Source organism: Magnolia sinica, chromosome 10, assembly GCF_029962835.1.
Source record: "Magnolia sinica isolate HGM2019 chromosome 10, MsV1, whole genome shotgun sequence".
NCBI classification, from domain to species: Eukaryota; Viridiplantae; Streptophyta; class Magnoliopsida; order Magnoliales; family Magnoliaceae; genus Magnolia; species Magnolia sinica.
This window is the reverse complement of record NC_080582.1, coordinates 18464775-18516770: the sequence shown is the minus strand read 5'-3', so window position 1 is coordinate 18516770 and position 51996 is coordinate 18464775. Positions and strand designations below refer to the sequence as shown.

The window sequence follows — 51996 nt, the reverse complement described above, 5'->3', positions numbered from 1 at the left end:
CATTAACAAACTATAAAAGAAGTAAAAAGCGCGTGACAAATGGTTGGAGAAAAACATACAAGGTCTCCCACCCTTTCATTTATTAAATGGTTAGGGTTGTTCAGTCAATACTTATCTCGTTTAATGATCAATTGATGGCGTGGCCTGTAGAATGAACCTTTCTTCACCAAATATGAGTCGTTGATGACTTATTATTTTCTTCGTGTCGAGTAATGGCGGGCCATTATGGTTCTCAAATTTCATCCTTTTTGAATCTTCAGTCACCTACGCGCTTTTGACCAAAGAGATCACCTTTGATTTATCCGTTGGATCTTTTCTCTGTGGGACCATGATCATGAGAGTGATGAGGTAATTCGATGCCGATTGATTTATATTTTGGTATTTTCTTTAATTGGGATTACACCACCTTTATTTTTGTTACTTTAGAAAAATAGTAAAATATAGCATTAAAAACTTAGAAAAATAATAAAATCTAGTCTTACAAACTTATGTGGGAGCCAAACAAAAAAGAAATGTACCATACCATATGGGCTCAGCCAGACAAAACATGCTTCAGCCAACTCCAATCAAGTGCTAGTGGTGGGGCTAGATGGGATCCTCGGTGGGCATGGAGATAAAGGGCTTATGTTGAGGTGTTGTTCCTGCTGTTATTGAAAGCTATGGATCTAATTTGGGATTAGCTCCCTTTTTTTATGTGATTTTGTATTATTCTTGCCAATCTTGTATAGGTTTTTTTGGCTTATTCTCTACGACATGTGAGGCCTGATTTTTTCTGTGGAGCCCACCTGAAATCTTATAAAAACTATAAAAAAAAAAAAAGAAAAAAGAAAAAAAAAAAGAGAAAGAAACATAGGCTCTAAATAATTATAATAAAAAACTCAAATCAAGGATGGGATGGACGATGCCAAGTGGACACTATCTCCACTTGCCTGGAGCCCGGAACAGGCAAGCCTTTAAGAGACCCACCATGAAGTATGGGTTTCATCCACGCCGTCTATCTATTTTGCCATAACATTTTAGAGTGTAAGTCCAAAAATGAGGCAGATCTAAGGCTCAAGTGTACCACATAGGAGGGATTGAACACCCACCTTTTTTCTTTCTTTTCTTTTCTTTTCTTTTTTCGTTTTTTGGAAAGATGAGAGCACACTACCTATGACTTTGTTAATCTAATATAAAAGAAGGTACAATTTTGGATAGGCCGTACAAAATCAGATTATATAAAACCTTGCACACCATTAACAAACTATAAAAGAAGTAAAACGTGCATGACAAATGGTTGGAGAAAAACATACTAGGTCTCCCACCCCTTCATTTATTAAATGGTTAGGGTTGTTCAGCCAATACTAATCTCGTTTAATGACCAATTGATGGCGTGGCCTGTAGAATGAACCTTTCTTCACCAAATATGAGTCGTTGATGACTTTTTATTTTCTTCGTGTCGAGTAACGGCGGGCCATTATGGTTCTCATAGTTCCTCCTTTTTGAATCTTCAGTCACCTACGCGCTTTTGACCAAAGAGGTCACCTGTGATTTATCTGTTGGATCTTTTCTCTATGGGACCATGATCACGAGGGTGATGAGGTAATTCGATGCCGATCGATTTTTATTTTTGTATTTTCTTTAATTGGGATTACACCACCTTTAATTTTGTTACTTTAGAAAAATAGTAAAATATAGCATTAAAAACTTAGAAAAAAATAAAATCTAGCCTTACAGACTTATGTGGGAGCCAAACAAAAAAGCAATGTACCCTACCATATGGGCTCAGCCAGACAAAACATGCTTTAGCCAACTCCAGTCAAGTGCTGGTGGCGGGGCTGGATGGGATCCTCGATGGGCATGGAGATAAGGGCTCATGTTGAGGTGTTGTTCCCACTGTTATTGAAAGCTATGGATCTAATTTGGGATTCGCTCCCTTTTTTATGTGATTTTGTATTATTCTTGCCAATCTTGTATAAGTTTGTTTGGTTTATTCTCTACGACATGTGAGGCCTAATTTTTTTCCGTGGAGCCCTTCTGAATTCTTATAAAAACTGTATTTAAAAAATAAAAAAATAATAAAAAAAAAAAAGAAAGAAAGAAAAAAAAAAAGAGAGAGAGAGAAAGAAACATAGGCTCTAAATAATAATAATAAAAAAAAACTCAAATCAAGGATGGGATGGACGATGCCAATTGGACACTATCTCCACTTGCCTGGAGCCCGGAACAAGCAAGCCTTTGAGAGACCCACCATAAAGTATGGGTTTCGTCCTTGCCATCTGTCTATTTTGCCATGAGATTTTAGACTGTATGCCAAAAAATGAGGCAGATCTAAGGCTCAAGTGTACCACATAGGAGGCATTGAAAACCCACTTTTTTTTTTCTTTCTTTTCTTTTCTTTTCTTTTTTCTTTTTTTTGGAACGATGAGAGCACACTACCTATGACTTTGTTAATCTAATATAAAAGAAGGTACAATTTTGGATAGGCAGTACAAAATCAGACTATATAAAACCTTGCACACCATTAACAAACTATAAAAGAAATAAAAAGCGCATGACAAATGGTTGGGGAAAAACATACTAGGTCTCCCACCCCTTCATTTATTAAATGGTTAGGGTTGTTCAGCCAATACTAATCTTGTTTAATGACCAATCGATGGCGTGGCCTGTAGAATGAACCTTTCTTCACCAAATATGAGTCGTTGATGACTTTTTATTTTCTTCGTGTCGAGTAACGGCGGGCCATTATGGTTCTCATATCTCCTCCTTTTTGAATCTTCAGTCACCTACGCGCTTTTGACCAAAGAGGTCACCTTTGATTTATCTGTTGGATCTTTTCTCTGTGGGACCATGATCACGAGGGTGATGAGGTAATTCGATGCCGATTGATTTTTATTTTGGTATTTTCTTTAATTGGGATTACACCACCTTTAATTTTGTTACTTTAGAAAAATAGTAAAATATAGCATTAAAAACTTAGAAAAATAATAAAATCTAGCCTTACAGACTTATGTGGGAGCCAAACAAAAAAGCAATATATGTACCCTACCATATGGGCTCAACCACACAAAACATGCCTCAGCCAACTCCAATCAAGTGCTGGTGGTGGGGCTGGATGGGATCCTCAGAGGGCATGGAGATAAGGGCTCATGTTGAGGTGTTGTTCCTGCTGTTATTGAAAGCTATGGATCTAATTTGGGATTAGCTCCCTTTTTTATGTGATTTTGTATTATTCTTGCCAGTCTTGTATGGGTTTGTTTGGTTTATTCTCTACGACATGTGAGGCCTGATTTTTTCCGTGGAGCCCACCTGAATTCTTATAAAAACTTAAAAAAAAAAAAAAAAAAAAAAAAAGAGAGAAGGAAACATAGGCTCTAAATAATAATAATAAAAAAAGTCAAATCAAGGATGGGATGGACGATGCCAATTGGACACTATCTCCCCTTGCCTGGAGCCCGGAACAAGCAGGCCTTTGAGAGACCCACCATGAAGTATGGGTTTCATCCTTGCCGTCTATGTATTTTTCCATAGCAGTTTAGACTGTAAGCCCAAAAATGAGGCAGATCTAAGGCTCATGTGTACCACATAGGAGGCATTGAACACCCACCTTTTTTTTTTCTTTTCTTTTCTTTTCTTTTTTCCTTTTTTGGAAAGATGAGAGCACACTACCTATGACTTTGTTAATCTAATATAAAAGAAGGTACAATTTTGGATAGGTGGTACAAAATCTGACTATATAAAACCTTGCACACCATTAACAAACTATAAAAGAAGTAAAAAGCGCGTGACAAATGGTTGGAGAAAAACATAGTAGGTCTCTCTCTCTCTCTCTCTCTCTCTCTCTCTCTCTCCCCCCCCCCCAAAATATAATAAACTCAAATCAGGGATGGCGTGGACGATGCCAATTGGATACTATCTCCACTTGCTTGGAGATCGGAACCAGCAAGCCTTTGAGAGGCCCACCATGAAGTATGGGTTTCATCCACACCATCTATCTATTTTGCCATAACATTTTAGAGTACACCCTTAGCTAAACAAGTGCTGCAAATAATAATCCCCACTTACCGACCTGCTTGCTAACAACAATTCCTTCATCCTTCGAAAACTACGAACTCTAACAGATACTAACCCAAGAAGCACCCACAAAGAGTGGCCAAAATAATACGGGGGGCAAGCTGAATGATAGGGCTGAGTAGGGACTCTTGTAAACAGTGTTTCCGCCCTACCTGCCAACTAAATCATTTCATCCACAATCCCGACTGAGTGCATCTAGAGTCGATCCTAAATTGTTGGTCATAAATGCCATATGAACTATGTTACCTTCTGTGATTCAATCTTTGACAAATTATTCTGCTTTGCTAGTCATTAAAATTCTTCAGTGTAATCTGTGATGGTTTGATTCCCCTGCTGACAATTTTAGTATTGGTGAAACAACACCTACTCGTAATCACTGGGGAGGAATCGTGATCGAAGAAGGTTTCTCATTCATGGTCATGATCAGATGGGCACCTTATTATGTTGGGCATGTGAGAGTCGTAATTGCTCCCACCATGCAGAAATGCCATATTTCAATTTGAATGCAACCAACTTTACTTTCTTATGTTCCAATGTGTCTGAGTAATAAAAATACCGCTCTACTTCGGCTAACCAATCGTGGAAGTCTTCTATACAAAATAAGCCATTAAAATTAAAAAGTTTGACCTTACCTTGACAGTCTCTTTCAATATGATATCTAGTCGATCGTCTCCATAGACTGGTCATCAGGTAATGACATACGCCACTGACATCCTCATCGCTGGATCTTGTGTCACACCCCATAAATCGGATACAAAGTGTGCACCCTCAGACTTGAGTTACGGTCCATAACTCATACATTGAGTGTACTTAAAGCAATGAGTCACTTCATCTGACTAAAGGCCAATAATTTTCTGTATTCTAGGTTTCCATACCATCCATTATTCACATAAATAAACATTTAGTCCACATGTTTGTAACATTCAATTGTACTACAGTCTACTCATTTGGGGCTTTAATGAATTAATGGTCAACTAATAAAGGCAAAACATATAGAGAAAATTTCCATCATAAAATTCACTTTTAACAACTAGCATTTTTAAATGCCCAAAACTTTACTTTCCAATTCTAAACTAGTGTTGTACAAATTAACTATTTTTAAACGAAAATACCCTTGATTTTTTGGAGTATATTCTTTTCATTCATTTATACCTAAAAACCCATCTTCTTTTCTTCGTTTTCCTTCCTGAAAATCTTTAGTTGAATCTCCAGTTATTATCATTTTACTTCAACAATCTTTCTCAAGATTCTATTTATTGCTTCAAACAGGTTACATTGATATACTTGAAAGTTTATAAGGGAATGGAGGATTTAGAAGATGGAAGATGGGTTTTTAGAATTGGAGTTTTTTTGGTGCTTCTAAATGGGAGGAGAAATGGGGAAAGAATAGGGTTATGAGGGAGTTAAATCCCTCACACATGTGTGAAGGGGAGAAATTTCAGCTGTCGGTGGTGGCGCCGCTGATTTGATGATGTCACTGATACTATTTGCCAATTTCCGGTGGTGGCACCGTCGATCCGACAATGTCACCGCCGCCCACTGTCTTAATCCGGCGAGTTCTCAGTCAATTTTCAACGAGTTTTTGATCAATTTCAGCGAGTTCTTGGTTAATTTTATTGAGTTCTTAGTCAATTTCAGTGTGTTCTCGGTCAATTCCAACAAATTTTCAGTCAATTTCGCCGAGTTCTCGGTCAATTTCAGCGACTTCACGGTCAATTTCAACAAGTTCTCAATAACTTTCATCGTGTTCTTGGTCAATTTTCAGCAAGTTATTGGTCAATTTCATCCAGTTCTTGGTCAATTTCAATGAGTTCTCAGTCAATTTTAACAAGTTCTCAGTTAATATTAGTGGGTTCTCAGTCAATTTCAATAAGTTTTTGGTTAATTTTAGAGAGGTGTTGGTCAATTTTCATCGAGTTCCCGATTAATTTCAGCAAGTTCTCGGTCAATTTGCCCAAGTTCTTAGTTAATTTTCAACGAGTTCTAGGTCAACTACTGCTAGTTCTTGATCCATTTCATCGAGTTCTTGGTCAATTTCACCTAGTTCTTGGTTAATTTTCATTGATTTCTAGGTCAAATTCACTGAGTTCTCGATCAATTTCAGTGAGTTCTTAGTCAATTTCAACGAGTTCTAAGTCAATTTTCAACAAGTTCTCGATCAATTTCAGCGAGTTCTCAATCCATTTCATCAAATTCTATGTCAATTTAACCCAATATTGGCGACATTCGAATAAGCTACTAATTTAACATATTGAGTTCATCTTCCTCGAGATAAGGCCACTACCTTTGTGGATTATCTACTGGTTTATCTTTTTATCCTGAAACTTGAGTAGTTGTTACATCATCCACTAAATTTGTACGGTTTTCCATCAATATAATGTTAGCTGGTTAGGCCCAGTGAGTGAACCCATCATGGTTCATACACATCATAATTATAATAGGAATGCATGATTTCATGAGATGCATGAATGCGTAAATGCATCATGAAGTGGGTTGATTAGCCCACTTGCTTGAATTGAATTACATCAACCCTCACCTCTCCCATTTTGGAGTAGGCTTCTACCATCTTAGTATGCTTCCACATATTGTGAGCATCCATGGATGGTTCCCTACATCACCTGGTGCTATAAGTACCTACAGGTCATATACACTAAGTCAAAATTGTGGATTTGCGACGGACCGAATCCATTGTAAAACCAAATAATTGATTGATTTCGTCCGTTGCTTGGTCCGTTGCTATTTATTGGGTCGGTTTTTTCTCTGACGGAAAAAAATCCTTGTTTAATCTGCGATGGATAAGGTCCATTGTAGATTATTGACAGATAAGATCCATTGCAAAAAATAAAAAAATCTGTCGCTGAAATTCAGAAAAAACCACCCGAATTATTCAACATTTAAAATATTGGTGACGGATAAGGTCCGTCACTGGTATGAGGAGAGCAACGGACCTCAAATCAGTCATCCATTGTCAACTTGTTCAGAAATTAGCAACGGATTTGGTCTGTCGCTAAAATAGCTGCGAATAAAAAAAACTCGTCAAATTTGTTTGTATTTTTTTTTTAAATCTTACACCTGATAGTCATTCAAAAAATAATTCACATGATTGTTTAATAATATCATAATCAATCAATGATTAAACATGTGCGTGCATGTTTCACCCATTTAACATTCATCAAGACAATAATCAGCACAATACCAATAAAACACTTAACGGTCTATTTAATGTTTTTAGACTACAAATGCACACGAATGTCCATTTTCCATGCTACAAATGTTTATAGCAATACAACTTTCCATGCAGCCACATAGCCTGATATAGCCAAACAGGCAAAACCAAAAATAGCATGGTAGAAGATATTTCACATACCTTCTCATCACCACTCAAAAGTGCAACTTTTCTGTCAAACATGTTGGCTTTAAAATTACAACGACCCAAGAGCCCGCTTATTTCATCTATTCTCCAATCCTCTACAACTTCTACTACTATTTGAAGCACAATTTTCTCCAAATCAAGAGCTTCTGCCTGATAGAAGAGTAGAATAATCTTCATGAATTGCATATGACCTCTCAAGTAATAACAAATGGGAGCTACGTAACAAATATTCAACCATGGATTATTGTTTTCGAATGGCCTTTGTAGCAAGAACATCTGTTGCTAAATTTGAATGCATGGTGTTTATTTGTTTGGAAGGCAAGACAATTGATATTAGGCATGTGCCTTTTGGTTGCTAGATAGATGCATATATCCCTTCTAAACTATACATGTATGATGTGCTACTTCAATGAAAGAATGAAAACTTTTGAAGTCACAAGAAAAATTCAGACATGTAAAGCATGACACAGAAGCATCCAACTATTCACCATATCAACAAAAGAAGTGCACTCTTGCAGACATTACCATACATAGTTTTGCTCAAAATATTTTGGCAGGACATTGTGCTACCTAATCAAAATTTCACCTCCTCTTGGTTTCTCAAGACCCATAATCAATTTAAGCAAAGTACTCTCTTCTCACATCCATCTGGACCAGTGATGGCAATTTTCTCCCCTCTCAATTGTAAGCTTTGCTTTCTCAAAAAGCACCTAGTCCATTGATGTGCAAGTAAGATGATGATTGAACACAAAACCTGAAGTCTCAATATCCAAGAGACTATTAAAATGGTTTGTTTAAAGCTATGAAATGCTTGCAAGTTACACCTAGAATTGTATTGAAATGGTCAAAACCTGAAGTCTCAAGTGTCCGAGATGTCCGACATTTGAGACTGGAAGTTGAAATTCAGACTCCCAAGCGGACCTCCCGACTTCGATCAGGGGTTTGATCTTCCTAGATGAAGTGGGGTTGGGCGTTGTCAGGGTTGTCAGGAAGGCTTATTTTTTCTTGAGTCGTGTATAGGCTGAGTTAGTTTAGGCTTTATGATAGGTTTTCTCAGGGTAGTTTTGCCCGGGAAAGCCCGAATTTGTCCAGGTTTTGTATAGTTTATACATGAATGAAATTGTTTGTTTTATTTATTTATTTATTATTATTTTTTATTATTATTATTATTTAAAAGAAGAAGAAGACTCCCAAGCCTTGAGGTACACTTTGATTTTGCAACTAATTCAATAGAAGATTAAAAATAATAATAAATATGAGGAAAAGCTTGGATGTGATAAAGGAAGACTATTAGCAAATATTTGAACGTATCATCTATGGTTTCCCATCAAGGACTGTAACCCATTAATAGATGGCTTATAACCTTGCTAGTCCAACATGATGGGGTTGCAGAAAGCAAGCAACAAGAAACATTCTTCATAAATGTATTTGTACATCATTGCTCATTAGTTTTGTTTATATATATATATATATATATATATACACATACATATAAAGACTGACCTTTCTTAGGGAATCTGTCATCTCTGCCTTGCATCGATGGAGAAATAACCCTGAAATACATAATTTGGTAAATAGGAAAGATCAAATTGTAGAGTGGCAATGATTAAATTGTAATTACATTCCCAGTATTTATGACGTAGAAACATCTGTAAACATCAAATTGTGGACAAAATGATGCATAGGTGTGTGTTCTAACCAAAGATGATAACAAACTTCTATGAGTGCACTTTTAAGACTAGAGATGATCTGCAAGAGGTATTGGATCTTTGAGCAATAATCTACCAAGTACTCTTCTTACCTTGACAGTTGCAAATTCTTTTGTGGGTCCCGGTGGTCCACCAATAATCACCAACTCTGCAAACATGCCCTCATAATAAGACCAATCCACTCATCAGGTGGGCATTCGTACAAGGCATGGACAGTTAGAAATCAAGACTTATATTCAACATAGACATGAAGACAACCTGATCCCTTGACCAGCCTAGATTTTGCAACAAGGTATGTTACATCAAACCCTACCTAGAACATGGCTTGGATCCCACAAAGTGCCAACGCGGCGATTAACCTCCTCAATCTCTCCTCATGCAAATCACATCAGCAGTTCTCTTTTGGAAAAAGAAGATTCCTGGATTCTAAATTTAGATGGAACAGAACAAATACCATAGTCATGTCTGAAACAATCATTGATAACTCTACTTGAACACCTAACAACATGCACGTGGGCCTATTGTATTCTTCGCTGCATATCTTTTAGATCACAAGAAAGAAAACATGTTAATAATAAAATCAGCAGAGGCTAATGCATGCAGCACCCATTGATGATACTGAACTTAAAGGTCTAGCCCCAAATCTGTAACTAAGGATTTTTGGATTTAATCATCCAAGAAGTTAAAAGAGAGATACCAATTCAAATATATCACATAAGATGGGTAGAGATCCCATTCAAGAAACATTTTAAATACCATTCAAGAAACATTTTAAATACTTTGAACACTCAAAAAAATTAAAAGATCCAATTATAACAAGTGTGTATAGCATATCTAGTGAATTTTAAGAAAGAATAAAGATGCATCCATGTTATAAAAAATAAAATAAAAATAGATTACTTGGGTGATTCTACAAGGGAAGAAGGGCATTGTTGTCATTTTGGAAAAAAAATCCAAAGTCACTATGACCTATGATTCCATTGTAGCTCTCCAATGTGGCAAAACTCCTAGAGTTTCCTAGACAGTTGTGTGAAAATTCTAGCTCAAGAAAACTGATGTAATGAATCTATATACACAGGTAGCTTGAAATTAGTAAGTTATTCTGCCAAGAAAACCCATATTCATGATAACCACAAACGATGATTTGGATAAGGGCAAACAATACCACCAAAAGGCCACTGATTCAAGTTACCACCTTCCATGGGACCAATGTAGAAACTCTCTTTGAAAAGTTAGACCTGAAATGCATGTGTTCAAACAACTTCTCATTAAGATTTGAAATGGAAGCAATATTTCTTTTTATTTTTGCAATCTTTACATCAATGTGAAAATGGGAGTTTAGATCAGAAAGCATAAGAGATAAAAAGTTTGCAAAGCTGCTGCTAAGCATTCTGATTATACAAACATACCAGCTATCTGGCCTAAAGTTTCTTAGTTTTCTTGTGGAAAATAACCGGTATGTTTATGAAGCAACAGATTGGATGTCTATATATGCAGAAGACTGTTTATGAAGCATAAACTTCTTATCTGAGAGACTCTTGTGACAACACCCATCCATGATATGAAACATCTAATGAAAAGTCTAGATTACCAAACCTTAGGTCCCTTCATGTCAATGATGATGGCAACAGATGCACCCAAAAACCTGAAGAAGAAAAAAAAAGTCAAGGATATGAAATTAGTTTCATTGGCATTTCCCATATCAGTCATCGCTGGAACTATTCATCATCAGAACTTTCCAGGCTGATACAACCTCTCTCTCTCTCTCTCTCTCTCTCTCTCTCTCTCTCTTTGGGTATTTGTGGGAAGTGGTGAGCCTTTTCACCTTATAGAAATTGAAATCCATGATCAAGGATCCATCTTCAACTCAATCTAATCCCTCTATTGAAGAAGATGAATAGGGTACATTCTCTCTCTCTCTCTCTCTCTCTCTCTCTCTCTCTCTCTCTCTCTCTCTCTCTCTCTCTCTCTCTCTCTCTTATATATATATAAATTGATTTTTATTTATGTTTTTATTTTATTTCTAGTTGTGGGCATTTTGATCTGATTGATGAAGTTGGGTGTTTCTTGGAATTTCAGTACATGTGAGAAAATTCTTGATTTGGATTTTGTAGAAAGAATCCTAATTTGGGTTTTCTTTTTTATGTTAAAAATACAAGCAATCTAAGGCTACATACTGCAAAGGAGTGAAATGATTGTGGGACGAGAGTTATTTAATACTCTATGAGGCGATTGTGCGTTTTCTTTAGTTTAAACCTTTTCTATTTTACATAGATTTTACTATCCAGAAAACCTTTTTGCCCCTGATTACTCTTGTTATATGTGATCACAAAAATCTTATTTTTCTTGTCAATCTGTCACTTGTGTAGAACATCCAAGCCATTCAATATGTAGGGTCTACCATGAACGTCACCTTGGACAAAAATCAGCAGGGTCCACTAACAGGTGTTGCCTAGCTAAGTAAATAGGTCAACTTGATTTTTATAGCAGGTGATATTTTTGGTGGGGTCTTTGTTTTCATAAGTGGGATGTCAGCAAACATGATAGGTTGGTGGGAAGGAGATTGTGTGAATCATTTCTCCTATTTATTATGAAGGGAGAAAAAATCATTCACTAAGTTAGGAATTGTGTATGGGATAGATCCAGGGATTTGCGCTTCTCATTTACAGTTCCTCAAATTTTGAAGCTTTACTATGCCAAAATCGCGAATTTGTGATGGACCAAATCCGTCGTAAAACCAAAAAACGACGGATTTTGTCCGTCGCTGTTTACTGGGTTTTTTTTTTTTTTTTTTTTTGACGAATCAAAAATAAAAAATCCATTGCTAAAATTTGAAAAAACCCACTCGAATTAGTCGTCATTAAAAAAATTACTGACAGATAAGGTCTGTCGCTAATATGAGTAGAGCGATGAATGTCAAATCCGTCGTTGATCTGTTGCTAAAATATCTATAAATTTTAAAAATATGTCATCAAATTATGTATTTATTTATTTTTGGAATCTTACACCTGATAGTCATTCAAAAAATAATTCACACAATTGTTTAATAAGAGCCCTATTCACAAAATTGGTAATAACTCAATTCAATAAAGAGGAAATGGCCTAAGTGGGGCTGACCCAAACAACTAAAAGTCTAAGCCATCCTATTCTTGAATACAATTACATGTGTATGCACAGTGGGTTTCTCACAAGTACACATGAAGTAAAATTATAAATGAATAAAATTAAAAGATTGGCAAAGAACAAAAATCATTTTAGTACTCCAACAAAACCATAGAGCTCACCTTTTTTAGCTTCTTATTCGAGGCTGAAATAGAGCGCCTACAAGACAAATAGAGGGTACTATCACTTATTGGTTGGATCCAATGTCTTCCACCAATGACAAGGCTAAAACTATAATGGACTACCAATCCAAAACACCATCTGAGTCAACAATCAACCCATTACCAGGAAAAAAAATGTTTGCATTAGGTACAAGAGCCGATATAACCATGGATTTCTTTCTGCTGCAGGGTTGTGAGATGTTCTAACAACTTCTGCACTGCATGTGTTCTAGGAAAACAAGAAAAATAAAAAAAATAAATAAATCCATGAATCATCCCTGCTATCAAAAGACCCAACTCCTAAATCTCTTTACAAGCCAGCCATGTACGTGTGATTACATTAAGTGTGATAGATTAGAACAACAATGATATGTAGCAGGCCACAAAATTATGTTTTCGTGTTACCTTCCAAACAGGCCCAAATCCAGTCTAACTTACTTGCATCCCAAAAATTATCTGCAGTAGTAGAAACATTTTTCAAAGCAGCGAAGGCGCATGAGGAGTCGCTTACCACATAACATGTCAGTTCCTCATGACAAGGATCTTTTGCTGTAGCTGTGGTCTGCAAAGCAAGAGCCAGATGGCAGCTCATGAAGTCAAAAGACCACAAGTCCAACTACTTTGTAAGACCACATATGCACACTTAAATTAATAAAAAGATACCCCACAACTGACCTTCTTGTGCACACCATAGAGCCTCTTTCCTTCTTCCAGAAACGAGAAGGTTTTGTACCTCAACAGTGGCTGCCTGAAACAACTGGAATGCACATGAATATCTGAAATTGATATCTGTAGATATAAAAGAACCTCAATCGTAAGTATGCACAATGCTGATTGTAAAGCAGCTCTAGAAAAAAAAAAATTGGAGAAAGAAATTTTGGTCAATACAATTTCACTAAGAAATAAACAATATAATATGATCTACTGAATTACCAACATTTCGTTTCATCCAACATTTAGTACAGGTGAAGGTCCATCATTTAGTATCCAAATTGATCATTTGGTTGGCCATCCTATGGATGGGTGACACCATGTGGATGAACAATCCAAGCTATTTGATCGGTCAATGTAACTGGAACTCATCCGAGTCACTAAACTCAGCTTCACTCAACAGACGTTCTAGGTGAGTCAAGTTTTCAAGTTCTTACATTATGGTGTAGTCATTACCCAGTGATTTGTGATTTTGAAGCTCTCATATTTTCCTCATGAAACTAAGTTCAATATAGGAGCGAACCAATTGAGATATTTTATTTTCAGTTTTAATAAAGGCGTTCAATGCAATTTAGACTACCGAAATTCCACCCATCCATTAATAACTAAACAACTCAACCCAAGTGAAAGTGCTAATCCCATCATTACCATTTTGCACATCATAGCATAGGAGGTTGTAGCAGCCCGTGGCTTGATAAGCAGGTTCTAATCAGTTTCCCAAACAGTAATCTGTCCCAAATTAAACCAATCTGTTTACTTCTAGCCATAACCCAACCCATTCAAATTGCACCAAATTTGTCCTTATCAAGTGAAGAAAAAGCTCTCAAGCCTGTCCAAAAAACTATTCTGAATCTGTCCACTTCCAGCCCTTAACTCAGACCAGTCCCTGTCCAGAAAACTGCCCCAAAATCTGTTTGCATTCAACTCTTAACCGAGCCTGTAAACTGACCAGAAACTGTCCCAAAATTGGTTCACTTCCAACCATTGATCCTGCCCATGAAACTGTTCAACAGTTGTCAAATTGGTCCCTATTCAACTAGAAACCCTGCAGACTAATCCCATCTCTCTTGAACCTAGACAACCCTAAAAGATCTGTCTCAACCCTAACATATTCTTCACATTGATCTGGTATTATTTTTTAAGCCAACAAATAGCGGAACTTCTTTCAGTCCTAAGATGGCGGGCAAAAATCAGAACAATATGGTGGTGAAGATGCTACATCAAATAATGGACAAGATGGATTCTATGAAAAGTTGAATGGATAATTGGATAATGGGGCAACTGTTGCAATGAAAAATAGCACGAAAGGTAACTCTGGTCATTATTGAGGATGTTGTCACCCTTTTGGATAGCATGGATCATGCTGCAGAAAAGAAAGCCAATCAGCACAATAGATCAATCGAGATTGATCAATTAGAGCGGGCCAGCAAGAGGTCCTTGTTTATCTATCAAATGGAAGGATGTTCAAGGACCATTTATCACACCAATTTTTCTTGCATATCCATATCTTTCTGGCCATCTATACATATCACCACAACAACGCGAACAGGCTGCATCAATTAGTATCAAAGCAGAGTCACACCCAATGTGATTGATCTAGGAACCTGTTCATCATCTTGCTTCTCCAGCATTTATACCATCATCATCCATCACATCACTTCCATCTAAGCTGGTCTATTATTACTGTTTCTTATGTGTTGTCCATCCGTTTTGTTAGATCATTTTAGGATACAAGCACAAAAATGAAGAACATCCAATTCTCAGATGGACTATACTATAAGAAATGGTGGTGATTGAACCCCCTTACCATTAAAAGCTGCCTAGGGCCCACTGTAATGTTTCCATAATGTTTGTTTGCCATCCAACTTATTGATAAGGTGACGCAAGCCAAGACGAAGGGAAAAAAATATCGGCTTGATCTAAAACATATGTGGCCTATTAATGGTCAATCACCACTATTTCCTATAAGTATGGTCCACATGCGAACTGAATCTTCTTCAATTTTGGGTCATGTGCTAAAATGGTTTGGCAAAATGAATAGACAGTGTGGATATAGAATATGAAGAGTAAATGTTTACCTGTAAAGATGTAAAGTTTTCCCTCCCTCCCCCTCATATTAGCATACCATGATAAGTTAAGCTTGATGCACGTTCTCATCAAATAGGAATCAGACCCACTAGAATATAATACAAGAAGAAAAAACTACGGTAAACTAGAAACTGACTGCCAATATATTATTACAAGCTTTCACAACTCCCAAAAGATCGGCCTTCAACTAGCCTCAATTCCTGCTTGGTTGGCACCTTCAACTAGCCTCAAACTACAGAAAACCCCACCATTTTCCACAGCTCATCGCCAAAATCCCTCTTCTACAAAGAGAGCTCGTTCTCGGTTTCTACCTCTAATGCTCAAGCATGCCCATTTTGCAAATTTATATTACCATCTAATTCATTCAAAGGAGTCTTCACACCAAGATAAACCTAGTATTATCTACTACATACTAGTAACATACAACCAATATTGGGGCACCATACCATAAGCTACAAAATTTCATGTCCCCCTGAACAAGGTATCCTCCATTGATAACACACACACACACACACACACACACACACACACACACACATATATATAAGTTCTTTATTTTTATTTACATTCGCAAATACATTCATCATCCATCCAACTATTAATGTGAATAACCACGCTTATCATAGAAAACTAGTAAGGACAAGAAGTACACAAGATAACATTTGGGTGCATAAATTGTTGCAGTAAAGCCTGACAAGTAGAATTTTGTGGGAAAAATTATCAAGGCAGCCAAACACTAATTTGATAAAAAAATTCAGAAACCCATCCTACATTTTTTCTAACATTTCTAAGCTTGACTTGGCATTTGAAAAAGAATAATATTGGGTAGGTACATAATTGATGATATTGTGTATTGTGAGCTTGTGACCTGATCCAATTGAAATCATGGTCTTGTTTTTTCATTCTTTTAAGAAAGAATGATTGTTTAACAGAACATTCATTTGGTTTTTTTACTTTCTTTTGTAGGCAGTTGGATTTTCATAATTCTAGAATTGTGAAATGTGATTTTTGTTTTTGCAGACCTAGTCTGGTAGAATTTATTGCCTTTGTTGCCGTTGATTTTGCATTTGTGATGTTGGAGACTGCATGTGATAGGCAGAACTCGTTCTCTAAACGACAAATGGAGTCTTGAACAATGTTAACTGTCGATTCTATAATACATAGATATTGTTCTTCTCATGTTTACTCCTGGCAGAAAGCTGACTATCTTTGTTGCAGAGCAATGGTAGTTTTAATTGGATCAAATTCAAATAGGGAAGAGTTCACCTGCAGGTTGCTTGCATGACAACTGCCATGCAACGCATTTTTTTGCCATAAACATCCTGAAAAAAAATAAATTGAACTTCCTAAGTAATTTTTCCTAGCTGAAAATGCACGACATGACACTATCAATATGAGCAGCTTCTACAAAATAATCTTTTTAATCCCTCACCTCTCAAGTGAATTTTTGCAGTTGAAAATGCAGCAGAGCATGACACTTACTACACAGACAGCCCCCTAGCAATCGTGAACCTTTCGAATTCCACATTTAAAAGAGCTGGCTTCACCTTTATAAGCAATCTTTATACCATGGAGTCTTTAACCCCTTCTCAGGAGAATGCAAGCGTCCATTATGCCTTTCTCACATACACTCAAGTGAAATCTTGTGGCACAAAAAAGGTGGGGAGTCTCATGCCACACTCTATCATCTGACTTGTAACTACCACTACCTGTAAGGATATGTGCCCTAGCTAAGCTATGTATTAGGTGAGGTGCAACTTAGGCAAGTCGGGTTGGGACCCAAATCAAGCCCAACCCAAGCTCAGGAGACATCCCAAGGCCTAACCCAACCCAGACTCAAGGTTTTGAATAATCAACTCTTACAAAATTCAGGTTGGTTGGGTTAACACCTGCAACTAGTGTATTAAAACACACTTTTATTAGGCTAATCTCACGGTTAGTATGATTATAAGAAAAGTAATGATATAGTTAGGCCAGCCAAACAACTCAACAATACTAAAATAAATTCACAAGCAAACACACCCTCGACTATAGTACTTGCTCAAGTTAAAATAAATAAATAAATAAAAACCTTTTTTTTTTCACACAAATACACATAATATAGTTCTGTAGTGATTTGAAAAATCTACTTCAACTTGAATTCAACCTTCTGATAGTATATAAGTGCCATCAAATTATGTATTGTGGAGCTTCCCAAGCATCCTTAATGCACTTGGTGTTTGGACCAGTGCAGAAAACACAACCTACATTATGCAGACTAGTGTTTTCCTTCCTTTTCTCCCTCAAATTGGGTGGACATGCATTTCATATCTCAACTTTGGACTGATGCCACACATCCTGTCACCCTTGAGAACCTAACATCTGAATGTATCCTAAAGCAAGGCATGTGATATGGTTTCTTGCAAGAGTTCTTGATGAGGTTTTCACTCTTCTGATCATCTCATTTTTGTTTCACTTGCTAGATATATAAGATTCCCTCTAGAAAACTGCAAGTTTCACTAGTTTCCAATTTTAAAAAAAGTACACAATGCTCGATTGAGCAACAAAATGAAAATAAATTCAAACATTAACTATTTGAATTTTCAAAACAGAAATAACAGAAGAGCTTCACAATAGATAAAATCTTTGGCAACATTCCTAGGGCCCATTTAAATACCCAAATGATAAATAAAAATGCTCTTGAAGGACCATAAAAATAAGAGAAGCCTGAACCTCAGCAGTCAACTGAAGCATACCTCAACTGGGTCATGTCTCTCATATGGTAATTCGCTTGCAGGGACCACCAGCAACTCACATTCCACAACCTGCAACATAAACTATAGTTAACAAAGATAAAATTGGAGTAGTTTAAATAATTCCTACACTTCCCACACCTGGGGATGATATAGCAAACTTCTCCCATGATGCATGAGTCCAAGCCATATGTTGTCTGCACAAGACAATGGTTTTATTAGCAATAGCATGTTGAGAGGCAACCAACTGCTCTGGAGCAGAAAAATCAAGAAAAATAGGCGCCTGCCCAATGTGTTTCCTATATTGTGACCCAATCCAAATGATAAGGTGGATTTGTATCATTAATTCCTCTGAAAAAATCCAAAAAAATCATAATTTCTTTTGAGAGATGTCCAAATAGGCCCTTGTTAAAGAGATCGAAACAGATTTGACCAACCCAAGTTGTAAATCCAGCAGAGAAAGCAGGAATTAGTTGAAATTTCAAAATAAACAAGCATTTTCTGGCTTGTAGTGTGTAAATAAAGTTAAAAAGAACTGTTAATTAGAATAGAAGTTATAATTATGCCTTCAAAATCAAGTCTCTGTGAGAATCAAACCTTTAATAACCTTTGGCAGAGAATCCATCTTGAAATAGAAGTAACAATCAACAAATTAATTTTCAAATCTATCAGGTAAAATTCATCATTCCATTCCACTTGCATCACAAAACATTGGACAATGAAGCTTCATTTATTATAGGCAAAAAGTAATAGCATGATGAAACTACTAATACTACTACTACAAAAAAAATAAAAAATAAAAATAAAAATAAAAATAAAAATGAAGCTTCACCATCTAAAAACAGTACAATTCAACAAAGAAGGATAAAGGAAAGCCTATAATTATAGAAGTGTTGACAATATCCAATTCTCAATGATTTTCCACAGGATAACAGGGATCACTAACTATTCAATTAATTGAAAGCTCTATGCACCCAGACCTACAGTTAAAGAGCAAAATATTTGAAAAAAAAAAGAATTCTGAAAGGAATATGGAAAAAAAAAAAAAAAAAAAACTTGGAATATGATATAAACTTGGTATTTCAGTCCCCTAATTCGACTGATCATCCTGTCTTATTTAAATCAGCATTTGGATTTCCATACTGAAGGCTGGATAAATTGGGTGAACTAGATGAAATTCCAAATTGATAGGTAGGTTTCTAAGCCTTGAACTTACATTACAATGAAAGACTGATTTTGGCCATAATCAAAATGGAAACCCTAAATAAATGGGTGTTATCTAAATTACCAAAAATGTTTAGTTGAAATTGCTTGGACTTTCCAATTCAATCGTTGTCATGGGGGGTGCATCAGTGATGAGCACAAGATGGAAAAGGGGAAAAAGGTTGGCGCACTTGTATCATCACAAGGCTCTTAAATAGAACACTAACCTTTGAGGCAACAAATTTGGGTCATCCTACATCATATGATGACCATCATTATCATGAAACCATGATAGTGGCTGCGCTTGTTGTTCACCACCCATTACTAACGGTACATGCATCCCATTATGAAACTACAAAATCATTATAGTATCAATCACCATTTTTTTCGAACTATACAACATTTGTATTATCTATGCCCATGATCAATTGGGACTAGATTTTATCTAGAATTTCTAAATTGAGCAGAACATTCACTATGCCAAAATCACGAATTTGCAATGGATTTTTGTGACGGACTTTGTTCATTGAACAAATTGCTTGGTTTAACAACGGATTTAATCCGTCGCTAACGAAAAAGGTCCGTCGCCAACCCCATCTTTCTTGAAAATCTGTAGTTCAAACGTCGTGGAATTTCGCGACAGACCAAAATTCGTTGCTAAAATCTGACTTACGATGTATTCAAGACAGATTTTGGTTCATCATAAATTGGCGACGGACTAAATCCGTCGCAAAATTTGATTTTGCAACCACATGTTCAATCGCAAATTCCTGCCCAAAATACCAATTGGCGACTCTTTTTAGTTGCTTTTGCGACGGATCATGGTCTGTCGTAAAAGGACTTTTGCTTTGAACATTAATTTTTCATTTTTTAAAAGAAAATGGTGTAAAATTATGTGTTTTTATAGTCTAATAATTGTTTTTTTAATAGAATTTCAGTGGTTTAATTGTACATATTTGTATCTAAGATTATTTTTTAACAATTGATTAGATCCAATATATATATATATATATATATATATTGTTTTTATATCAAATGAGTGGAATTTTTATTTTTATTTTTTTAAACTTAAAACTAATATTTAAATGAATTATAATATCACACGAAAAAGAATATTGAGAAGTTTAAAAAATTTGACAATGTTTGAGAAAAAATATATTTTGAAAAAATAAAAAATCATGATTTAATAAAAATCTATTTTGTGGGAAAAAAAATATTGAATAAAGTTGATAATTTTGAAAAAAAAAAAGAATTTGATTTCGAGAAAAAAAATAATATCCTGAAAAATAAAATTAAAAAGATTTTAAAAATGTGAAAATTTTCATAATGTTGAAAAATGAAAATATTTTTAAAAAGAAAATGAGAGTTTGTATTTTGAAAAATAAAATAAAATTGAGAATTTCAATAAAAATTGACTAAGTTCAAAAAAAATGGAGAAGTTAGAAAGAATTGAAAATTTTAAAATAAAACGATATTAAAAATTCGATACTTCAACCAAAACAAACACTTTGAAACGAAAAATAAAAGTCGAAAAAATTTGTGATTTTGAAAGATAATTGAAAATGTTCAAAATTTGAATTTAAAAGAAAAAATTATTTATAAAAACACTGAGATTTTGAAAAAAAAAAATTATATCATTTTAAAAAAGAAATTTGAAAAGTTGAAAGCAAAATGATGCTTTTGAAGAAAAAAATCGGCATTTTGGAATTTTTGGGGAAAAAAAAATAAAATTTGAGAAAATTTTTGAGATGTTGAAAATAAAAATTCAGAATTTGTATTTTTTTTGAAATATTTTATAATAAAAATGATATTTTGTTAAAAGTTTTCAAAGAAAAATTAAGAGTAAAAAAGTTTACCTTTTGAAAAAAAAAATGTTTTTTTTTTTTTTTAAAAAATGGAAATTGAAATTTATCTGTGAAAAAATATATGTTTTAATAAATTATTAGGCACATCCACTAATTGAACCTTTAACCATTTTTGGACAATCTAATTAGTCCAGATTGAAGAGTGAATAACTTCATATGTTTAAATTAAATATCACTCAAATTGTTGATCAATCTTGTATGGCCAATACCTTTCTCAAATGTAGCTTGATCGGGGCGAGTAACTAGTCAAATTGAGGGTATTGATCAGTAAAATAGAGTGAATGGACCAGACATATAAAATAGGCCAAATATTCTGGTCAAAACTGTGACCCAACTTATTGACCTCGCGAGAACCTAAGAATTGATGTTAGTAAGTTTTGTGGGCCCCATCATGATGTATTGCAAACATCAACACCGTGCATTTGATGTGTCACCTTTAGGTTATGAGATATCTCAAAAATCATCCATATACAAAACTCAGCTGGGCCATACCATCTAAAACCATGTGAAGACATCCTAAAAAATATAAAAGCACTTGGTGGGGCCCACATGAGTTTTGGATGCGGTTGAAACTTGCTCTGACCCCTCATCCAAGTGGGACACACATAATGAGTGGGTTGGATATGTGAATCACATTTAGGCAGGCCCAATATATGATTATGAATGTTTTAAGGAAACCCCTCTCTACCACATTTAGGTGAGTTACTCATTACCCTTAGCATACCGAGTAGGGGTCCACTGTTATTTATTTATTTTATCCACTCCATTCATCCATGTTAACAGATAATTATTTATTTATTTTATCCACTCCATTCATCCATGTTAACAGATAATTATTTATTTATTTTATCCACTCCATTCATCCATGTTAACAAATAATTTGAGGTCTAAAGAACAAAAAGGAAGCATATCCAAAGCTCAAGTGGACCACACCATAGGAAATAGTGTGATTGAACCTATACCATTGAAAAATTCTTGGAGGTCATATAAGTACTTTTAGATCAAGCTGATGTATGTGTTTTCTCTTCATTCATATCTTTTTGATATTATGAATAGGTTGGGTGGCAAATAAACATTACTGTGGGCCCAAGGTAGGTATCAACGATGGAAATCATTATTCCACATTGTTTCGTGTGGCATGGTCCACTTGAGTTTTGGATTTATCGAAAATTTGGGATCAACCCACACTGTTCATCCATTTTTTGAGATCATTTTAAATAATTATCCAAAAAATGAATCATATCCAAAGATTAAATCGACGACACCATAAATAAGGAGAACGGATTGGCTACTCCTCTAACACCGGCCAATGATTGGTGCTCTATGGGCCCCACCATGATATATGTGTTTCATCCATGCCATCCATCTATTTTAAAAGATCATCTTACTGCATGAGACCAAAAATGAGGTATATCCCAATCCGAAATGGACCACATTACAGGAAACAGTGTTAAATGAGCGTCAACCATTAAAAACATTTTGGGGGCCATAAAAGTTTTAGATCGAGATAATTTTTGTTTTCCCCCTTCATCTAGGCTTGTAAGACCTAATAAATAGATTGGATGTCAAATAAACAGTACAGTGGGCCTTAGGATTTTAATGATGGATATCCAATCACTATTGCTTTCATGTGGTGTGGTCCACCTAAGATTTATATACCTCTCATTTTTTGGAATAAATCCCTAAAATGATCTTTAAAAATGGATGAACGTAATGGATGAAATAGATACATCATGGTGGGGCGCACAGAGCACTGATCACCAGCCACGGTGCTGGTGTCAGGGGGAGTAGCGAGACTAGCTACTGAAGTGACGTTAGCAAGTTCCATGGGCCCCACCATCATGTATGTATTGTATCCACACTTTCCATTCATTTGGAGAGATCATTTCAGGGCAATATGCAAAGAATGAGTTAAATCCAAAGCTCTAGTGGACCCCAACATAGAAAACAATGGGACAGTGACGCCCACCATTAAAAACTTCTAAAGGCCACAAAAGTTTTAGATCATGCTGATATTTGTGTTTTCCCTTATTTCATGTCTTTTTAAACTTTTGAGCAGGTTGGATTTCAAATAAACATTATGATGGGCCTTAGGATAGTTTCAGCGGTGGGAATCACTCTCCCCACTGTTTTCTGTGGTGGGGTCCATTACAGATTTTTATCTGCCTCATTCTTTGGCTCATGACTTAAAAAGGATATCTCAAAATGGATGGACGGTGTGGATATAACACATACATCATAGTGGGGCCACAGAACTAGGTGACGTCAAATGAAATTCCCTAATTCATCTATCTCTGTCTCTCTCGCGTGCACCCTCTCCTCTCTGTCTCTCTCTTCCTCTCTCTCTATCTCTCTCTTCTTCTCTCTCTGATCTCTCCACCCTACCGTTGCCGAACGCCCTACCCACCCACGCCCTCTCTCTCTCTCTCTCTCTCTCTCTCTCTCTCTGAAGCTCGGTTGAAGGCTAGCTCATTGACGACCGTGAGGTATCTCTCCCTCTCTCTCTCTCAAGCTCGGTTGAAGGCTAGCTCATTGACGACTGTGAGGTATCTCTCTCTCTCTCTCTCTCAATCTATCTCAATCTCAATACCGATTTAGGGATTTGGGGATTTAGCAATTTGTGGATTTAGGGCTTATATATTTGAATGTGGACCCCGAATCCAGGATTTTCTGATATTACATATTAGAAAGCCTTTCGCAGGAAGTTCCTACGCTAGTATGCTGGGTGGGGCCCATTGCAATGTATGATAGAAATTCATTCCATCCATCGGTTTTGAGAGCTCATTTTAAGACGTGGGACTAAAAATTAGGTGGATACAAAACTCAAGTGGGTCACACCAGAGGGAAAATTGTGGAAAGAAATTCCCACCGTTGAAACCTTTCTGGACTCTATCTTAATGTTTATACGCTATCCAAACCGTTTATAATGTCATTCCGAATGTGATGAAGTGAAAACACCAAAAATATATCTTGATATAGAACTTTTATGGCCAAAATAATGATTCAACGGTTCTCACTGAATACCCAATGTTTCCTCCCGTGTGGCCCATATGAGTGTTATATAAATCTATTTTTTGGTCTCACGTCCTAAAATGATCTCTCAAAATGAATGGGCAGGGTGGATTTTACACAAACATCTCGGTGGGTCCCACGCAGCATCTTTGCGCAGGAACTTCCCGCGTCCCTCTCCTCTCTCTGTCTCTCTCTTCCTCTCTCTATCTCTCTCTCTTCTTCTCTCTCTGATCTCTCCACCCTACCGTTGCCGAACGCCCTACCCACCCACGCCCTCTCTCTCTCTCTCTGAAGCTCGGTTGAAGGCTAGCTCATTGACGACCGTGAGGTATCTCTCTCTCTCTCTCTCTCTCTCTCTCTCTCTCTCTCTCTCTTTGAAGCTCGGTTGAAGGCTAGCTCATTGACGACTGTGAGGTATCTCTCTCTCTCTCTCAATCTCTCTCAATCTCAATACCGATTTAGGGATTTGGGGATTTAGCAATTTGTGGATTTAGGGCTTATATATTTGAACGTGGACCCCGAATCGAGGATTTTCTGATATTACATATTAGGGATTTGGGGATTTTAGAATTTTAGGGATCTTGAGGATTTTAAGGATTTAGGGATCTTGAGGCTTTTAATACTTTAAACAGAAAAATATAATCGCTAGAAGGATTGGAGAGATCCAGAAAGCAATATAGTTGCAAGTTTACCATCACAAAAGAATTACAGGAATGCTATTACAAAATCATCCATCAACAAGTATAGCTTTGTTTGTTAATATGCACAGGTGATTGATCTTTCTCAAAGTATCTGAGTATCATGATTCTAAGAAAATCAGTACCAGTTCATGTGAAATGGATCAATTATACTTTACCTAGCCGTGCTTCCCTTTGTATGTATTTTCAATGCATCTTAGGTGAGCATGTGCTTGTTGTTCTGTTTTTTTGTTTGCATATTTAGCTGACATACTTCACTAAAACCTAATTCGATTTTCTTTTTTATTCCATAAGTTTTGTGTGCTTGTGTGTTTTGTTATGTTGGTGCATGCTTTCTATAGTTGGGTTTGTTCACATATTGCTTGTACATTGATGTCACGTGCTTTACATATGGTGCCTGTCGGTTTCCAGATCAATAAGAGAAGCATACTTGAAAACACCAGAATTTACTCTGGATCTGTACAACTTACGAATTATGATTTCTATAGTGCTTTTCTGGTTTTCCATATGGAAAGATGATGATTCAAGTTTTATATATATATATATATATATATATATATATATATATATATATATATATATATATATGTATGTATATATATATATATATATATATGATTTCTATAGTGCTTTTCTGGTTTTCCATATGGAAAGATGATGATTCAAGCTATATATATATATATAAAATATAATATACTCATAAATATGACGCTGAGAGTCTGTCGTGTAAATGTGTGATCATTTTTTGACATATTTACCTCTTTACATAATGGGATAAGATGAGCATCAGGTCACTTTTCTTACGTCTTGTCATAAGTGTAAAGGAGCATGAGGTAAAATGGATCAGATGGGCTGGTTTATATGTAACAGATGAAATGGACAACGATCACTTACCAAAGCACTAGCAGAAAAGGTTTGTAAGATGTAATCTTCATTCTTAACTTGTCTTTAGCCTTGAATTTAGGATGTGAATGACAATGGAGCCACTTTTCTAGTGTTGGTTTCTTAGAAGACAGTTCTATTGTAGACCAAGCAAGAATTCAACTTTGCTAGGTCGGGCTGGGTTAAGGGTCAACCAGAGCCAACACGATCTCTAGAGAACCCGATCCATAGCTTGCTCTAATCCGTATTCTAATCCAAGTGAGACTGAACAAAAATTTGTTTTCTGGATATTGCAGCTTGCTAAATGGTTCTCTTATATATGGAGATCACCAATGTATATGATCTGGATGTTGTTTATGACAGTCCTGATGATGTGCCTGAAGATGTAATGTGAAAAGCTTTTTATTCTTAACATGATCTCTTTCTTGTCCTCTTTTACAGAGTTGTGAATTTTGTATAAATGTTTTATATAAATCTCTCTTTATGAATCTATTTATCTACCTGTCTCTCTCTGTTATCTATCTGCTGATTTATTTTGAACTGCTTTCCTTGTATAGTGATGCTGGATTCAATAGCATTCACGGTGAAATCTATCTACTATTCAATAGTACCAGTTCTTGTGACATTATTTTCAGCAACATTTTAGTAATCCACTATAAATATTTTTAAACATTATTTTCGGCAACATTTTGGTGTGTAAGTAGTCACAAAGTGTGAAGGTAAGTAGGAACTGATTTGAGCATGGGAATGGAAAAGCTTCAGCTTCGGCTAGAATAGTGTACTGAGCTGATATGTCCAGTCCATCCAAGCAGGAGTTATGCCTTGGTGATCCAAACTGTTGATCTGATGGGCTCTGGACAGATGACAGATGCCTCAAAAATCTTTCAGGTTCAAATATCCTAGCTATCCAACCTCTGCACTTTCTCCAGTTTTTAGGTATCTACCAAATAAAACCTAAGTTTTTTTTTTTTTTCTTCTTCTTTTTCTTTTCCTTATGGACATGGTGAATTGTTGTATGTGAAAAACATCTTGTGATTGTAAGCAAAGGTTGTTTAACTTGAATTGCAAATGTTCAGCTTAATAAAAAAGAAATCTAATTGGGTTTTATGCTTTATCATAGTAATAACTATAATTCAATTTGATAGTGCATCCAAACACACTCTAAGCTGGTTTTATGCAGCCTTTTTTGGAGTTATTGTCGTACATGCTTATCTCAAAGGCTGGATTTTGAGTTACAAAACTGTTTACTGGAATTGGCCAGAGAAAGAGGTAACACACAAGCTGCTTTAGTCCTAATTTTGTTTGTATGCCAATGTCATCTCTTCCCTTTTATCTAGTCTTCTGATCCATTAGGGTTGGATTCTTATATTTAGTTAGTCATGTGCAGGTTGTTTACATATTGGATCAAGTCATGTGTAGGTTATTTACAATCTAGATTGTCCAGCTCAACAGTAAACTTCCTAAAAGTCAAAATTCTAGCACCAATTTGCTAATTATGTTGTGTATAAATCAATGGGAGGATCCTTATAAATTGTTTGGCAAGTCAATCCTTCAGATGTGACAATTTTGGAAGGGATACTAATTTTCCATGATCCTTGGGGTCCAAGATTTAATGAACATGAAGATCTTTGTTCATACATGTTCGTTCTTCTTGCTTCTTCTTTGGGTGTCTGAATGTCATTGGGCATCTTGTCTTTGAGAATTTGGATACTTATATTTAAGTATGTCTTTTATTTTTGTAAATGTTGTTAATAGTTGGATGGATGATGAATGTATTTGCAAATGTAAATGAAAAGAAAGAACTTAATATATATATATATATATCTGTTATCAATGGAGGATACCTTGTTTAGGGGACATGAAATTTTGTAGCTTATGGTATGGTGCCCCAATATTGGTTGTGTGTTACAGTTATAACAATTGGAGAGGATTGAAAATCCAGAAATTTAAACCCCACTTTTTCTCTTGGATTTTAAAAGAAGCCATTTTGGAGATTTTCATTCAAATTGAATTTGAAGTTCAGGATTTTGAATGGTATCAAGTATGATTTGAATTGAAAATATTGAATTCAATTCTTCATTACCCAAAATCTATGCTAATGTTTGGCAGCGTGAATCTAAATCTTAGATTTTCAAACCTGGATTTTGCATTCTTTAGGTTGCATTTGGATTAGATCACATGTTTACCACTTAAACATACTTATCACAGAGAGAGAGAGAGAGAGAGAGAGAGAGAGAGAGATTAGATCACATGTTTACCACTTAAACATACTTATCAGAGAGAGAGAGAGAGAGAGAGAGAGAGAGCTTTAGTTCCAAATTTATTATTTACTTGCATGTAACCGAGACACCGATACAGAAAAGCCTGGCAAAATGTGTTAATATTGAATAATATATTTCTCATATTTTTGGTTTGTAAAAGCATAAGATGCAGAAAATGTATCTGGGATCTTGATAAATAGACAATAACGATGTAAGTGGCATATAAATGGTACCAAAAAGAAATCAGTGGAAGGTAAGCCATTTTTTTTTCTTGCAAGCATCAGTGTGCTTGACACATCTTTTTGATGCAGTGGTGCTATTTTTTATTTTTTATTTTTTACTGTCTTTGTTTCATGCTGTACTTCTTAATCCTTTAGTGTTGTAATTCATCTCCTTTTCTTTTGTTGGATTGCTGCATCTATTTGATATTTATGGCATAAGTTCTAGTTCTTTAGAAAATCTGGGTTTTTGTGTAAAATTCTTCAACTTGATATTGCAAATTTGTATGCTTTCGGATAAATAAAATTCTGGTTTACTTCTTAATGTGTAGTATCTTATGAGCCTTCTTTTATGAGGGAACACTATAAGCATCAAGCCCATGGATGTTCTAGATGAGTTGTATTAGCCTCCATATCTTTTGTATATTGCGCTAGACTTGAGGAGCAAAAAGACTGATTCTTGCGCGTGGCGCATCTAATAGAAAGTTGGGGTCTCATACACGTGTTCCATATTGGCATGTGTGGCTGCATGTTGATGGTCATGAATCCATATACATGTGGGCTTAACCTCTGTTTTATGTTAACTTGATATGGTTTTTGACTTATTTGGTCCCATAATATTGTAGGCATTGCAGCACGTATAATCTTCAATTGCATAGTGTAGCTTTGTTGTATATAGAGAACTCAGTGAGGAGCCAATGTGTTTGGATTTGTTTGCGTTGAAATTGCATTGCTCTTCAAAAATAAAAAAAAATAGGTACTCTCATTTTACATAGAGTTATCTCATGAAGAGTAGAGATGAAGTTTTACACCTAATGTTGGGCACACAGGCATGGAGAGCAATAATCTCATGCTTTGTGACAATATAACTTCATCAATTATTGTGTTTCAAGCCCAATTTTGAGTTTGTGTTATTTAAAATGATGGTTGTTTCTTTTTTTCTTTGTTTTTTTTTTTTTTTTAAATTTTTGAACAGGAATTTTGTCTAGTGATGTTGCAACTTTTGGAGTTGGGGCTATTTAGGTGACAATCATAACTCTTTTGCCACGTGAAAAATTCTCTTCTCCACTCATGAATGTTCTTATTCTGTGCATGTTACTGATGTCTGGTCATTAATAATAATGCAAGGTGATTTGTTTAGGTCGTTGAGGCATATTTTTGTTTAGGTTGTTGTCACTGTAATTACTACTTGGCGGACAAAGCTGGTAGACGTATTCTTCTTATTGTGAGTTTTTGGAAGGATGGTTGATTCTACTTCCTGTTGGAGTTATCTGTTCAACTTTAAAAACTGACAACCAATCCTGGTTGTTGTTATAGGTCTCCTCTTCCGGAATGACACTCTCTCTTCTCTTTGTTGCAGTTGCATTTTACTTAGGTTAGATTGACAAACCATTCCTTACAAAAATAAAAAATAAAATAGTAAGTCCATTTTTTTCACTTATTCCAGTATGTGCTTGCTTACTACATTAAAATGTGCCCAGTAGCTCTTGGCCCATCTTGAAGAGGACTTCATTTTCTCTTGCAATTTTCTCTTTCTTTTCTTTTTTCAAAGATTTATCTTCTTTTATGATTTTGTCAGATTTTGTTTTTCTTTTTTGCTAAGTTGTTATAATAATGTGGATGCATAGGATTTTAGATCCGAAGATGCTCGTGTCCACAGTCTACTCAGCCTAGTTTCACTGGTGGGAATTCCGGTTTGTCTTCAATGTTGACTCTTCATGGTCTCATTCATATGCTCCATTTCTTGTAGAGCATTGTCTGATTGATTCCTTAGTTTTAGGCATTTAGAGTTTCATACTCTCTTGGAATGGGAGCCCTTCCATGAGTTATTATGAATTTTTTTCCCCTTCTCTTTGATCTTCTAAATGAAAAGTTAAATTACTCTTTTAATGTGCCTTGATTCTATTGATTTGTAATGCCTTGGCATTTAGTCTTCTCTTCAAATTTGTGAATGTTTTTTCCTTTGAAGGGAAATGTTTGAATAGATAGAATAGCAGTTCCCATCGGTTTTTGCACCTTGTAGCTTTAGTGATTGGCTTCTCTTTTGCAGCACCAACAGAGAGTCATTTATTTATTTATTTATATTCTTAGGTGGGAAGCGCCTTGTTTCCGTGGGTCTAGGAGATGATGATCAATGCATTGAGGATGACTTTACTGCATGGTGTGCAATGCTTTCATCTTTAGGATTGTTGTTTGTCAAAACGTTTGAATAGGCCACTCTTTTGTGTTTGTTTAAATTAAAGGGTTTGACTTATATCAACTATGTTTTTCTATTTTAGGCGAGAGCTCGTATGGCCCGAGTTGGATCAATTGCTTCAGAATAAAGATGATGCGTCAGGTGCTTCGACCCCTTACACTGCTGCCATACCTAAATACCGAGTCATATTTTATGACCCCGAGGATGCAACGCTACAAGAAAAGAATTGGATTAATGTGAATGGCCATGATGTTTATGACATTCAACATCCACGCAGGTAGTGAAGAATATTATATTTGTGTGTGCGCGCGCGTGCGTGCGTGCTTCTCAAAGCTTACTCATTCTATGGTTCTCTCTATTAAGAGCTAATGTGGCTGTGAGGAGGGAGCTTCACACTCCAGCTTCTAATCGTTCTTGCATTCATCTGGAATTTGACATATCTGGGACAGGACTTGTGTAAGTTTCCTTTGGATTTTATTTGATGCAATTTAGAGCCACACTGATGATTACAGCTTTTTCTTTTGAATTATAGGATTTCTTATTGCTCTTGATAAGTTGTGACAATAGTTTTTCTTACTATAAATGTTCATGTTTCTTGAATTGTTTCTCTTGTTTACAATTATAAGTTTTGATTTATAACTAGTATTAAAACATTGTCAAGAAAATGTGGATGTAGTGTACTTGTTATGTTTTTTGTCTACCTGGATGATTTCTCAGTTTGTGGGCTGCAATTGAGTGTGGGTGTATTGTGCTTGCTATGTTTTTCTGTTTAGCCAATTGAAACTGTTGTTTATTGTCCAGATTTCATTAACCATTTAATTGTGGATCTATTAGCCTTTGCATACACATTGACGTATAGCATCTCTGAGTGTTCGGGTTTTTCTATGTTTGATTTTATGTGAAGAAGGGAGAAAAGAAGAGCTTTTCTGGTAGATTGGAGTTGGTTTTCTTAAGTAAATTTTAGCTGTTGATGAGGTGTGGTTTGGGATGTTTGACTTGAACTTGGGAACATAACTATTTTCGGTTTCTTTTCAAGTTCTGCTTCACAGGGAAAGGAAATGGCTTTCTTAAAGATTAGATAAAATTGTTCTTTGCCAGATTTTAGGCTTCTTATTTGCACTCTTCAATGATTTTTTTGGAAGGATTTATTCTTCACATTTCAGTTGGTTAATGGGTTATGACTTTCCCTTGTCGAAAGAAAGTTTTCTTTTTTGCCTGGTAATCTTGAGTTCCAAGTCCCTTGATTGACACCACTAACTGGTTTCCTTAACTGCAACTTCCCTTCCCAAAAGAAACAAGACACAGGATGGATTATCTCATCATCATCTAAGTCTAGTCCCAACTAATTGGGGTCGGCTAAAGGTTGGACTCTAAAACCTTTATTTGTATATTTTTCCTTGGGAGTTATTTTCATCGGAGATAGTTGTGGAACAAATGATAAAAAAACCACTATGAAAGTTGTATTGCTATAAACATTTGTAGCATGGAAAATGGACATTCATGTGCATTTGTAGTAGGAAAACATTAAATAGACTGTTAACTGTTTTATTGGTATTGTGCTGATTATTGTGTTAATGAATGTTAAATGGGTGAAACATGCACGCACATGTTTAATCATTGATTGATTATGATATTATTAAAAAATCATGTGAATTATTTTTTAAATGTCTATCAGGTGTAAGATTTAAAAAAATACAAACAAATCTAACAAATTTATTTTTTTATTTCACAGCTATTTTAGCAACGGACCAAATTCGTCGCTAATTTCTGAACAAGTTGAAAATCAACGACAGATTTGAGTCTGTTGCTCTCCTCATATTAGCGACGGACTAACGAGTACTTTGGGTGGTTTTTTCTGAATTTCAGTGACGGATTTTTTATTTTTGCGATGGATCTTATTTGTCGATAATCTGTGACGGACCTTATCCGTCGCAGATTAAACGACGGATTTATCTGTCAAAAATGACCCAGTAAACACAGCAAGCGAGGACAATAGTTTTACGACGGATTTGGTCCGTCGCAAATCTGCGATTTTGGCATAGCGATCCTAGTGACATAAGCTGTTGTTTTAACGACATCCATTGATTGTGAATGTCCCCACCAACAGCTTTGAAAACATGATAGGCAGGGGAAAATATTGTCCCCAATGCACATTCTGCAGTTCTTAGCTGATGAAATAGGATCTTAGGATATATGAGAGAGAGAGAGAGAGAGAGAGAGAGAGATGGAGTTGGGTTTTGGTGGGAAAGGAGCGGGCCAGATGCTGGTAGCCATAGCTGCAGCATTCCTCGTCTGTATAATATCTGGACCGGGCCCTGCACAATTGCCGAAAATTTAGCCCGAGTATGACGGCAGCGCTAACTAGTCAGCCTGAAAATCTGACGCCACTGGGACATCCATACAGGATATATAAGATGGGACTACTTATGGTTGCCACCATAAATACAGTAATGGCAGCACTTACAAATACTATGGGAATGTTTCCCAAGGAATAGGCAATAGTGGATAGAGAGTGTGCCAAGGGGTCTTATGCACTAGGACCTCATTTGTTTTCAAAATTATTGGCTGAGATCCCTGTTGGAGCAGCATTTCCATTACTGTTTGGGATGATCTTGTATCCTATGGCTCATCTTCATCTAACTCTATCCAGATTTGGCAAGTTTTGTGGCATCGTGACAGTAAAATTTTCCTGAATTGAAAGGATAATGCGACTCTCTAGCCTGTGGTGCTTCACAGCTTCAGTTTTGTTTCCTTGTATCTATGTTTTAAGCAAGTATTCATAAAAGCTGAAACAGATAATTGCTCAGTATTAGCTATAATATGGGCTTTATAAATGAAGTTGCATTTGGTACAACAACTTCCATCCCCAATAATAAACAAGATCATCTTTCTATTAAAATTAGATTGAAAAGAGAAGTACAACTAGAGCTTTATACACATCCATTTTCACACTTGAGAACCTAAGAAAACAGTTCAACTAAGTTCTACAATGGCAAAATGGGCTCTGACTGAGTCATCCTAAGGCCTATTTGGATTTGTTGAAATTATGGGATGGAAATCAAGTTTCCTTGAAATTTCTGTTGTTTGCATTTCACACTCTCAAATTTTCAATGGAAAATATGTTTGCACATTTTAGATTTTCCTTGAAATTCGCCCTTTTCTTCCCTTCTAAAAACCTAAGAAGCATAATTTCCTCATTACAGGAAAATTGGTTTTCCCTTTGAATCCTTCCACATCGAGCCCTTCTCAACCTGTCTTGAAGCCAATCTTAGCCCTCCTTGTCACCATGGCCAGCACAGGGCACCCATGGATGGCAAATGTGTGTAGGAGGTGGGTTTGTTACATAGAAAAACACTCTTTCATTGGAATCTGTCTAACACCACTTGCCTAGTCATGCCGGAATCTGGTGCCATTGTTAGCATGCCAGTGGACGGCCAGGTGCTAGGATTTTGAAGTATGAGTTTGACATTTTTTCGAACAACTGGAGTTTTCTATTGAGGAGGCTTTTGTGGAGAGAGTCAAGTGGTTGAAGGTGATTGCTTGCTGCTAGGCTTTACTGAAGGGCCTATTTTAGAGGTTAACAAACCTTGATCAATGGTGACATGTGTGGTCCAGCCCAAATCTGGACTGCATTGTTTGAGAACAGCATGTTCAACATATCTGGAAATGCAAGGCCATCCTTGATCTCGATTTGCCACAAATCAAAAGAGCTATTAAGAGGTGGGCACAAATTGCCCTACAAGCTCATTCAATGGATCCATGTAGTTTTGCATGGGTTTTGGGGTCAAACTGCTGATGAACAGCATGCATAGAGAGAGAGAGAGTACCGATCGAGTGCAGTGGACATAGAAATGCGTTCGGGTGTAGCGAACATAGCTCGCTTTGCCATATTGGTCATCCTACAAACTTCTAAAATGTTGTTGGCAACCATGTTGTTGGTAGATCGACCATAGAGGGAGAGGGAGAGGCGCAGAGAGAGAGAGAGAGAGAGAGAGAGAGAGAGAGAGAGAGAGAGAGAGAGAGAGAGAGAGAGAGAGATGGATGAGAGAGGGGTTGGTTAGGGCCGGCGCCCTAACCAGTCCTCAAAGCTTAGAAGTTTTTAACGGTGGTGTCACTCTCCTCACTGTTTTCTCTGGTGGGGTCCACTGGAGCTTTGTATGTGACTCATTCTTTGGATCTTACCCTAAAATGATCTCTCCAGATGGATGGACGACATGAATTCAAAACATACATCATGGTGGGGCCCATAGAACTTGGTGACGTCACTTCAGTAGCAATCTCCCTACTCAACTTGTCAGTAGCCAATCCGCGCCCTTGAGAGAGGGGGCTGGGTGACGTCACCAAGTTCTGTGGGTCCTATCATGAGGAGCATTATATCCAAACCGTTCATCCGTATGGCGAGCTCATCATAAGGCTTGAGACAAAAAATAAGATAGATCTAACTATCAAGTGGACCACATGATCGAGAGCATATGTGGGATTGAATGTCTGCCATTAAAACCCTTTTGGGGGTCACAAAAGTTTTGGATCAATATGAAATTTGTTTTTCCTCTTCATCTAGGTTGTTGTGACCTTATAAATAGATTGGATGGAAAATAAACGTTATAGTGGGCCCTACAAATTTTTTAACGGTGAAAATCATCACCCTTGCTAGTATTTGTGGTGTGGTCCATTTAATCTTTGGATATGATTCATTTTTTGGATAATTCTCTAAAATGATCTCAAAAAATGGATGAACGGTGTAAGTTGATCCTAAATTTTCGATAAATCCAAAGCTCAAGTGGACCATGCCACACGAAACAATGCGGAATAATGATTTCCACAGGTGATACCTTCCTTGGGCCCACAGTAATGTTTATTTCTCATCCAACCTGTTCATAATATAAAAAAGATGTGAATGAAGAGAAAACACAAACATCTACTTGATCCAAAACTTTTATGGCTTCCAAGAATTTTTCAATGGTAGAGGTTCAATCACACTATTTCCAGTGGTGTGGTCCACTTGAGCTTTGGATATGCTTCCTTTTTGTTCTTTAGACCTCAAATTATCTGTTAACATGGATGAACAAAGTGGATAAAATAAATAAATAACTGTGGACTCCCCAGAGTTTACTCGGTCTGCTAACAGTAATGAGTTAACTCACTTAAATGGAGTGGAGGGGTTTCCTTAAAACATTCATAATCATATATTGGGCCTGCCTAAATGTGATTCACATATCCAACCCACTCATTATGTGTGTCCCACTTGGATGAGGGGTCAGACCAAGTTTCAGCCGCATCCAAAACTCATGAGGGCCCCACCAACTGCTTTTTGTATTTTTTAGGATGTCTTCACATAGTTTTAGATGGTATGGCCCATCTGAGTTTCGTATACGGATGATTTTTGAGATATCTCATAATTAACCTAAAGGGGACACATCAAATGCACAGTGTCGTTGTTCGACACACATCATGATGGGGCCCACAAAACTTACTAACATCAATTCTTAGGTTCTCACAAGGTCAATAAGTTGGGTCACAATTTTGACTAGAATATTTGGCCCATTTTACATGTCTGGTCCATTCACTCTATTTTACTGATCAATACCCTCAATTTGATTAGTTACTCGCCCTGATCAGGCTACACATGAGAATGATATTGGGCATACAAGATTAATCAACAATTTGAGTGAAAATTGATTTAAACATTTGAAGTTATTTACTCTTCAATTGGGACCGATTAGATTGTCCAAAAATGGTTAAAAGTTGTTCATGATATCAAAATGATATGGATGAAGAGAAAACACAAACATCAGCTTGATCCAAAACTTCTATACCCTCCAAGAATTTTTCAATTGTAGAGGTTCAATCACACTATTTCATGTGGTGTGGTCCACTCGAGCTTTGGATATGCTTCCTTTTTATTCTTTAGACCCCAAATTATTTGTTAACATGGATGAATGGAGTGGATAAAATAAATAAATAACGATAGACTCCATAGAGTTTACTGATCACTATGCTAAGGGTAATAAGTAACTCACCTAAATGGAGTGGAGAGGGGTTTCCTTAAAACATTCATAATCATATATTGGGCCTGCCTAAATGTGATTCACATATCCAACCCACTCATTATATGTGTCCCACTTGGATGAGGGGTCAAACCAAGTTTCAGCCGCATCAAAAACTCATGTGGGCCCCACCAAGTGCTTTTTTATTTTTTAGGATATCTTCACATCGTTTTAGATGGTATGACCCACCTGAGTTTCATATACGGTTGATTTTTGAGATATCTCATAACCTAAAAGGGACACATCAAATGCACGGCGTTGATGTTCGACACACAACATGATGGAGCCCACAAAACTTACTAACATCAATTCTTAGGTTCTCACAAGGTCAATAAGTTGGTTCACAATTTTGACTAGAATATTCGGCCCATTTTTCATGTCTGGTTCATTCACTCTATTTTACTGATCCATACGCTCAATTTGAATAGTTACCTGCCCCAATTAGGCTACATATGAGAAAGATATTGGGCATACAAGATTAATCAACAATCTAAGTGAAATTTGATTTAAACATCTAAAGTTATTTACTCTTCAATCTGGATTGATTAGATTGTCCAAAAATAGTTAAAGGTTCAATTACTGGATGTGCCTAATAATTTAGTAAAAAATATTTTTTTTTCCACCAATAAATTTCAATTTCCATTTAAAAATCACATTTTTTTCAAAATGTATATTTTTTTACTCTTAATTTTTATTTTTTTACTCTTAATTTTTCTTTGAAAACTTTAACAAAATATCATTTTTATTATAAAATATTTCAAAAACAAATTAAAATACAAATTCTAAATTTTTATTTTCAAAATATCAATAAGTTTCTCAAATTTATTTTTTTTCTCAAAAATTTCAAAATGCCGAATTTTTTTCTTCAAAAGCATCCTTTTGTTTTCAACTTTTCAATTTCTTTTTTAAAATGATATTTTTTTTTTTTTTCAAAATCTTAGTGTTTTTATAAATAACTTTTTCTTCTAATTTCAAATTTTGAACATTTTCAATTATTTTTCAATATCACAAATTTTTTCAACTTTAGTTTTTGTTTTAAAATGTTTTTATTTATTTATTAAAGTATCGATTTTTTAATATCGTTCTATTTTAAAATTTTCAATTCTTTCGAACTTCTCCGTTTTTTTTAAAGCATTTTTTTTGAACTTGTCAATTTTTATCGAACTTCTCAAATTTTTTTTTAATTTTTCAAAATACAAAATTCATTTTCCTTTTCAAAATATTTTCATTTTTCAACATTGTCAAAATTTTCGCATTTTTTAAAATATTTTTAATTTTCTTTTTTAGGATATTATTTTTTTCTCAAAATCAAATTCTTTCTTTAAAAAATTATCAACTTTATTCAATATTTTTTTTTCCAACAAAATAGATTTTTATTAAATCACATTTTTTTTTAATCTCAATTTTTCTCAAACATTGTTAAATTTTTTAAACTTCTCGATATTCTTTTTCATGTGATATTACAAATCATTTAAATATTAGTTTTAAATTAAAAAATAATAATAATTTTATATATATATATATATATATATATATATATTATATATATATATATATCTATATATATATATATATATATATATATATATATATATATTTGCATTCAAACAATTGTTAAAAAATAATCTTAGATAACAAATATGTACAATTAAACCACTGAAATTCTATTACAAAACAATTCTTGAACTACAAAAAGCCATAACTTTCCACCATATTCTAAAAGAAATGAAAAAAAAAAAAAATGTTCAACGCAAAAGTCTTTTTACGATGAACATGATCTATTGCAAAAGCAACTAAAAACCGCCGCGAATTGCTATTTTGGGCGGGAATTTGCAACTGATCATATTCCATCACAAAATCAAAATTTGCGATGGATTTAGTCGGTTGCAAATTTAGGACGGACCACAATCCGTCGTAAATACGATTTTAGCAATGGATTTTGGTCCGCGAAATTCCACGACTTTTGAACTAGGATTTTTGAGAAAGACGGGATTGGCGATGGACTTTTTCCGTTAGCAACGGATTAAATCCGTCGTTAAACCATCGTCCGTCACAAATTCACAATTTTGGCGTAGTGCTTGAGATGTTCTAATCATGCGTTTGCTTACACCATTGAATAAAAAAAAAAAAAATCATGTGTTTGCATACAGGGCGAGGGTGATTTATAGCTTGTGGACATGCTCTTACTTCTCATCTAGGTGCACATACACATCCATCCATATATCCACATATGGATGTATATAGCAAATGAATGTAATTTGAGAGCAAGTGATATGTATCAATTTTTAAGAGGCAAAACTAGGTTTTTGAGATGATTTTATTTGTTTCTTTTTTGATGTTTATGTTTGTTGATTTTTATTTTTTATTTTTCCATGAATTTGGTACTTCAAGAAGTAAAAAATACAAGATATACTAAACTAATTTCACAAAGTCGTCAGCTGATGGCAACTGGTGTAAATGGAAGGAATGCAGCTATACATTTTAAGATGACAGTCAGTTGACTTAGGAGCTCACAAACATAAGCCATGACCTGATTAACTTCCTAAAATTTGCAAAATTTAGAAAATATATGAGAAGGTTTTCGCAGTTCTGATATTTTTCTCTCATCATTTGATTATTTATTTATTGTCTTTTGAAAGACAGCTTTTTCTCTTGTTATTTGATTGGATAGGTCCATCTTTTTTCAAAGCATAAACTGTCAGATTGATTTTCTTTATCCTTATTGTAGGTATGATGGCCAACGAGCTCAGATTCATAAATTAATGGATGGGTTTGTGCAAGTCTTTTCACGAAATGGCGAAGAAACAGCGTATAGATTTCCAAATTTGGTGAATATAGTCAAGGAATCATGTAAGCCTGCTACCATGACTTTCATATTGGATGCAGAGGTGACACATTATTTTGTTTGGATGTGCTCTTTAGTTCTATTTGGAGTCATTTGATTTGAAATTACTGCATTGGTTTTTTTTTTTATTTTTAATTTTTATTTTTTTTAATTTTTATTTTTTTATAAATAGAGTATACATTGGAGTAAATTGTAGTGATAAATAATCCATCATTTTATTATTATTATTCTTTTTTTGCCGTTGAGTAGTTGCAGTGGATAGAAATAATGGAAGCAAGCTGATGGCCTTCCAACAACTATCCTTGCAAGAGAGAGGGAGTAAAGATTCCTTGATTACAATGGATAGCATATAGGTGGAGTTTGAATTCCAATTTTTGATATTCATTCAAATTTGTTGTACTGCTCAAGTTGTTTATATTCTCAAACTTAATTATTAAAATTGATCCTTGCTTTCAAAATTTGTCAGAATTGAAGGATGTATTCTATGAGGAAAAGTTGGGTTATTTTGAATTTGCGAAGGAAATAACTGTAATTTTATTTATTTATTTATTTTTAATCTTCATTTGTATCTTTTTTTTTTTTTTTTTATTGGAACTCTTATTTTTCCTATTTTATAGGTGGAATCTGATCAAGCACGTTTGTATCTATAGTCATGCATGTGCCCGTAAGTCTCAAATCTCTGTTTCCTTTAATTACTTTTTTTTTTTTTTTTTTGGGTCCTTGTGCCAAACAGTTCACCGTTTGGATGCATAAGCCAATCAAATTATCATTGTAAGGAAATAGCTCTCAAATTGCAGTTGGGTTTCTTTCTAATCTGACTTTAAGGTAACAAATTGCAAGTTGGCAATCAAACCCTCAATGTGAATAGTCGCAATTTGATTCGATGGCACACACCCAAATCGCCCCACCATGAAGATCACCTAGCCCCAAAATCAGGCCAGGCCACTCATCAGATGTGCCAGACCGTTGAAATCAATGGACAACTGTTGATCTAACTCTACATCCAGGTGTGGCCCACCTGGTGAGTAGATCAACCTGATTTTTTTTTTTAATTTTTAATTTTTTTTTTGGTTATATTCATCATAGCTGGTTTACAATTTTCTTAGCTAGAATATCCTATAGAAGTGGCATGCCAGGGGGGAAAGATAGTACAAAACCACAATGTTTTGAATTACAATTTGGTGTTTGGTATCTTTATGAATTGAATTACAATTTGAGTGAGTGATCAGGTGACTTGATGATCTTACTAAGTTGCGATCGAGAACTGCATGGTACTGAGTTTCCTAGCGATTCAGCTCGAATTGAGTTGACTCAGCTGAGTTTTGAATCAAGTCACTCAGTTTTAGAACTATGGTTTTGAACAAAAGAGATGTGGTTTTTCAGTGTGACAGGGGTTGTTACCAAGTGAATCTACTTTGGTTTGGAGTGAAGTGAGCCAAGCAGTAGTGAAAAAGGAGTGGGAGAAAGCTAGAGAAGCAAAGAGAGCCATTGAAGAGAAGGAGAGGAAGTTGGACAGAGAAAGAAAGGCGGAAGGAGATTCTTGTTACTAAGAAATTGTCTCTGTTGCAGATATGTCATCGACTGCTTCTATCGAGCCACATCGCAGGCAACTAGAGAGCTAAGAATCTTTCTGTCTTGAAATGTTTTTTTAACCATCAGTCTTTGTTTATCAATATATCCTGCCTTATGGGGTGTCTGTTTAAGTTTTCTTTATGTCTGCGTTGCTGACAGGGTTCATGAATTGTCTTGTTTATGGAAAATTGGAAACATGGATCATGACCGTTTAATAGACGACTGAGAGTCATCTGGGCAAGGTGATTGCTATTGTTTTTTCCAAAATTGTGGATCATGACCGTTTAATAGATGGCCGAGAGTGAAAGCTATTGTGCCAAGCCCAATTTCTTTCAATCCTAACCATCCATGAGATTTTTCTTATCTTGTACTATATCTAAAATGTTTGGCAATTGCTTTTGCTTTTGCATGCATGTACACAAATGTTTGGCAATTGTTTGGCAATTGCTTTTGCTTTTGCATGCATGTACACAAATGTTTGGCAATTGTTTGGCAATTGCTTTTGCATACATGTATGCAAAGCATATACTGTAACCCAGTCAAAACATGGATCAGGATACTTCTAGGCCGACTCATTCAACCATTACCTTTTGCAGTAGTGGTTGATTCTGGTAAGATGCCTGATTTTCAGAGGAAAATAGTAAAGATTTACAGGTTTTGATGAGAAATGAGAGTCGATCATGGAATTTCTCGAAACAATGGTTTTGTATGCGAGTAAGAGAATCGAAAATGGTGGTGGATGTAGTTCAATTTCTTCACAGTCAGAGAGGTAAGAGAATGCCAAATTCTGATCAGTTGATCAGGAGAAAAAGATTATGGATCACGACCAAATTCATTCCCACAAGCTCTAGTCATGCAGTTTCATGCAACTTTTGTTAGCATTCTGGTCATTGAACCCCTTTTCATTGCATTATGTTTTCAAACAAGTCGTAATCAGGTAACCAGATCTTTCCCTCAAGAATATGACGTCCTGGAATTGTTGTTTCATATGTCACTATGTTGCTGTTTTCTTCATAATTGTATGTTCTTTTCTGGAAAAAAAAAAAATGTACGCAGATGTTTGGCTATTGCCTTTCCATACGTGTATGCAGATGCCCGAGGACATTCCAGTAAGTCAGAAAAAAGCACGCTACTTTGAGAAAGAAGCTTGAAACTTATTTTTAGGTGCTGTTCCCTCGCTGACATGTCTGTTGGGAATAACTGCATTGTTTGCAAGGTAATTTTCTCAATATTTTTTAGGTTTCCATGCACACATTGCATATTCTCAAGCACTAAAAAAGCATTACCAAGAATCCATAATCGGGGCCATTGATTTGATGTTGTCATACGGATGGTTCATATAGCCCAATCATCAAGGCCAATGGACCATGGTAGCCATCATTCCACATTCAACAAGAAAAATTCACATAACACAATTAATTTATGGGATGCAGCCTATCGATGTGCTCCATATAAATTATTGTGACCATTTGCAGTGCATATGGTGATAACCATGTTTCACAGAACTCCTAGGAAATTTTAAATATTTTTCCATGAACAAGGTCGCATTAGTGGCTCAGCTTCAACAGAAGAATCTTGTTAGGCTCATGGGTTGCTTTTTGGAGGCAATGAAAACTACTCATTTATGAATACCTTCTCTATTGTTGCATCAAACAAAATACTTTTAATTTAATCAATTGCATTCATTTGTATTGAAGTTGGCAGTGAAGGCAATTGTTGTAGCGGCCATTCGAACCGTCTTTATCTTTGCCCCCTTCATTGGTTTTCAAGCTTATTCATATTTCATTATTTAACATGGAAGCTTACCAGAAGAGCTGAGGCCTTGGTACAAAGCAACAGTGTTTAGAAAAAGGTTCATTTTTTAATGTTTTTTTCATGCAGAATTCTCCTGTCTTCATTGATGATTTCATTGAATTGAAGTTGGGTTTCTTTAGAAATTGGTTTCAGATTTGTTTGATAGTATTTTAATGTTTGTTGAGTTGAATTATTGAAGAAGCAATGACCAAGAAAAGGAGGCGGATGATTGATAAACAACCTAATGGTAGTTGTGGAGGTGATTCGAGTGGGAGCCATGATCTTGAAACAGAACTCAAGTTTGATGATACAGATTCCAAAGAACTCAAGTGGGTTTTTCTTTTTCACTTTCCGTTTTTTTCCTTTCTTTTTGGAAGATGACTTTGAAATAGCATTTGGTTGTTTTGTTTCTTTGAATTTGGCTCTCCAATGCTAGAAAACGGTAACTTTCATTTTGGGTTTTTAAATTCATGAGGCCTCAAATGTAGAAATTCAAAACCCAAATCCAATTTTGGATTTTTGGATTCAAATTTGTTTGATAGTATTATAATTTTATTATTATTTTTTTAAAAAACAGACATTGCTACAGCTATTGACCGTAGCTTTTGATCTAGAAACCGTAGTTGTTGCTAACTTCAGCCTATTGCTACAACTCTTGTTTTGGTTTTAGCTATAAATATAATCCATAGCTGTACTTTTGAACTGAGGAAAATATCGCTATGGATTTAATTTGTAGACATGCTCTATAGCTACGGATTAAATCTGTAGCTATAGTATTGATACCTATAGCTACGGTACTAATTGTTATGGATGTGCTACAGACGATAACCATAGCCATAGATCGTTAGCTACGGCTTTTATCCGTAGCCTTTGTCCCTTTTTCTGGTAATGTTTTTTAAAGACGTTAAATGAACACTAGCTACGGCCACAGACTGTCAATGTTTTAGACGGTTTGTAACCGTTTAACATCAGAGAAGGTCCATAATAGACCTTTTATTGTCCATCTTTAATAATGGTCCATGACCGTCCTTCTTTACAGACGGATCATAACCATCCTTTTAACATCCATCTTTAACGACGGTCCATGATCGTCCTTTAACTAATACGACGTGGCAAAATAGGATCGCCCATGCGACGGTTTAAAACTGTCATTTATTAAGATTTGAGATGGTTTTCAGCTATCCTTTTTTCACTGTTTTGGCTTAGTGCTCGCCAAAAACAATCAAGGACATCCAGAGGTTGATTGAAAGAGTCGCTGCGCTTAATCGCTTTGTGTCCCGAGCCATAGATAGATGCCTTTCCTTTTTCAAACAGTTGAAGGGTCGGCAGATGGTAGACTGGACAGCGGAATGTGAGGCAGCCTTCCAGCAGCTTAAGGTGTGCTTAGGATCGTCGCCTTTGCTCTCTAAGCCCGAGCTGGGCGAAACGTTGCTACTCTACCTAGCAGTATCCGATGCAACCGTAAGTTCGGCCTTGATTTGCGAACACGAAGGGAAGCAGTTCCCGGTCTACTACATTAGCAAAGCACTCGTCCCGGCAGAAACAAGGTATCCAATCTTGGAAAAGTTGGCCCTAGCATTGGTCATCTCTTCTTGACACCTGCGACCATACTTCCAAGCTCATTCGATAGTCGTTCTGACCAATCAACCATTACGACAGATATTCCAAAAGCCAGAAGCCTTAGGATACCTCACTAAGTGGGCGATAGAACTGAGTGAATTTGACATCCAATACAAGCCCAAGGTCCCGATGAAATGCCAAGTTGTGGCCGACTTCATTGTCGAGGTTACCCAGCAATCTGCACCAACTACAACTGACACTGTCCAACCAATCCCGCTTGAAGGGTCGGCCACTCAACAAGATCAACAACAGTCGAACTCTGTTCCCCTACCCGACCCTACCCATTGGCGACTATATGTTGATGACTCATCCAATTCAAGGCTAGTGGGGCAGGGGTCGTCCTGGAGACTCTCGATCATACATACATACAGTATACCTTGAGATTTGGATTTCAAGCCTCCAACAACATAGCAGAATATGAAGCCTTACTGCTCAGACTTCGTTTGGCAGCCAGTTTAGGAGTCACTCATCTTGACGTATATAATGACTTACAACTGGTCGTCAATCAGCTAGCCGACGTCTATCAGACAAGAAAAGAGCGACTGAAAGCCTATCTGCAAAAAGTCAAAGAGTTGATCAGTGGTTTTCCGTATTGCACTGTCGTCCAGATCCCGCGAGCTGAAAATTCCAAAGCCAATCTATTGGCAAAGCTCGCTATAGTTGATGAAGATGATATTCCTAGGACCATCCCGATCGAATTCGTAGCCAAGCCGAGCGTCGACGTGATCGACGCCCTGACCGTACTCCCGATTGACTCGGCACCCACCTGGGCCAACCCAATCATCCGTTACATTGAGACCGGTGAGCTGCTCGAAGATCAATCGGAGGCACGACACTAAAGATCTAAGCCGCTCGTTACACTATGTTCAATGGGTTACTTTACAAGAAGGGATATTCTTTGTCTCTTCTAAGATGCCTACGACCCGATGAGGCCGAGTATGTCCTAACAGAAATTCATGAAGACATATGTGGAAATCACTCTGGAGGACGATCCCTAGCTCATAAGGTTGTACGACAAGGCTATTACTGGTCGACCATCCATCATGATGTACGGAAGCTCGTCTAGAGTTGTGATAAATGCCAGAAGTTCACGACCGTCCCTCGGTAGCCACCAGAGGAGTTCACCTCCATGGCCGGGCCATGGCCCTTCGCTCAGTAAGGGATCGACATCATCGGACCCTTCCCTATAGGGAAGGGTCAGACCAAGTTCGTTGTTGTCATTGTAGACTACTTCACCAAGTGGGCAGAGGTTGAACCATTGGCCAAGATAACCGAACAAAAGATCACAGATTGTCTGAAAAAATATTATCTTCCGCTTTGGGATACCTCGGACCATCGTCTCTGACAATGGAAAGCAGTTCAACAATAAACTTTACCAGGAAATGTGTAAAAACCTTGGAATCAGAAGCGTATACTCATCTCTGCACCATTCATAAGCAAACGGGCAAGTCGAGGCTATCAACAAGATTATCAAGCAACATCTCTGAACTAAACTCGACAGAGCTAAAGGAGCCTGGGTCGAGGAACTCCCTAAGGTCCTGTGGGCTTACCGAACTATGGCTCGGACCACGACAGGAGAGACTCCCTTTTCTCAAGCCTATGGGTCAGAAGCGGTCACCCCTGTCAAGATCGGAATGCCGACCGCCCGAGTGAGTTCGTTCGATGAACAAGATAACGAGGAACCACTGACACTCAACCTCGACATTCTGGATGAACGGAAAGAACAAGCTTGACTTTGGACGATCGTTTGTCAGTAGCAAGTGTCTCGGTTCTACAATGCTTGAGTCAAAGTCAGACGCTTCCGAGTGGGGGACTTAGTCCTTTGGAAGATGTTCCAAAATACTAAGGAGGTCGGCACAGGTACGATGAGGCCCAATTAGGAAGGACCCTACGTGATTGCGAGCACCGTCCGACCTGGTACATATCGACTGGAAGATCTGATTGGCCAACTACTGCTTCACCTGTGGAACGCCGAGCATCTCAAGATCTACTATCCCTGAGTCAGCCATGGTTCGACTTTCATCGATAGACATGCTCAAATAACTATGAAAGTCAGACAGGAAAATGTGCAAGTTTCTATGAAAGAAGTTTCCATTAATCGGATTAAAAAGTTACATCGACATATACATCGGTATTACATTGGAGAAAAACATAAAGATATACAATAGAAAACCATGCCCTCCTCATTTGAAGTTCTCAGGCTCGGAGTGCTTGAAGATAAAAAGGGGAATTAACTTCAAGGCTCGACTGCCGCATCAGGGGTAGCCGAAGAAGCCGCCTCGGTGGCCTCCATGCTGCCCGGATCATAGGATCCTGACTCACTCTCGTCGAAGCCAGAGAGGTCGAGCTCGAGAAAACTCTCCTTCATCCCTTTCACGCTCTTGGCATAACCTTGACGAAAGAGAGTGTTCCTCTTGTCCTTGAAGGATTGGGAGGATTGATGTTCCTCCACAGCCTCCCTTCGTGTGACGATAAGAGCAGCCTTGGTCTCCTCTCTAATCCAATTGGTTGCGTTATAGGCCTCGACACACTCCACGTGGCATTTGTCGTACGCCACTCTGACCTCTTCCAATCGCAAGGCCAAGCAGGCTTGCTTCGCTACAGACTCCACAAAGGTAGCCTTAATCGCCCCTAGCTCGGCCTCCGTGAGGGCCGCCCGAGCCTCAGCAAACGACAACCGAGCCTCAGCATCTCCCACCCGCCTATTGGCCCTGGCTATCTTGGTGCGGGCCTTCATTGCGCAGTGCGCAAACTGCATAAGGGAAAGGGAAACAGTCCAATGTCAAAAATAGAGAAACGAGGAAGCAGAGCTAACGATTAAAGACAGTGACAGTCGCTCTCTTACATCGAGGAGCATTGTCGTCATCCTGGCGAGCGTCCGCTCCATAGAGGATTCGAAGAGGCCAACAAATTCCTCTTCAACCCCTCGGCGACTCGCCCGGGGGAGGATCCCTCAACATGGCGAAGGAAGCTCCCCATTTCTTCCTCAGCTACCTCCCTTGTTGGAGGCTTCTCCTCCTCCCTCCTTGGGGGGACCTACTTTGCAACAGGTCTTGGCTCAGAAACCTCCTAAGTCTCAGGAGGAACTGCCTCCGCCACCTCCATACCCTCATCCACGACCTCGATGACGATCAGGCGAGGAGGGGCAGCCTTCCCCTTATCCTTAGAGGACATTTTCTACTTCTTTAAAGCTCGAGGATTACCTTGAGGGGGGGCTCTGACTTTGGAAGGAGGACGAAGAGGACAAGCATGATACCGTTTAAATTGCCTGATTTAATTGTGTTTGTGATGCAGAGTGTATTTACAAGCATGGACTGAAAAAGGGTGGTAAATGCATGGATTTGACGCTCCAGGAACACCAAGGCAAGGAACGGATCCTAGAAGACCAAGAGCGACGGAATTATACACCAGGGGTTCGCGGAAATCGAGGAATTGAAGCTCAAGTGACCTGAAAAGTGTCCAGAATGCAAGATCATGGGGTTCCTACCATCTGATCAGTTTAAAACTTCATACGTGGCCTGAGGACCATAAACAAACCGTACATGTCGAATCTCAGCTCCCGGATCCCTGTGGAAGTGGCTCAATAGACACTTTAGCCACTAAAACCGTGATTTGGGGCCCACTTGCTATCTGGATGTGCCTCAACTTCGCTCTCCACGATTAAAAGGATATGAGAAAAGAGATGAACGGAACAGATCTTGCATATACATCCAAGTAGACCCCACCTTGAGTGGCGTGCACATCCAGCGCATGCACACTCGCTGTGCACCGGAAGAACTGGACCGGTCAGCAGGCGCTGACCCGATCCATCTCCTCAACAGAGATAGCGGGCGGACGCTGTTCGTCCGGTTTCACGTAGTGGGCCCCATCAATCGCAGTTTTCGATGATCAGAACCGTCCATATGCTCTGAAAGGTGACCAACACCGTCGCCTAGCTTTCCTTTTTGGCCCATGCACACACACAAAGGCAGAGTACCTGATAAACGTCAGATGGACGGCGGAGTAAGCAAACTTGTGGACCACACCGATTCTCTCCAAAAAATACTTATTTCCGGAGGGTTTTTCGTCCTGAACCTAGTGGACGGAATGGATTTCTCAAAATACATCACTGTGGGGTCCACCGACCATCACAACGCTCAAACGCGCAGGCTCTGTTTCGCAACAGAGCCTGCGGTGGATCGTTGTGGGCCACTCTCTGAGGTGATTGGTTCAATCGGGACCGTCTAGTGGATTCCAAAGAGGCTTGGAACCATCACCTAGGTGGAATTTTTCTAGGAAGCAACGTGTAGCGGATTTCGACCGCCGAAACTCATTATGGACGACGGAATACAGTATCCAGTGGGCCATACAAGAACCTGCAAAAATCACTCTTTCCTGACTGGATTTCCACGAGGATTCTAATGGACGGCGTGGATCTCGTTGACAGTCCCGATCGTGGGCCTCACCAAACATCAGCGCAAAGCAGGATGCGCAGTTACGTTCTGCGAACGTCTGAGATAGCCGATAGCTGATCTTGTGTCCCAGCAGCCCACGAACGCAAGAGAGGCAGAGTCCCACTAGGAGTCTGCTGCGAATGGAGAGGAGCAGAGGCGGACAGCTGCATAAGAGGGAGAGGCTTTGGACGTGGAAGGTGTTCTGAAAGGAGTTTGGGCTGCTGGTGCTCGGTCGTGGGTCTGGGTTCAAGAAAGAGAAACAGAGAGGGAAAGGGAGCAGAAGGGAGGCTGCTGCTGAACATGGTTGCTGCTGGACATGGCTGAGACGTGAAACAGCGGAGGAGTTGGAGTTTTGGATGGTTGAAGAAAGGCTGGGCGTGGCGTGGGTTTTCTCTTCTTCCTTCTTATTCTTTTCTTTTCCTTTTTTTTATTTTTTATTTTGTTGTTTTTGTTAGCCCAGTCATGTGTGGCTAAACCTCTTAGCTAGGGCTAAGAGGTGACGCTTGTAGCGAGATGGGAGAGTTTATTCCATGCAAGTAGATTAAATTTCTGAACTTAATTTGATTTAGTTGATTATTATAAGGAATATTTTTATTAGTCTTTAATGGTCTATTGTACTGAAATTACAATGGGTTTGCAATGGCTTTGAATATTTCTTTTCCCTTTTTATGTTTATGACGTCAGGAAGCCCTGTTGTTCACCATTGTCCCATGGGCATGGTAGGATGATAGTACCTTCCTGATCTTCGTACATTGTTGATTGGTTGGTAATTAGTTTAATCCTGTTGTTTGCTGTGTCTCCTGGGCATGGTTAGATGATGGAATCCATTCTAATTCATATACCTTTCATCTCTCGAAAATCAGATCAAATAAGTTCAGTTTGAATTCCATAATCATTGATGCAGGCATAAGATCTCCCTGATCTCGACAAGTGGATCCTCTGAATCCCTAGTTTCCTTCCCCTGAATTCCTTAAAGTTTTAGATAACTATTCCACAATTATTTCTTAAATTCTATTTGGTTTAGATCGCATCCTAGACTAGTTCTATTTCTACCTAGTTTCAGGAAACGTACAGGTATCAGTCCCTGTGGATTCGACCTCGGTCTTACCGAGTTTATTACTACATCACAACCCTATACTTGGGGAGTGAACAAGTTTTTGGCGCCGTTGCCGGGGACTGACGGTTACGATTCTCTGAAATTAATTGGTTTTAGGATTAGTTTAAGATTAGGATTTTACTAACCTTAGTTTTTATTTATTTATTTATTTTTATTTGAGTTCAAAACTAACTTGTTTCCTGTTTTATAGGATCTGGACATAAGTTTCTAAATTGGTAATTCCTTCCTAATCTCTCTACTTTTTCATATTTTTAGAATTAGGGTTTAAATTTTAGAAATTTTCTAATTCTAGTATCCTCCCTTCTGTAGGAAATAGTTTATTTTTAGAATTTAGGTTATTTCTTTCCCTTCTTAGAAATTAACTTTCTATTTTTGTTTTATTTTAGTAACTTTCTAATTCTGACACTTTTAGAATCTAATTTTGTTTCTTAATTTAGTTTTCGAATTTTTGTTTAGAAACTAACCTTCTTATTTTGTAGGCCTTTAAGATAGAAATCTCTAATTCGGTACACTCCTTCCCTACTTTCTATTTTTCAATTCTCTTTTAGTAATTTACTTTCTAATATAGGACTTTCTTAATTTATTTTAGAAGTTTCCACTTTCTTTTAGAAATCAGTTTACTGTTATCTTTCTTTTAAAAGATTGTTTTTCTCCTTTTTAGAAACTGACTTATTTTGTTTTATTTTGCAGGTCCTTAACTTAGGGGCTTCAATTTGGTAATTTCTTTCCAACTCTCTTTTTCTTTCTAGCTTTTCTTTTCCTTTCTTAGGGTTAAGTTTTTAATTAAGGGCTACGAGTGTTTTCATGCCCAAGTGGGCCCGTGACGACACTCGACGTCTCTTGACTGAAGGAGGATTGGTTGAGGGGTTGACTATCCATCGCAGGACTAGACACCGCTCGAAATCCCCTGATTAACTGAAGTTATGGCTGAAGACCAACCTCCTCTACCTCCACCTAGGGTGGAGGATACCCAAGATGAGAATGAGGTGCAACAGGCACCCCCGCCTCGTACTTTACGAGATTATCTACAACCGGCGGGAGTGAGTATGCCCTCATGCATGATTTTTCCTGAAAATACAGGACAAATGGACATCAAGCCAGGAGTTATCCAACTCCTTCCCAAATTCCATGGACTTGAATCAGAAAGTCCATATTTACATTTGAAAGAGTTCGATGAGATTATAGCTACATTATGTTTTCCTAATGTATCTGAGGATACAATTAGGCTGAAACTCTTTCCTTTTTCCTTAAAAGAGAAAGCTAAGACGTGGTTACATTCACTGCGTCCTAAATCCATTGGCACATGGAACGACATGCAGAGGGAATTCATAAAAAAATTCTTCCCACATCATAAAACGATTACCCTCAGAAAAGTATTCATGAACTTTGCCCAAAAGGAAGATGAAACATTCTTCCAATGTTGGGAAAGGTTCAAAGATTTGGTCAGTTCATGCCCACAACACGGATTTGAAACGTGGCGCATTATAAATTCTTTCTATGATGGACTGACATCTTCCATGCGCCAAATGGTCGAGACAATGTATAATGGAGAGTTCATCAACAAAGATGTTGACGAGGTATGGGATTACCTCGATAGTCTTGCTGAAAAAACACAATCATGGGACTATTACCCAATGGCAAACACCACGTCTAGGCCGACTCAATTAAAGGAGAAAGGTGGATTATATCTCTTGAAAGAAGAAGATGATATCAAGTGTAAAGTGACTACGCTCATAAGGAAAGTTGAGGCCATGGAAGGAAAGAAGGATAAGGTCAATGAAGTTGTTTGCGGCATCTGTGATTGCAACATTCACACAACTGAAAACTGTCCTACAATACCTGCCTTTCGAGGAGTGTTGAATGAACAAGCCAATGCTGTAAATAATTATCAAAGACCTTTTACTGGACCCAACTCCAACACATACAATCCTGGCTGGAAAAATCATCCAAATTTTAGTTGGAGGAATGGACAAACGGCGACTCCTCCAGGTTTCTTCAATCAAAATCCAAATCAAGTGAAACCTCAAGAGGAACTGGTTCAAAATCCCATACAAGAGCTGGCTCAGGCAATGCGGGGAATTACAGATTTTATGCAAAAGATAGATTCTCGTATGACGGTTATAGAAAAGGGGATGCTTCCTGCACAACCTCTCTCCAATCCTAAACTGCAGTACGAGAATAATGATCCCAGCTCTTCAAATCAGATGGGGCCTGCTAAATCCCTCACCACTCTTAGGAGTGGG

At 37.1% G+C, this 51996-nt stretch overlaps 3 long non-coding RNA genes and 1 other non-coding gene across 4 annotated transcripts; 1 reads left to right on the top strand and 3 right to left on the bottom strand.

Annotated features, from left to right (window-relative positions):
- Window positions 1-7179: 7179 nt before the first annotated feature.
- LOC131257380 (uncharacterized) lies at window positions 7180-8559 on the bottom strand. The gene is made up of 2 exons (XR_009177348.1): window positions 7957-8559; window positions 7180-7576 (listed from the first exon to the last, which is right to left on the bottom strand). It is a non-coding gene; the product is annotated as an uncharacterized LOC131257380 (long non-coding RNA).
- Window positions 8560-8915: 356 nt separating this feature from the next.
- Window positions 8916-9886, bottom strand: LOC131258112 (uncharacterized). The gene is made up of 3 exons (XR_009177886.1): window positions 9394-9886; window positions 9228-9283; window positions 8916-8979 (listed from the first exon to the last, which is right to left on the bottom strand). It is a non-coding gene; the product is annotated as an uncharacterized LOC131258112 (long non-coding RNA).
- Window positions 9887-10963: 1077 nt separating this feature from the next.
- On the top strand, window positions 10964-39565 carry LOC131258111 (uncharacterized). The gene is made up of 3 exons (XR_009177885.1): window positions 10964-11037; window positions 39101-39260; window positions 39467-39565. It is a non-coding gene; the product is annotated as an uncharacterized LOC131258111 (long non-coding RNA).
- Window positions 39566-51114: 11549 nt separating this feature from the next.
- On the bottom strand, window positions 51115-51221 carry LOC131217778 (small nucleolar RNA R71). Its single transcript, XR_009157368.1, has one exon. It is a non-coding gene; the product is annotated as a small nucleolar RNA R71 (small nucleolar RNA).
- Between the last annotated feature and the right edge of the window lie 775 nt (window positions 51222-51996).